At 35.3% G+C, this 66,605-nt stretch overlaps 4 protein-coding genes across 11 annotated transcripts; 2 read left to right on the forward strand and 2 right to left on the reverse strand.

The window, feature by feature from the left end:
• The first annotated feature begins 13,096 nt into the window (after positions 1 to 13,096).
• On the forward strand, positions 13,097 to 16,795 carry LOC122281012 (uncharacterized protein DDB_G0271670-like). The gene is made up of 3 exons (XM_043092199.1): positions 13,097 to 13,354; positions 14,099 to 15,778; positions 16,277 to 16,795. Exons 2-3 carry the CDS (start codon positions 14,235 to 14,237, stop codon positions 16,452 to 16,454), a joined length of 1,722 nt encoding a protein of 573 aa, XP_042948133.1. The 5' UTR covers positions 13,097 to 13,354; positions 14,099 to 14,234; the 3' UTR covers positions 16,455 to 16,795.
• A 1,931-nt stretch (positions 16,796 to 18,726) lies between these two features.
• LOC122281169 (replication protein A 70 kDa DNA-binding subunit B) lies at positions 18,727 to 22,782 on the forward strand. Its single transcript, XM_043092486.1, has 13 exons — positions 18,727 to 18,744; positions 18,789 to 18,943; positions 19,479 to 19,625; positions 19,749 to 19,997; positions 20,152 to 20,329; positions 20,440 to 20,710; positions 20,788 to 20,890; positions 20,966 to 21,090; positions 21,205 to 21,283; positions 21,369 to 21,513; positions 21,835 to 21,995; positions 22,102 to 22,222; positions 22,340 to 22,782. The coding sequence occupies exons 2-13, from the start codon at positions 18,807 to 18,809 to the stop codon at positions 22,538 to 22,540; spliced, it is 1,917 nt and encodes a 638-aa protein (XP_042948420.1). The 5' UTR covers positions 18,727 to 18,744; positions 18,789 to 18,806; the 3' UTR covers positions 22,541 to 22,782.
• A 728-nt stretch (positions 22,783 to 23,510) lies between these two features.
• LOC122281170 (glycerophosphodiester phosphodiesterase GDPD6) lies at positions 23,511 to 31,242 on the reverse strand. Its single transcript, XM_043092487.1, has 8 exons — positions 30,960 to 31,242; positions 29,998 to 30,176; positions 29,013 to 29,196; positions 28,689 to 28,763; positions 27,724 to 27,833; positions 26,860 to 27,078; positions 26,084 to 26,239; positions 23,511 to 24,013 (listed from the first exon to the last, which is right to left on the reverse strand). The coding sequence occupies exons 1-8, from the start codon at positions 31,003 to 31,005 to the stop codon at positions 23,768 to 23,770; spliced, it is 1,215 nt and encodes a 404-aa protein (XP_042948421.1). The 5' UTR covers positions 31,006 to 31,242; the 3' UTR covers positions 23,511 to 23,767.
• An 11,653-nt stretch (positions 31,243 to 42,895) lies between these two features.
• On the reverse strand, positions 42,896 to 47,576 carry LOC122283014 (ninja-family protein AFP3-like). 8 transcript variants are annotated; one of them, XM_043095143.1, is made up of 4 exons: positions 47,386 to 47,576; positions 47,104 to 47,124; positions 46,275 to 46,905; positions 42,896 to 43,526 (listed from the first exon to the last, which is right to left on the reverse strand). In XM_043095143.1, the coding sequence occupies exons 3-4, from the start codon at positions 46,846 to 46,848 to the stop codon at positions 43,069 to 43,071; spliced, it is 1,032 nt and encodes a 343-aa protein (XP_042951077.1). In that variant the 5' UTR covers positions 46,849 to 46,905; positions 47,104 to 47,124; positions 47,386 to 47,576; the 3' UTR covers positions 42,896 to 43,068. The 8 variants fall into 8 exon arrangements, with proteins under 8 accessions (XP_042951077.1, XP_042951076.1, XP_042951080.1 ...); XM_043095142.1 differs by having other exon boundaries at positions 47,223 to 47,576; XM_043095146.1 differs by having other exon boundaries at positions 42,896 to 43,178; positions 43,233 to 43,526; positions 47,102 to 47,576.
• Between the last annotated feature and the right edge of the window lie 19,029 nt (positions 47,577 to 66,605).

Here is a 66,605-nt window from a genome sequence, read left to right on the forward strand (position 1 = left end):
GTTGGCACTTCCAGAACCACATAAGCCATTCATAGTCTTCAGCGATGCGTCTCAATTTGGATTGGGTTGTGTCCTTATGCAGGAAGGACGGGTTATTGCTTATGCATCTCGTCAGCTAAAGGATCATGAGAAGAATTATCCGACGCATGATTTGGAATTGGCTGCGATTGTTTTTGCTCTTAAGATCTGGCGGCACTTTTTGTATGGGGAAGTTTGCGAAGTATACACCGATCATAAAAGCTTGAAGCACTTGTTTTCTTAGAAGAATCTGAACATGAGGCAAAGGCGATGGCTAGAGTTAATCAGTGACTACCAGTGCGAGATCAAGTATCATCCGGGGAAGGCAAATATAGTTGCTGATGCTTTGAGTCGAAAGTCGCACTTGGAAGATGAAGCCGAATCGTCAGAATTGGATTCTTTACTTTGCGAGATAAGAAGACTCCTTATTGAAAGTTCACAGCAAGAGGAGATATTATCTTCAATTCTTGATATTCGAGTAGCTGATTTTGAGAAATTGAAGACTCTTCAAATGAATGATCTGAAGCTGTTGGATATCAGAAAAAGAGTCAGAAAATCTCGAGGGACGTTGCACTATAGTATAGATAAAGATGGAATTCTTCAGTTCCGAGATCGTAGAGTGGTCCCCAAAGATTCAGAATTCAAGGAGCGGATTATGGTAGAAGCTCATGCAGCCCCTTATTCAGTCCATCCTGGTAGTATGAAGATGTACCGAGACTTGAAGAAAAATTATTGGTGGGATGGAATGAAGAAGGATATTGCCTTGTATATCGAGAGATGCCACACATGCCGTCAAGTCAAGGCCGAGCATCAAAGACTCGCTGGTATGCTCCAACCCCTCCCTATTCCTGAGTGGAAGTGGGACGACATCATGATGGATTTTGTAGTGGGCTTGCGGAGGACTCCTTGTGGGAAGAACTCGGTTTGGGTGATTGTTGACCGGTTAATGAAGAGTGCTCATTTCTTGCCTGTTAATAACACTGATTCCTTGGGTAAGTTGACACGCTTGTACGTGAAAGAGATAGTGCGGTTGCACGGAATACTGAAGAATATTGTGTCGGATCGGGACCTAAGGTTCACATCTCAGTTTTGGAAAAGTTTGCAGGCAGCACTGGGACTAAGTTGAAGTTCAGTACTACATATCACCCGCAGACGGAGGCCAATCAGAGCCCACTATTCAGACCCTTGAAGATATGTTGCGAGCATGCGTTATGGAATTTCAAGGAAGTTGGGAAAATCACTTGCCGCTCATAGAATTTGCATATAATAATAGCTTCCATGCGTCCATTCAGATGGCTCCTTATGAAGCTCTTTATGGGAGGAAGTGCAGATCGCCTTTGTGTTGGGATGAAGTCGGGAAGAATAAAATAGTTGGGCCTGAAATAATTCAGGAGATGCAAAGCCAAGTTCGGATTATCAGGGATAAAATGGCGGCAGCTTAGAGTCGTCAGAAAAGTTACGCAAATACCAAGAAAAAAGAGTTATCTTTTGAAGAAGGTGATTGGGTTTATCTCAAAGTCTCTCCCATGAAAGGAGTTAAACGTTTTGGTAAAAGAAGGAAACTAAATCTGAGATATGTCGGCCCTTTTTAGATTTTGGAGAAGGTAGGGTCCGTCGATTATAGAGTTGCTTTGCCAGAATATTTTGGGGATATTCACGATGTCTTCCATGTATCATCCTTGAAGAAGAGTTTTGGACAACAAGACCCGCGCTTTGTCGACCCAGAGCGTATTCAGTTGCAACCGGACCTTACTTATGAGGGTGTTCCTTCACAGATCATGGACTGGAAAGAGCAACAGTTGAGATCCAAGACGATACCTCTGGTAAAGATGGCACGGGGAGATTCGTTAGCTCAAGATTTTTCTTAGGAGTGAGTAGCAAACATGAGGGAGCGGTACCCCTACTTGTTTGAGTAAATGATGGTACGTTTCTTAAACTTGGTCTCAGTGGAATTATGTGGCTTGTTTCAAGTTGGTATTAAATCTTGCAAATTTCGAGGACGAAATTTGTTTTTAAGGAAGGAGGATGTGATGACCTGTTTTCACGTGTATTTTCACTGAAGGAGTTGTTTTTAATTTAATTAATATATTAGTTATTTTATTTTAAATTATTGTATTTTAATTGGTTTTATTTTATTTGATGTGGTGTTTAATTTATTTTAGTCGTTTTATGGTTTTTTAAAATCGTTTTCATCGGGTCAGTTTTTAGTTTCCGGAGATGAGGATTGGACCTCATTTCTTTTCTCTCATCTTTTCTTTTTCCCTTTTTTCTTTTTTCTTTTCTTTTTCTTTTCTTTTTCCTTTTTCTTTCTTTTCTTTCTTTCTTCTTCTTTTTCCTCCTCTCCCGCGCGCTCGAGCTCTCCCTTCCCCTTCCCGTCGCCGTCCGTTGAACCACCCAGAACCACCGCCGCCGGCCGACACCTCCCACCCAGAAAAACTCTCATCCGGCCGGTGAACACCCCCACCAAAAATCACCTCCATCCGAGCCGCCGATCACCACCTAGAGCATATCTAAGCCGCACGGCTTTTTGCCGTTTCCGGCTCCGTCACTCCACCTCCGGCCACCATCTCTTCACAACTTCATCCCCTACCTCTTGCTGTCCTAACCCACCCATTTTCGGCCCCGATCCATTGCTGGAGCAGCACCCACGAGCTCAACTCTGATCAGCCCCTTTTTGCACTTCCACTGCCGTTTCCACCGCCACACACGGCCAAAGCTCACTTCCATTAGCTTCATAAATATCTCTAGACCATTCTTTATCAATTTCGTGTCTTGGTTTGTCCCCGTTCAAAAGTGGGTAATTTACTACCCACGACCACAATGTAAAATACACTGTTATGTTGCTTTTTCTCCGCCATTTGCAACGTCGTAAGCTTTCAAAAAATACCTTATAGCGCTGTAAGTTTTCCAAACTCTATTTTAGATTTAAATATATTTTTGCTCTTACAATTAATTGTTGGATTGGTTGGTTGATTCTGGACTGAGTCCGAGGAGTTCAGGAGTCGGATGGATTGAGGACGGAATTACTTAGTTTGGTTGTTTTTGTGATTGGTTGGTTAATTGTGCCTTGAGGTTTCATTTACATGGTGCATTCATGTGCATTTTATTTAAATTGAGAAAATCTGATTTTATATGTGTAAAGGGATTTTTGGGTGCGTGTGTATCACGACCTCAAGCCGAGATGGGGTATTATCTCGGTGAATCTCCTCTAGTCACTCGGGAGCGTAATATACTGAGTGACGTCCCCTGAGTTGTCGCTGAGTGACAACGGGAGCGGGCGGGATGGTAACGCTCTCGTACCGACGCTGTGGCCCTTCGCTGGCGAGGGCTAGAGGATGCTTGGCTATGAACGCGCGGGACGAGGAACTGGGCATCGGTCATTTAGGTGTCACGCGCGTGGTCCTTACCTGTGGTGTGACACAGGAGCCAGGGTGTGCGGATGACCCCTAGGGGAGGTCGTGGTGCATTCGGTTTAATTGGTTATTGATATGAGTTGGATTTGGGCCAAATGAGACTTTTGGCGTGAGTTGGAAAGTAATACGTTTTTGGGGCCAAATGGGATTTTTGGCGTGCGTGGAAAAATATCGTTTTATGGGATATGTGCATTGGCATCTTTCATGCATATTGTTTGAGTTTTAATATATTTTTATCTAGTGGCGTTTAGATCTTTACTTACCTGTGGCACCATTTTTTGTACCGTAGATTTTAATGCAGAGATCGAGAAGGAGGAGGAGGAGGAGGCTGAGTTCGAGGAGGTGGCTCCGCCGGAGTATTGATTGGGAGTTTATGCTTTGTAGTTTGGGTTGAACAATATTTGTGGCTTGTAATATTTTATTATGTATGTTTTGAACGGTTTTATATTAAACAAAGAAAAAATTATGGTACTTAGTTATATAACTTTGTTTATCCGCTGCGTGTTTTCTTTTTACACTTGTTGCATGTACACACATTTGGCACTCGTCGATAGGGTAGTGACTCGTATTATCATCATCCGGACGTCTCGATTTTCCCGTATCCGTACGTAGGATTTGGGGGCGTCACACATACTTTAAATCATGAGGAAGTGGTTTCAGTTCCAACTGGAGAACTTCTTCCTCTGAAGATTTAAGTATGTCTAGTGGTGGTAGAGTTTCAAACTGGGACTTCCATCTTGCACCTGCAAATTGTACTTCAAGTAGTAAAGAACTACAAAACAGTCAAAAAATTCAAATACATCTTCATCAACATGGTCAGTTTTTTCATCAAGTAAAAATTTAGGTGTTTGAAAAATAGAATCATTATCAAAGAAAGGAAAAGTTGAGCAAATAAATTATGTCGGTGTCAAACTCTCCAAAGCAATCAAATTACTTGTGTCATCAAAATGTGCTGGCATCTTGCAAGCATTAAAAACGTTCAACTCAAGTGCCATATTCCCAAAAGTAAGCTTCTGAACTCCACTTCTGTAATTAATCAAAGCATTTGATTTAGCTAGAAATGGTTTTCTAAGGATGACAGGAGCTTGGTAAATAGTGGAGGCTGGCTGCTGCATATCAAGAACTACAAAATCCACTGGGTAGTAAAATTTGTCCACGTGGACCAGCACATCCTCTACAATACCCCTCGGTTCCTTAACTGATATGTTAGCCAACTATAGCATGATGGAAGTCTTTTTTAGCTCACCCAATCCCAACTGCTCATACATTGAGAATGATAGCAAGTTCACACTACTTTCCAAATCAAGTAAAGCTCTCCTAATGCATGAGTCACCGATCATAATGGAAATGTTGGGAAAGCCGGGATCTCCAAACTTCTGAGGAGTCTCACTCAATATCAATGCACTGACTTGCTCCGTTAGGAAAGCTTTCTTCTTTACATTCAGCTTCATCTTCATTGTGCACAAGTTCTTCAAAAATTTTGCATATGAAGGCACTTGTTGTATGGCATCCAAGAGTGGAATATTAATCTTTACTTGCTTGAAAATCTCCTGAATCTCAGTGTGGTATTTGTTCTTTTGGCCAGCTGCCAGTCTCTAAGGATAGGGAACCACAGGTTGGTACCCCTACTAGTTTCAGTATCTACACTCACAAGCTTCTTCAGCTCTGGTCTCACTACCTTTGGTTCTTTTTTAGCTTCACCAGTCTCTACTGCATCTTTAGATGTAGGAGCAACTACCTGTGTGTCCATAGTCATCTTTGGTTGGGGAACTTCCTTTCCACTTCTCAAAGTAAGAACGGCCTTCGCTGTCTCAAAAAGGTCCCCTGAGACATTATGCACTTGCTATTGTTGTCTGTATACTTGAGGATTAGGCTGAAGCTGTGCTGGAAATTTTCTTTTCTCTAGGGTACTCAAGGTCGTGCTCATCTTATTAATAGTGTATCGCAACTCATTTATGGCCTGAGTGTTCTGATTGTTTATCGTGACCTGAATCTGTATGAATTGCTGAAGTGTATTGGCCACCTGTGTCATACTGTCGTCTAGAGACTTCTTTGTAGATGACGGAGGCTGAGAACTCTGTGCAGCTACATGAGACTGAAATCTAGGATGAACTACAAAAGGATAGCTCTGAGAACTTTGATATGGCTGATACTGGTGCTGAGAGGCACCTTGATGAAATGGTTGCTGCGAAGATGGTGGAGACCAGCTAGGCTGATCATTTCTCCATGAGAAATTTGGGTGATTCCTCCACCCTAAATTATATGTGTTGGAAAAAGGCTGATTTTGTGCTCTGTTAACCCAGTTAGCTGATTGCATCTGGTCAGACCTACTTTCTTGAAATACTGGCATAATCGGGCAGTCTTGGATCTTATGGTTCGAATCAACACATATAAAACATGCCCTTACTACTTTCACAGCCTTCACTTTTTCCATTTCCATAATCTCCAGTCTTCTAGTTAAAGCCGTTATTCAGGCTTGAACATCAGTGTCTTCCTTAAACTCATATCTGCCACTTCCAGAAATAGCCCTTAGTGGTTGTGCTGTTAGTGGCACTCGATCAGTACGAGTATTCCACTGTTGTGCACTCTAGGCAAGATAGTTAAAAAATGATAGTGCTTCATCGGGTTCTTTGCTAAAGAATTCTCCATTACATATCGTCTAAACAAACTGCTTGCATTCTGGAGTGAGACCAATGTAAAAATAACTCACCAACCTCCAAGATTTGAAACCATGATGTGGATAGATATTTATCAAATCTTTAAATTTTTTCCAACTAGCTTGAAAAATCTCATCAAGTTTCTGATTGAATTGGCTTATTTGCTCTTGCAAAAACTGAGTTCTCTGAAAAGGAAATTTTTTTTGTAAGGATTCACGCTGCATATCAGACTAACTAGAAATAGAATTAGGCCTCAAATAATTAAACCAAATCTTTGTTTTATCCTTTAAAGAGAAAGGAAATAAACGAAGTCTAATAAATTCATCAGTAATGGCCCTAGTAATAAAATTAGTGTAAGCCAACTCAAAATCTGTCAAATGCTAGTAAGGACTCTCAGAATCCATCCTGTGGAACTGAGGTATCACTGACATCATACCATGCTTAATAAAAAAATTAGGTGTATCTTCGGGTAAAACAATGCATGAAGGTGTAGTGGTGCGAGTGTGTTGTAAATAATCCTTAAGAGTGCGTGGTACAGGTGCAATCATATTTTGTTCAATTTCAATATCCTCGCTCATAGAAGAGATAGAAGAGCTATCTATTCTGAATTGTGTATAGTACTCTCAACACTCGATGTGACTCTAAGCAGCCTATTTGAACTGTCTCTTACCCATGACATGAAACATCAGTCTAAATAGCATAAATAAGATTCAAGTGATTTAGTGGTACATGGCAAATGAAATATGTAATCAGAGATAATATAGTGAAAAAAATGAAAAAAAAAAAATAACGAGTTTAAATTTAAATTAGATAACTATTCCCTGGCAACGGCATTAAAAACTTGACCCACTCAAAAATGAGTAGCACAAAGGCTATTCCAAGTGCAAGAGGATGTCGCGTAATAATTAGGAATATATTTCTAAATCGTCTCCTCAAGAAAAGTTACTTAAAATCAAACTCGTCTAAAATGGTGAAAATATTCACAAAGAAAAAATAAAAATGATAGTATGTGCAATGGATGGAAAAGTGCAACAAGAATGAAAAAGGGCACTAGTCATGGACTATATTCATATTTTTAGATTTTTGAGTGTCGAAATGAAATGTAAAAGATTAACAAATTGAAATTAACAATCAAAGAATTAACTAAACTGAACAATCTTAATTAATCTAAAAATTAAACAATAAAACTGAAATTATTTAAATCCTAATTAAACTTTAATCAATCTAATATGCAATGAAACTAAGAGATTAATAAAACTAAGTTAAGAATTAAAATAGATTAGAAAGTAATTGACAAAATACGAATTGAAAATTGAAAAGTCCCAAAATCAAGATTCTAGAGTTCATCCTTGTGTTCAAATTACAAATTCTTAAAATTAATCCATAGTAATTGTAATCACTATTAAATGAAAGTTTAAAGAAGCGAGAAAAATAAATAACACGAAGTAAATAAAGAGCAAATAAATTGCCCAAACTTCTAAGCCAAAAATCTAAAAAATATTCCATAAACTTTAAACTGAAATTAAATAAAAAGTAGGGAATGAAAAGAGCAAGCTAATTGAACGGAGATGGAGATTGAAAAGTAGTGGAGGAGGCTGGCTAACGGCAGTGGACGCTTCAAGGTTCTTCAACAGCGCTGTGTGCGTCTCAAATTTCTATGTGTGGCCCTTTCATATATATCCTCCCAAAGAAAAATATCCCTTTTACTCGTGTAGCCTTCAAGAAAAGAGTTATTATGCTTCCGTGCGGCGCCCAATGAATTAAAATGGAGAGAAGGTCTCACTAGGTCAAAGTCTCCAATCAAATTACGGCATGAATTTTGCCCAAGAGAATTATAAGTTGTCGTAAGTCTTGAACTCCCCAAATGATAAGGTCAAAAATCCTTTTTAATCCCAAGTCAAAAGTTGTTGCATGAGTCAAAAAGTCCCCTAGTCAAAAGTAAATAGTGAATTCTCCATTAAGTCCGTTGCATTTCTTAGCCTATATAAAAAAATAAAAATAAAAATTAGAAATAAAATAAAATAAAATAAAAATAAAAATAAAAAATGGAATATCAAAAATATGTTACGCATGTAAAGGAACATTGTCCAATTAAATCACAAGTTATAATATTAAGCCAAAACCATACTATTTATCAATTTAAATCACAACTTAGATTTATACGTCTTAATCATTTTTTTCATCTAATACCAATAATAATGTAATGAAATAAAATATATTGGTTCTAACTGTATAAAATATGCAATATTTCAGCTCAATCAATTAGCAAGTGCCTACGTAGTGTAGTCATAAAACTTGATCGAGAATCTTTAAACAACGTTTTACACCACTTACATTGAAGTTGTTTAACTCCATCTCTATCAATTTCGACAAAATCATTCCATATATGAGAAGTCATCTTTCTTTTTTTCTTTCATAGGCTACTGTTTGAACTTCTGTGGAATGGTCCTCAGTAGACACAGTATTAGGGGCATGAGTATTTGTAGTATCTCCATCATTATGGGCTCTACTAAACTAATCCAAATAGAGTTTTCATTTTCATACTCCACCACTGGATCACCCATTTGCTAGAGTCTAATATTTTGTAAACACAAAACCAGAAACATACAATAAGCATATAGACACTGACCAAAACTCAAAACAACCTTGTTTTAGTGGCTCAAGGTGCCTCCAAAAGCAAAGATACTAAAAGATGTTAAAGTCAAAATAATTTGACTCCAACAATTTTATTATACAACCTTGCCTTGATGGCTCAATGTGCCTCCAGAAGGCAAGGTTGATATGTTGATTAATATCCACTAAAATATATGTTAAAGTCAAACTAATTTGACTCGAACAATTTTAGTATACAATCTTGCCTTAGTGGCTCGATGTGCCTCCAAAAGTAAGGCACCTCAACAACATAAACATAGAACAAATTGGATAAAATTTATCAACCAAAACATATTAAACAAAACACCATTTCATACTTGAAGTAAGAACATAAACATAAGACATATTGGATAAGCTTAATCAAGTAAGACATGTTAAAAATGACATAATTAAATAGTTGAAGCAATCACCATATATGATCATTTATAATCAACTAAAACAGATTCAAGAAAGCATATTTAAATACTTAAAGTTGGAACATAAACACAAAATAGATTGGATAAGATTAATCAAACAAGACATGTTAAAGATGACATAATTAAATACTTGAAGCAAGAACCGTACATAATCATTTATAATAAATCAAAATAGATTCAAGAAGCAATACTTTGAGTCTTGAAATTGAACATAAACACAAGATAGATTGTAAAAGATAAATCAACCAATACATGTTAAAGATGGCATAATTAAATGCTTGAAGTAAGAACTACGTATAATCATTTATAATCAACCAAAACAAATTCAAGAAGCAATACTTTAAGTCTTGAAATTGAATATAAACACAAGACAGATTGTAAAAGACAAATCAACCAATATATGTTAAAGATGGCATAGTTAAATACTTGAAGCAAGAACCACATATAATCATTTATAATCAACCAAAACAGATTCAATAAGTAATACTTTAAGTCTTGAAATTGAATATAAACACAAGACGGGTTGTAAAAGATAAATCAAACAATACATATTAAAGATGACATAATTAAATACTTAAAGCAAGAACCATGTATAATCATTTATAATCAACCAAAACAGATTCAAAAACCAATACCTTAAGTCTTGAAATTGAACATAAGCAGAAGACAGATTGTAAGAGATTGATCAACCAATACATGTTAAATAAAACATGCACCACTACTTAAGGCCAAAATCACCATAGGATCAGATTAATCAACCCAAACATGAACAATAAAGTATCATCAAATAACAAATAGCCTGAGAGGCTGAGAGAACTCACAGTAGACTGGAAATTTTTCTTCAAGTACAAATCAGTAGGCAAGCTCAGATATAAAAAGCTCAGGCTCGAATAGGTATTTGTAAAATTGTAAACAATAGCAAAATAACCAAAACATGAAGTTAACAGCCTAAAGTCTAAGTTCTAACATGGCATATTCTACAATTACAAAAAAAAAAAAAAAACATAAACTTAACAATCAAAGTGATGGACATTGGACAGTCACAGTCTCACAAAAGCCTGCATATATAACTGCTGAGTGGTGATGATTCATGAATGACAGTGTACTTAAATGATTTGATCTAGATCTACAACGTAAAAATACCACAAATCACAATGTAAAAAAGAGTTAGGATAGAACCAGAAAGGGGCATCGAAAATACTTAGATAAAACTATAACTGGATAAGATCAATCAAATCTGCCAACATTCCCAACCAAATGCATAGAAAAAGGAAAATAACTTGGGTAATCGACTCATAAATGCAGAGAACCACAAAATGCATGCACAAACCAAAAAATCAGGAAAACAGTTGGTTGGAAATGCATGCATTTAATGACCCATTTGTCAAGAACCGTATGCTTTCTTAGAGGCTGAGATTACAACCATGGCTCCCAGAAAAAGGGTCAGGGGCTGCATCTGGTAGGGTTTCTCGTAGTTGTAGCCGTTTTGACTTGAGACCCCTCGAGAACAAGTGAAGGCGGTGCATTCGATTCCTTTCAAATCGAATGATTGATCATAGGAGGTAACTAATAATTGGCGTAAGCATAAGAGGCTTGAGGAGAGGCTAGGGTTTCTCGATGAGTCTGAGAGACTGAGATTGAGAGAAAGTGAAGGACAATTGAGTAAAATTGTGAAATAGCACAGGAGTAAAAGACGGAAAGTTACAAGTTTGTAACTTGTAAGTTGTAACCCTAGGGTAAAATAGGAATCAACGGCTCCCGAGTCCCACGAAAAAAAATAGTTGATCCAAAGGCCAAAATTAATCTTTGCTTTAATACTAATATACTATACTAATTTAAATATTATTCTATTTAAGAGAAATACTATAGTCTATGCATTATAATACATGTTAATTTTTATATACTATAATTTTTGCAACTAGCAAGTAGTGTTGTAAAAAGAAACTATATTTATTTATAATATTTAATTATACTATAAAATCGTCTAACATTATATTTTATCAAACATTGTCCAAATTGGTACTCATAATATAAATTTATAGTTATATTAATTAATATAATATAATAATACTATATACTAATACCGTATATTAACCAAAACGAGTATTCTATTTTAAAAAATACTATAGTCTATAAATTACAATACATGTTAATTGTTATTTAAAATAATATTTAAAACTAGCAAGTAGTGTTGTAAAAAAAGACATATTAACAGTAAACAAGTATATTACTATAGTTTAGATAATCTTATGAATACATTATTATTAGAGTTTAGTGATTATTGATTAATCATATATAAAGTAATAAGATTAATAACTAGTGATAAGTTATTAACAATACTTTATAGAATGATAGAATCATGAGTACAATATAAATTCATAGAATATATAATGATAGAATCTAATAATCATAGGTGATAAGTATTTAATAATTATATTATGATAGATTAATAAAAATATTGTAAAGTCTTCAATATTACTTCATAGAATGATATAATCATGAGTGATAAGTTATAAATTAATAAGTTATGACTATAGCTTATAGCCTATAGCCTTATTAGCCTATAAGCATAATTTTTTATATGACAATTCAATATTTGATAAGAATAAGATAAATATATCAATATGATATATTAATATTATAAATTAAATTTATAGACTTATAGTATATGTAGAAGAAAGTCCATAACTATAAGTCACTATAATTCTATATACATAATTAATAATACATATATAATTATTGGTTATTATATATATATATATATTATATTGTATTATATATGTATAAATATATACGAGTCGAGCTCATGAGTCTAGTCGAGTTTCATACAAATTTGTTCATGAATATTAATCGAGCTGGTTGAGTTTTATACGAGTTTGTATTGTTTAATAATCAAATCTATTTCTATGTTTAGGAATGCTCAATTAATATTCGATTCGAGTCGATTTCGAGTTTAATCGAATTGAATTCAAACTGTCTGTTGAGTAGTCTGTTCATTTTACAACCCTAGCTACTAAGTCGGTCAGCTCTGATTGCTGGGCTGACCGCTAAACTTTTTTTAAACATTTAAGAAATTGAAAAAATACAAATGCACTAGTGCGACTTCTTTAAACACTTAAAAATAAAATAATATAGATATACAATATAAAATACACTAGCAGTTAAACTTAGGGGGGTAAATCCAAGGAGCTAACTAGAATTTTCCATTAATGTAAAACCAGGATGTGATTATCTTCCTGAAAAATGATGTTATTCAACGTAAATTATGTCATTGTTATTTCACACTTTTTATGTAATATATTTTAAATTATTATTATTTTAATATTAAACATACGAAATCACTAAAAATGTATTAGAAAAGGAGTCCTAGACCGAATACGTACCGTGCAAAATAAATTTTTTATTTTATTTTTTTCATTCATTTTTTTTATATTCTTAAATTTTTTTTTAAATAAAAAATTCATAACATCATTAAAAAAAACACTTCCTTAATTATTAAGTAAAAACATATATTCAAGACACAAATTGAGGTTGCAAAACATTTTTCTTAGATAAGCATCATTTTTTTATAAAATTATTATTTATGTCAAAAATTTTAAGCCGATAGGAAGAAGTCGAGTTAATTATTTATATTTACGTTAACATTTTTCTTTATGTGTGGGTCAGACTCTCATTCAATAATTTTTTTTAATAAATAAACCCAACAAGTAAAATATTTAAAAACTTGCCAAATGCCTATTGCTTGATTGATATTATCCCCGCCTTCAAAATATAAATACGGAGTTCGAAACCCGACTCCCCAAATGTATGTGTATATATATGTATATATATTTAAAAACTTAAACTTACGAGAATCATAAGAGGTGAGTTAACATTTTTCTAATAATGATGGACGTAACTGAAACTAACAAAGCATTTCTTTTGGGGGGAATAGCTAATAACTGCTCCTGGCCTGAGATTGAAAAAATATAGAAAGAAATGCCTACAAATATGCAAGGCCTTCCATTTACCCTCTCTCTACCATTGCCAGTTTCACGTTCTTCATTTCATCTCTAACCTTCCAACATTTCTTGACGTAGAAGGTACAGAAAGGGAGATTTGCCGATTGCCTGACCATTTGGGCTGGAACCAGCATCATTCTCTTTTGCATTTTCGGATGCTTGCTGCTTCCACCTAAATTTTGCTCTCATTCGAATGTGTATGTCTTTCACTCTACCCTTTCATTACTTTCTTTCCATGATACGTTTGGCTTGTATATATATATATATATATGCCTATCTGCATGTTAGCTTGTAGCTTTAAATTCATTAATATATCAAAATTTTTTAATGGAAATAATTGTTTTTAATGGATTGGTAGAACTTGTAGTAACCTTCTTGCGGTTCCACAACCTAAAACCAAATTCTAATGACAAGGGATTGCGCCTGAACAGGTCCTGGTAATATGCAAAACATGAAACAGTTTGTCGGGAGGGTGAGCAGAATTCCACCATTTGATTTGCATGTTGTGACTACATGAACCCAGAAAAATCATACATTTGTGCATTATGTATATATTTGAGTATGTATGGATGGAGGTATATTTACTCTGTGTGTCCATGAGGGCATGAGGGTGAGTGAATACTCGTGTTCTACCATCAGTGGCGGAACCCGAACCTTTGTCTTAGGGGAACAGACTACAGCGCCAGAGTATACTAACAAAAGTTGTTGGTTTTTTTTTTTTTTTTTTAAGTAGAATATACTAACAAAAGTTCTTGGTCCATCCTGCATTTAACTGGCAAAAATTTCACCCCCAACACACACAAATTGGCTGGCAATGTTATGCTTGTAAAAGATTTTATTCCCATTATATCATTCAGTTAGCAAGTCAATAACCTGAAGGTTAGTGACAAGATCGTAAATCCAATCTTTTACTCTTGTTTCATCCCCTCTTCTTCTGACAGGATAAGCCAGATAATATTTGATAAATCAGACATTGAAGAGACATTGGTCCTTGATTTTCCATGAAGGCAGTTCTTGTGCCCCTGGACATTGTTAGTTCACACATCAATATTATCATCTTCTGCTTCTGAATCTTCAATGGAGGACACCTTCCAAGTGGATGCACTTGCATCAACTGCAGGTGATACTGTGACCCCAAAACTCAACGACAACAATGGCACTGGACCTTTGGAGGAAGAATCAGCACAAACATTATTAACTATGGAACCTGGACACGGGAGCCAAATTGATAGAGATTTTGAGGCCCTTTCTGAGACCACACGAGCTGAAGCCAATCTGTACACTCCACACAAAAGCTTAAGCCGCTCATCGTCATCATCGTCGTTGTCGTCCTCCTCCTCATCATCTTCATCATCTAAATCTCAATCCAAAGCCGAAGAGCTCTTTCATTTGGGCCTCAGAACTGAACTTCCTGATGACACTGGCCCTGTACTTTTGGTAGCTGAATCAAACCAGAAGCTTTCAGTTTTGGAATATGAAACCGGGAAAATAACATATGGTGATTTGGGGGCACGTGCAAGTACAACAACTGATGAAGCTGATCACTCTAGGAACGAAAATTTAGAAGTGTTATCATCATCATCCTTATCATCTGAGTCAAACCGGAAGATTTCAGTTCTGGAATCCGAAACCGGGAAACTAACATATGGTGATTTGGGGGCACGTGCAAGTACAACAACTGGTGAAGCTGATCACTTTAGGAACGAAAATTTAGAAGTGTTATCATCATCATCCTTATCATCTGAGTCAAACCAGAAGATTTCCGTTGTGGAATCTGAAACTGGGAACGTAACAAATGGTGATTTGGGGGCACATGCTAGTACAAGAACCAGCGAAGTTGATCACTCTAGGAATGAAAAGTTAGAACTCTTATTACCATCATCCTTACCATCTGAAACGCTGTCTGAAGACTCCTTGGAAATTAGTGCAAATGCAACCACTAACTCCCCTGCAGATGGAAAATGCTCTCCCAGCCTTGACAAGGACAATAGATTAGCTTCAGCTTCTAACAACGGGAATATTCCAGACAACCCTGAGGGCAAGCACGAACAATCTAGTCATGAGTTGGCAACGCTGACACCACCATTGGTAGTTTCTAGCCATAGTAATGGACCAAGCACAACTGACGAGTCAGCAACACAATTTCCTCCTGTGCAGGTGATGGAGAGACCCGGTGCTTCTGCTTCCGTTACATACAGGATTCCATCTCATGTTTTTGCTAGAACTAAATCTACAGCTCCGGATTGGAGTGTCCATTCCAATGAATCGTTGTTCAGTATTCACATGGGTAACATGAGTTTCACCAATGAACAACTCTTGTGGTTAAGTAAATCTGGTGAGCTAGAAAAGCCTGGTGAAGCACCCATATCCGGTACGTTCATTGACTTGTCAAGTAACCAGCCTCCAATAAATCAATTAACCGACATTGAACCCAAAAAATCAAGTTTAAACGAGGGGTCTGGAAGAAATGAAGCAACAGCCACAGAGACAATGAAGGGCGATACAAAGGAAAATAAAGAAGATGAGACTAAAGAAAGTCCATCTCTTGCTAAGAAAGTGTCTCATTTGTCTAGCCTTTCGACTCATTCAGATGGGAGTACACAATCTTTCGCTTTTCCAGTGTAAGCTACATCAATCTCAATTCTCATTCTAAATTAGCCAAAAAAATAAAAAAAAATTGAAGAAGAAGAAGAAGTTAAAGAGTACATCTTACAGCTTTGTGTCTGAATAATTAGATTGATGCTTAATTTGGTTACCTTAAAACTAGTTAACATGTAGCTATCTTATTGGTTATTTCTAAGCTTTGAGTGTTTAAATTGTTAATCATCTGGCTTCTCCAAAAAAGACATGGTAGCCGAAACCTTTAAATTAAAGGAAAATGTCATAGAAAATAACCAACTCTGGGGAAAAATAGAAGCATCTACTTATAAATACTTCAAATCATCCATTCAAATAAAGAAAGAAACTAAAAGAAATACTCCTAATTAGGTTATTGAATCTGCTTTAACTTCATATGTATATGTCATTGTAATGCTTACAATATGTTGAGCAAATAGATTAACTCTTTTTGGTTTTTGTTTTTATTTTTTTATTTTCTCTCTCTCTCTGTCTCTCTGAAGATTGATAGGGGAAAGAGAAAAAAGTGATTCTATAAAGGTACCTGCCGAGAAGCAAAAGCAACCGTCAGAATCACAGCCGCAAAGCTCCCCAGTAATCTCGATTATGCCTTCACATAAGAGATGGCTATCTTGTTTCTCCTGTTGTGCATTCTGTTCTTTAGGACATCGGGTCGTTTGAACTTTTTCCCTTGCACAAAATCTTGTCAGTAATGACTCTACCAAAGGTATGTATATTTGGTCCAGATAAACGCTAGATTCAATCACCATAACAAGTCATGGTAAAATTGCAGTCCTATGTAATTTTTTGTAGCTTTACAATTTATTTCTCCTTGTTGGTTAGTTTACATGTCTAATTCTCCATCATAAAAGGGGAGTCATATACAATCACTCATTAGGGTCGTATGTGAGGACATTTTGTTTAGAGAAATACTCTAGACAATGGGATTACATAAAAGTAATTCCAAAAATTGACGTGGCTTAATATGATTCATTAGATTATAAAGCTACTTTTATTGTAAAGTAGATGTGACAGATTACATGAAGCTGTCAATTTGTAGGATAATTTTTATTTAATCTCTTTGTGGCTATAGCAATCCTCGTTTGTTTAACTACTAGCAGAAACAAGAGGAATTAGTGGAAGATTAGTCAAGGAATCTCCAGCAAGGGTTTCAAACTTTTCAGATTATAGTGAAAGCAATGTGTTCAGTGTTTACTCTTCTTATTTTCTCCCTTCTCTTCATACGTTGTACTGATGGTGATGGTGTGAATTGGGGCAAAAATGAGTAATGGAAGGAGTTTCATTACCCATGGTGTGAAGATTCAGGCGTATCAGAATTTGTTGAAGAATAAAATCTGCAATTCATCTGTGTGTAATTGGGTCTGAACAATGAACAAAAATAGTTTTTACATAGTCAGTAATTCATTTACCCCCTAGTTAGTATATCATTTAATCAAGGTTAAATGGTACATGCTATTAAACTTACAAGTTATTAAATGAATATTAATATATCTACTAAGCTAATGAATTTCACTTTAGTGAGTTTTTTAGTTTGGAAAATGCTACTCTTCTCGTTAGTGCTTCCTGCTAGAGCTACCGCTAGGAATTTTTATTTATTTTTTCATTATTTTTTACTTAATGATTAAGTAAGTATTTGTTTTAAGAATGTTGTGAATTTTTTTAAATATTTAAAAATGTTTAAAAAATACATGTAAAAAAAAAAAGCAAAAAAAAAAAAAAAAAAAAAAAAAGAAAAGAAAAGAAAAAACCACAAAAGTTACTAGCGAGAGCTTCTAGCGATGGCTGTAGAGCCACCCTTTTAGCTTTTCCAACACATGCCTTTTTATTTTTTTTCTTCTCCAACTCATGCATTTCTAGTTTTGTAACAAATATATTCATCATAGGTTATTTAATTTCAGATTAAATTAAAGAAATTAATGTTATTAATCTTGATCATTAAGATTAGTTTGACATATCATATAAAATAGCTCTTAGTTCTTCTCTCCACTCAAGCAAACTCTCTGAGATGTCTCTTCACCAACATGAAAACAAAGAAAAAAAAAAAAAGTAAGGGAAGAGGACCTCAAACTGCTCAATCAAGATTTGGAGATTAATGTGCTAATAGTTGGAGTTAGGCTAAAACAATTACGTATAATATTTTTTAGGAGAAATGTTACTCATCATCACATGATGCGACATTAGATAATTAGAAACTATTTATTCTATTTTATTTATGAACCTATCATCTGATACCACATTATGAGATGATGAGAAGATAATAAGAATTAAAATGATGAGTAGATTTTTTTCTATTTTCCAGATAATAAATTTGGCCATGCTTAGGTCCAAAATTGATAATTATAAGTTTGAAGATGCCCCAATTGTTTATGGGAAAGATTGAGCTTAAAATAAATAAAAAATTTCCACAATTTATGATTGAGTTTACAGCTTCTTTCGCTATATCTTTTTATAAATTATCAAATTTTTGACATATTTTTGAGATATTAAAAAAAAAACATATAAAGAATAACGAATAGTAATTAGGATTGAATCAATTGATAATAATCAATCATTAATTTTAATTATTGAATAATTGAGATACTTTGAAATAAGATTATGTGAAAATTTTAGATTTTTTTGGGTATATTTTTTTATGAAACTCATTTCAATGCAATGATATATTATTTAAAAAAAAAACAAAAAAAAACAAAAAAAAGGCTACATTCATTATTATCCCCAAGGCCCAATGGGCCCAGAGCTGAGTTGAAAAACAAACCCAGCCCAATCCACACATTCGTCAAATCCAAAATTGATAAAAGTGGACATTCGAAGCCGGAAATTACAATTGGCGCCAGGCGCGAAATTGAAAAACACCAAAACCACCAAAACTTGGCGCCGAAAGGCACAACTACAAGAATGCCTGAGCCTCTCTCCACCCCCCATCGTCAAATCCAAAGCAAAAACACTGTTTGAGAGAGAGAGAGAGAGAGAGAGAGAGAGAGAGAGAGAGAGAGAGAGAGAGAGAGAGAGAGAATGGCAATTTCCGTGACCCCAGAGGCGGTCTCGACTATACTATCAAACCCGTCGCCGGAATCTTCCTCTGATGTTCCGGATCTCGTTGTCCAAGTTGTTGATCTCAAGGCCACCGGTACTTCGGGTAATCGTTTCATGTGAGTTGTTCTCTTCTTGCCAATCCGCCTGCGCGTGTATATAACACACACACACACACACACACACGTATATCTGTTTTCTGGTCTGTGTTGCTTTTGGAGCCTCTTCCTTCTTGTGTTTCTACCTTACGAATGTAGAAACACTATCTCTGATCCGGCGATTAGGATTGATCGGATCCCCGATTTGATAGGTGGAAAATTACATCGATGTTGTTTATACTCGGAAATTTCTACATACGTCTGAGTTCTATTAGATTTGAATTTTTGAGTATCAATAATAATCTTGCGCTGAACTAATTGATAGTTCTTTGGCATAACCTCGCGCGTGCGTGTATTTTTTTGTTCTTCTTTACTGGAAATTTAGGGTTAAGCGCGGGTTGCTTACTAGCCCCAATGTCTGAGTTGATGATTTTGTGTAATTTTGTTACTATACTCAGCATGTCTAAATAAAGATTGTGGGGGTTTCACATAATTTTTTTTCTCTCGTTTTTTCAAACTTAAAAAGAAGCTTTTGACGCCCGCGTTCTGTATCCAGGTTTTCAGCTAGCGATGGAGAGAGGAAGCTAAGAGCGATTCTGCCATCGAATATGAGTACTGAAGTGATGTCGGGAAATATTCAAAACCTGGGTCTCATCCGCATCCTTGATTATACTCTCAATGACATTCCGAATAAGCCTGATAAGTAAGCATCCCTTCTGAAAAACTCCCAAAGAAGCCAATACTTACTGTCTTTTTAAGTTTCTGCAAGCCTCAGTTAGATACTAATTGTATTGGGTCTTGAATATTGCGTAATGCTGTTTTTCAGATACCTAATTGTCACCAAATGCGAGGTAGTTTCCCCTCCGCTCGAAATGGAGATCAAAACTGAGGTCAAGCTAGAAACGGAGATTAAGTCCGAGTGCCGGAGTGAGGGAACTGGCATTTTGTTGAAACCAAAGCAAGAAAATGAGATAAAGACTGAGATGAAAAGTGAAGGACCTGGCATTCTTTTGAAGACAAAGCAGGAGATCGTTGCAAAATCAGCTGCTCAGATAGTACACGAGCAACGGGAGAAGTGAGTATTGAATGTCATATGTCAGAATGTTAATATACGTTCGGAATGTAGAATTTGAATTAGCACCTACCTAGTGCTATTCTGCCTTCAAGTAATGCGTGCCCAAGGCTTAATGGTTTATGTGCATTGATATTCTTTCTCGTCTTAAATTCAGTATGGCCCCAGCTGCGCGGATGTCCATGACTCGAAGAGTTTTTCCTTTGGTATCCTTGAACCCATACCAAGGCAGTTGGACCATAAAGGTTCGTGTTACAAGCAAAGGGAATATGCGTACATATAAGAATGCTAGAGGAGAAGGCTGTGTCTTCAACGTGGAGTTAACAGATGAAGAAGTAAGACACCAAAATAGAAGACACTTTTACATTTCATTTTCCACTAAATCACAGAAGGTTTTTAGAATCTCATTTTTGGTAAATATGATATTTTGGTTTCTTTGTTTCAGGGCACACAGATACAAGCAACAATGTTCAATGAAGCTGCAAAGAAATTCTTTGACAGGTTTCAATTAGGGAAGGTTTATTATATTTCAAGGGGAACTCTAAAACTTGCCAACAAGCAGTTTAAGACAGTGAAAAATGATTATGAGATGACCTTGAATGAGAATTCAGAGGTAGAAGAGGCTGGCAATGAAGAAGCTTTTGTTCCTGAAACAAAATTCAATTTTGTCCAGATCGATCAGTTAGGTCCTTATGTCAATGCTAACGAGCTTGTGGGTGAGAATCGGTTCTTGGGATGTATTACTCATGTGTTAATGAATTTTTTCCTTGTATTTATTACTATATTTTTTCAGATATTATTGGAGTTGTTCAAAATGTGTCTCCTACAATGAGCATTCGGAGGAAGAGTAACAATGAGACAATCCCAAAGCGTGATATTACTGTTGCTGATGAGACGTAAGTAAATAGCCTGCACTTAATGCTACATTCATCTTCTGTGTCATGCTCAAGCCAAGAAAATCTGTTTTGCAGGAAAAAGACAGTTGTGGTCTCCTTGTGGAATGAGCATGCAACTAACTTAGGGCAGGAATTGTTGGATATTGCTGAGAAATCTCCTATCGTTGCAATTAAGTCCCTAAAAGTTGGGGACTTTCAAGGTACCAACTATTTCTTAAGCTTGAAATAACTCAAATATTGATGTATAATGTTCCGTATAAAGAAACGGCAACAGATTTTCCGTCTATAATGTTTTCCTTTATGTGATGTTCTAGGCGTATCTTTGTCAGCGATTAGCAAAAGTATAGTACTTGTAGATCCAGATATACCAGAAGCAAAGAAGTTGAGATCCTGGTATGTAATGGCCATATGGCTATTGGCTCATCTTCTTGCCTTTATGACCATGATTTTTAACTATATTTTTGTTTTTCCGGGACAGGTATGATTCCGAGGGTAAAGAAAGTTCAATGGCTTCTGTCAGCTCTGGTATGAGCCCATCATCAAGGAACGGATCGAGGTCAATGTACTCGGACCGAGTCTCCATTTCTTATATCACCAAAAACCCATCCTTGGGCGAGGACAAGGTATTATGATGAGCTCTTCATTGTAATTAATAGGAATTTCCTTTTTATTTTTTCAAGCACTTATAATATTAAAGAGTAAATATTTATTAAAGAGTTTACACATTGAAGCAAAATTTTACTTTAGATAGTTTTAACTTTTTGTGTTGGAGCAAATTGAATTCTCTTCTATGGGATTTTGCGGTGTTCTTAAAGGTTCCAATATGGTAGTAATATTAAACAAATTTTCCATGTTGTAGGACTAGAATCGGAAAGGTTGATTTCCGCAGCTTTACGTTGGGTTTTTTGTTTTAATAATCTGGGCTTTGTTTTTGTTCTGGGCAGCCTGTGTTTTTCAGCATTAGAGGATATATCAGCTTCATCAGGCCTGATCAAACGATGTGGTACCGTGCTTGCAAAACTTGCAGCAAAAAAGTGACAGAGGCTTTGGGGTCTGGGTATTGGTGTGAAGGGTGCCAGAAAAATGAGGAAGAGTGCAGATTAAGGTGACAAATCGGGAAATTTGATACGACTAGAATCAACATGCATGTAGAATTTTCAAAATTGACTTTCGAATTTACTTTTTGTACTTTATTTTTTTTTCTCTTTTAGGTACATAATGGTGGTCAAAATTTCTGATGGGAGTGGTGAAGCATATTTCTCTACTTTTAATGAAGAAGCGGAGAAAATTGTTGGGTGCTCTGCCGATGAACTGGATAAGCTGAAATCCCAGGTAAACTACCAATACAATCAATATGACTCATAAACCTAACATGAAAAGAAAGTAAAATGTTTGGTAACTTGTATCTACATCTTTGTGGTGAAACCTTTTAATCATACTTTTTTTCAGATGGAAGAAGAGAATTCATACCAACTGAAACTGAAACAAGCTACATGGAATCCTTATCTTTTCCGGGTTAGTGTTGCTCAGCACGAGTACAATAACGACAAGAAGCAGAGGATCACAGTCCGGGCTGTTGCTCCAGTTGATTTTGCTGCTGAATCAAGATTTTTACTGGAAGAGATATCCAAGATGAGAGTTCCTAAATAGGGTGACTTAGATTATTAGTATTATTATGCTGTTTTGGTAATAGTCCTTCACATCAATCTAAATCTTAGGAACAGTTTCTTAATCGAATGCTGATAAGACTAATCTTTATTTGCTTAAAAGTGTTGGCTGTCACACCATTGCTTGTAAAATATTTCCTTTCAGGTGTATGATATGGGTGCCTTTTTGTCTTCGGATTATCCTGCTATAGATTTCTATCACAAATGTCCTGATATAATGTTTAATGCTGTGGCATTGTAACTCTAATATCCTTTTTTTTTTTTTATTTTGGGAAAATGATAATTAATTTGACAACTGAATTTTACCATCGAGCAGTATTGCTTCGAATGGATAGAAATGACTGACTTTGCCCTCAAGCTCTAAGAATTAAACTCCAAAATGTATAGTTATGTTTTTATATAATCAAACAATCATATTGTCCCATTTTAGGCCATCTGAAACCAACTCTCAAGTGTTCATTCATCATAAGATATAAAACCTAAAATGAAGCAAGTCTTTGTGGTAGGAGGTAATTGAGAAATACCACTTCAATGGTTATTCTTTTTATGGTTTTATTGATTGGTGATGAGAAATTAGTCACCAACTGCAACTTAGTAATGAGTCAGTCAGTCATGGGGCGCAACATGTTGGCTCTCAAGAGTTGTCCCACTTAATTCTTAAAGATGGTTTCCCTGTAAATATGCCATCATGGCTTTCATAAGCATTTTAGATGCTTTGGTTTGGTTCTATGCAGGATTTTAATTGAATTCCAAACTCGACAATGTCATTTTTATTATCACTCCGAAAAGATTAGGATTCCCAAGAGAGGAAAAATGAAAACCCACAAGAAGGGGGTGATGCAAATTATGGAATTTTCACAGCATGAAATATGTGCAAATTCAGCTATGTTTTAAGTCAAAAACCAAAATACAAAAGAAAAAAATGTAACAAGCTATGCCTGAAAACCCAACCGTATACAAGATAACAAATTTTATTTAATCATATTGATAAGAAAACTGCTTTATCTGGACCCACATACAAGCTTGACTGCAAGCCAATTCCAAAACTTTGTACTACTGATTAGCTCAACAGATAAAGGGTTTATTAGGAGTCTGGGAGGAAAACAGCTGATAAATGACCTTGACTTGCTGAGTTTAAGCGACGCTGTTGTACGCTGAAAGTTCGTATAAAAATGATGATGCCATATAATCATAGGTACAACTTGCCTTTTCATACCTTTTCATAGGAAGTGACCATCAATGCAATTTTATGTAGTAGCTTAGAAGCTCTATCATCACTATTGTTTAAAGAAAAAGAAGAGGTCCATTCCTGATAATTATTGAGGCTGCCTGTGAAGTCCGTAAATAGTCCATCAACTCCTATCTTATTAATCCAATAATCATATTCCTGATATGGGTCTTGATGAAAGTTCAAGTGTAAGAACTGGTTCTCATTTTGGTAAGTGTATGGGTGCACCTGCATTGAAATCACCATGCCAAATATGCAATTCAGCTCAAGAACTTGGTGAAAAACTTTGAAATGTCAGAGAAAGTCACAATTTCTCAGCCAACAAATCTGAAAGAAGAAAATGAGATAAAACTGATTTACAAACAACGGGATCCGTAGAGCCATGCAGTATCAGTATCTAAAACATTATATTTCTGACTAAAATATTTACTTTTTTTTTTCTTTTCTCTCTTTTTACAAGTGAAGATAACAAATGTTAATAAAAGAGGCCAGGGGTGCAAACCAAGCACATAGGAAGTAGACAAAGCAAAACACCTTGTTAAGGCGAGGAAGGAGAACAAGAGTTCAGAAAATCTACAGCAGATGAGAAGTGTTGCTAGTGTTTGTCCAATTCTACAGCGATTTGAGCATGGAGGCATTTAACTCTAGTGACGTTCACTCGTGATCTTCAAAATCATGGATGTTTCTTTCCTTCCTCATACCTTACATTGACACAAAGGAGCAATCCGCCATACCTGTGCCTTTAATCCTGAAGAGGTGGAAGAATGTGGCTTAGAAAGCCCTAGCAACTTAACTATGAAGCAACAAATGGTCGATAGTTTCCCAACACTAGTACATTTAGTAGCAATCCATCATCTTACCTCTTTCTCAAATTTGAAAACATGGGGTTAAAGGCAGAGGGTTTTGTGGACAAGGTAAAGAAGTGGTGATTGATCTATGCTACAATGGATCCCTAGTTTTGTATTTTCTTGCAAGTTGAAAGCTTTCAGAAAATATCTGATGAAATGGAACGAGGAGCATGAACATTTTTTCTTTCTATCGGTATTGCAGACTTGTTGAGAACCAGAAATCTACTATTGAGAAATGTTAGCAATCTTGATGGCATCATGGAAGGGAGAGCCTTATAGAAGAGGTGTTATGAGAAGTTATTGCTAGAAAATTAGAGCAGATAATCCTGAAGGGGGAAGTGAGCTGGAGACAGAAATCTAGAGTGTATGGTCCAATTTTACAACCGTCTGTACTCTTAATGGTTCAGCTGGTGGCCGAAATTGGATGTACTTTCATTTGATGCTTTTGGGGTGGAGGAAGCCACGTGGATGGAAAGCGAGTTTGAGGAAAGTGAGGTTCTTGAATGAAGATTTCAAGGAGAATATTGAAAGAGAGCTGGTGCCCAAGACCAGAGTGCTTTGATTTTCTATTGAATGCATCCTTGTAATTTGTGAAATATTCTTAGAGAAGTATATTGAAACTAAATTAGACCTGAATCCGAAATTTCACTGGCCATACAAAAAAACCCATAAATTAATATCAAACAACGTTCACTACCCAAACCATGCAATTATCACTTGCAACAACCTCGGTTACCTTTTGATATGTGTCACTTGATAAGGCATATTAAACCAGAAAAATTGACCAATCCTAAAGTTGTAAAAGAACTTGTCCAAAAATGATCACAATGAAGAATAACCATTGAAAAAACTTTTCATAGAATATCAAGTTCCATACATCTTATAATTTTTTCTTTAACGAAAGAGACGCATATGTACAGCTCCATATAGGCATTCCTTAGATCAATTCATGATATTCTCTCTCTCATGTATCTGAGTGTTGTTAATTTGTGGCTGGACCAATGATAAGTATTGATCATTGTGAATGCTGTTGTAACACAGCAGTGCCAGGCATTTTTATTCAATGGGAAGAAAACTTTCAGGGATCCAATACTTACCATTTGCTTACAGCATTGGCCACAAGCTCAGTAATTAGGGGGAAAACTATTCCATTATATTAACAATTTTGTTCTGGTTATTCACCGAGTGCCACAGACTGTTTGAAAGAAATGGCATCATCTTTTAACCCAGTTTGTTATTCAACATTTGAACTGTAAATTAAGATGGCACGCATTATTTCTTGTGTTCCACTGTTCAGTCTGATGGGAAATTATCAAAGCAAAAAGGAAGCTGGAGAGACTGGTAAACAGATTAATGCAGCATTAAACAAAAATGACTATTGATTGCAAAAATTTTGAATTATTTATATAACTAACCATAAAAATAATAGCTTTTGACAGAAGAAATGTACCTGTAGGTTATGGGAGTGTGCTTGAGCAACAAGATCAGTAGGTGTTTGCAAATAATTATCTTCAACAGGAACCACAGTATCCTTCCAAGGTCCAATGCCCACCACATATTTCCTAATGTAGTCAAAGTACTTATCTGAAGTAATTTCCCAGTATGACTGCACATCATTAATGTCATTTTATTCCCACAGGAATCCAAATATTGGAAATTTTATAATGGAAGAATAAAACATACTGCATAACCAGGAATTGGTGAAGAAGTTTTGGATGAACATTTAAGGTTAAAAAAATGAAAGAAATAGAACATAGATTCTGAACCGGAAAGCCATGAATCATGGCCATAGAATGAGTTTTATGTGATGCCAAGTTTCTATCGACTATGGACTCATTACATAACTTTCCTTTTAAGGAAGGTAGAAAATATAAACCGTATGTAAAGTGTAAGTAAATAGATTCTGCTATAGGATATATGGTTTTTGTAGACATTCATTTGCTGACAAAAGGTAAATATTTATTAAACAAAGACTGATAGAACTGCTAGGACATTGCTTTTCGTTGACAGTTAATTAAGATTTGCATGATCTACACATGTAAATACTCCAGAATATTTTAGCATATGTTCACTCTCGGAAAGGACCTAAAGATATATGAAATGTTTCAAAGATCATCACCTCACCAAGTCCAAATTAATCCAAAAACTTATAAAACATATGCAGAGAAGTTAACAAATAATTGTGTTTGTTGTCAATAGGGAGGTTATGCAAGTGAGAATACAAACCTGATCAGTGTCTTGAGTTGGAACAGTAATATCATGAATTAATAAAATCTTGGGCAAGTCTGTCAGATTTGAGGCATATATAAGTGAAGTAGGGGCAAATGACTGAATGAATACAGGTTGTGCCAACCACTCTTTTGACAGGTATGAACCCTTGTATCCATACTTCTTGAGTGTCTCCACAAACTTGTCTTCAAATCTCTTACCACCGGGCCATTTCACCTGTTGATGGTATCGATTGATATGTTAGGGGAAGATGAATTAGTGTATAAAAGCATGTATAGCAATAAAAAAACCACATCATTCACTCCCCTGTTATATGCGATTACAAATTAATATTAAATGATATATGTAACCAAAATTAGAGTTATTAAATAAAAAGGATATACTAATTAAGCTAATTCCTAACGCATCTTTGTGGTTATCTCAACTCATGCCTTTTTAGTTTTCTAACCAATTGATTTCTTGAAGTAATTGAATTTTAGAGGAAGTTATTGGGCCTATAAGTTATTGTCTTGAGGGATGGGCTACTTTGGCATACTATACAAAGAGCTCTTGGCCCCTCTCTCCACTCAGGCAAATTTTGTAAAGTTTCTTACAACAAACATAGAAAAGAGCGACGAGTGAGGAGATCAAGGTGCTTGATAAAATTTTTGGAGACCAATGTGATAACAATCTTCTCAAAGGTTTCATTATTGTCTAACAGCTCAAAGTATGTTAACTTAGTTACAGATGGTATTTGTATTTACTAAATTTAGTTATTCCTATGTATCACGAACATCTCCAAGTACTCGTGGTGAGTTTTAAAGCAAAGATATTTGTTCTGCACAACCATTTTTTGGCAGAACTTAGGAAGATATAACTCACTTGCTGGTTAATAAATACAGGATTCTTAATCTCTGGATATATTCCAACAACTCTGGTAGCATCCAGTGCAATTGAAATGTACTCTTCAAAAGTAATAATGGTAAATTGTCCTGAGGAATAAAGCACAAAGGTAACCAGTTAAATATTTTAATATCTGGCCCAGCTGAAAGGGAAAATATTTTCCTTGAAAATGAAAGATAAAGTGAAGAAACAACAATGCCATAAAATTGAATAAAAAATCGTATAGCCTATCATACACAAAGGTTTGATATGAGGATCTAGGCAACCATGACCAAGGTGCAAGATATTCTTCTTGTTTTAACTAAGGATTATGATTTGATGTGAGGTATAAGCATACAGATTAGATTTTCACAAAGATACACAGACAACATGCAAAATTTTGAAAATAAAAGATGGGACAACCTTGGGCTACATATGTTTGACCTCTTTGTTCTTGTAATACCACAAACTTAAATTAAATGACAGTATAATATTTTATTTTAGTGGTTCAACAATATTTTGATATTAAGACAAATCGTACAAAAAAATTTCTAAATATCACTTTGAATATAATTAACAAGAACAAATTATTTGAAATTTAAATCTAACTCACATATCATCTAATTTGCCCAAGGGGCCAAGAGAAAAGCTTAGCTATAAGCTTTAGACTTACATCAAGGCAGTGGCTACCAGAGGCAACCCAAAGCCAATCAAGTGTGACTTGTAGTATGATGCACTCTGGGTGCATAATACTATTTAGCCACTGATGCACTACATACTAATAACTGGTTATAGCCACTGTTACATGATCTAGTGAAATCAAGAAGGGGAATTTCTTTTCTCACGAAATGTAGCAAACCATGAAAAAACATCATTCAGAGCAGAGAATAAATTTTACATGATCTAGTGAAATTAAGAAAGGAATTTCTATGCTAAAAATTATTTATCCAAAAAGAGAAACTAACCATTATATTGTTGATCTCGAAAAGGATACCTCTGTCTCACCCGCAGTGACTTCAGTTCTTTTATTGTGAAATCAACTGCACATAATTAAATTAATGTTCAAATTTTTTGAACTCAAATAAATCTTTGTAACGGGACAAACTAACAGTAGGAGAAAAGGGCATTGAAGACAACAAGATACTCGTATAGACACACACACATGTACACAGAGTGCAAGTTTGTTGGTAGCTTATAAATTAAGCTTAACCTTTTAGCCAGCTAGACTATGTGATGAATCTTTGGAATGCAATGATAAAAGGAAGTTGCAAGCTTAATGGCTTCCATACCAGTAAAAAAGCCAGTGGTGTTGTTCCCTTGGACTTCATAGGTCCTTTTACGATTGGCGAACTCCTTGTGTTGATAAACATCAGTAGTATCATCGAGTGTAACATCGTGGAAGCATATAAGAACGCCATCTTTGGAAGATAGTATATCTGTTTCAATGAAGTCTGCACCCTCTTCAATAGCTCTCTGCAAGAATAAGTAATTTTCATGGCAATATTTATGAGGTTAGAGAAGAGGCTCATCAAGTTAGGAAAAACACTATGCCCAAAACTTTGTTTCCAATATGGTTTCTCATAATTAAATTGGCATAGCTGACAAAAAATGAAAAGGATAATGTTTTTTATACCACTACAAATGTAAGCAAGTCTACATCTTATGCACATGAACAGGCACGCGCATGCAGAGCTAAAAGCTCAATTTCACCCACACCCCACACAAATCCCACATTTTATGCATATGTTTTGAACTTTGATTGTTGTGGATTGTAAACTTGTTTTAAGTAACTAACCAACATAAATAAGTTCATTTATAGAAGGTTAAGCAACCATTTACAGAAGGAAAATACTTTAGCCACAAAAGTAAACCTACAAACTTATGTGGCTTGATATGGTGCGTCAGATTGTAAAGTTACTTTTATTATAAAGCAGATCAAACGGATTTCAGGAAGCCACATTAGTTTGTAGGTTTATTTTGTGTAATCTCTTTATGTTTGTTTCTTTTTACAAAAATGTGATTGTGGGTTTATTTTGTGTAATCTCTTTATGTCTGTAGCAATTCTTTTATAGAAATGTAAAATTGGAAACTTTTAGCTTAGTGATTTTATCTTTATGTCCATAGCAATTCTTTTTACAGAAATGTGAAATTGGAAACTTTTAGCTCAGTGATTTTATTTCACCTATCAGCATGAACTGATCAACCTCAAAATCACATACATATAGAATGTTTGAAAAATATAAAAATCTACCAGATGGGCATGCCCACAATTACCATGTATGCTGGAGCAGTTTCTTCAGGAATCTCTCCATTTGAACCTCGATGTGCTATGTTGTATGGACGAGAAGTTTGTAACGGCTTTCTAGTGCCCTCAGCTACTTTACTAGGGAGTGGATAGAGGGGCCTTGCAGTGCACCCGACAATGAACAATAGAAATAGCAATGGGGAAAAGCCTGCAAAGTATATAATACCAAAATATGACTATACAATAAGCTTAACTAAGAATCAGAAAGGGACCTAGATATAATTGGCATAAAAAAAAAAATGCATATTTCCACACCCAAAAGAAAAGGACTAGTTCTTTGTTGCAATTATCAGAGTTTAAACACAAGGTAACCATAAAATGCTATAAAGGAACCCAATATAGGTTGTAAAATGAAAACTGGACCATGATTTGTTGGTCAAAAGTGCAAATATCCCTTTGCATATCCAACCTACAGCAAACACATTATGCCATGTTATACTAAAATTGGCGTCCGACTGTTCAGAGTGGCAACCTCTCATTGGCCACATTAAAAAGGGAAAAACTAAATTCCAGTTCATACGCAACAACCTTTGTCCAAAAATAGTTCAAATCGAATGTCCAATGTCTGATAAAAGCAACAAGGGAAGATCATGCAACTGCTAAACAAGAAAAACGTATCAGAAGCATGTCAAACAAACCAAAAACTCAAAAATCAAAAACAAATAGATCAAAAATAAAAATTGCAACTCACCGTTAAAACTTTTTTAAATTTCCGTATAAAATATAATAAATAATTTCACTTTTTTAAATTTCAATGTAAAATTAATATTAAAAAATTAATATTATAATAATATTTATTATTATTCAAAATATCTCGTCTAACCAAACCGTCCTCAGTAATCATTCATAAATTCATCAACAGCAAGGAAACGAAAGATTCGAGGAAAGAAGAAGAAGAAGCATATAACGTAAGGATAGTAATGAAGCTTACAGGGTGAGAAAACCATGGCCATGGAGTTGACCCTTCTTTTCTCCATCACTTTGAGCTGTGTTCTTCGAGTCTTCTTCGTCAACTTCTTTCCTTCTCAGTCACGTCCCGGACTTCCGAGGTTTTGAAAGATGGCCGCGGGTTCGTGTCGATGCAAAATGAGTTAAAAAGAGAAGAATATACTTTAAATAGATGCTATTTTCCTAAGACCAGAACACATTTTTCAAAGTCACAAGGATGGTGGGTTTGAATAGAAGATGAGACGCAGTTCAGGCCGTTGATCTCTTAGAGATCGGAAGCACGTAGGGTGGAGAATGGTTTGGTTGCATGAGGTATGAACGTGACTGTTATTTTAGTGTGCTGATTTCGGACAGTAAAAGAGAATGATTGGTGATAGGGTGGTGATAGGGTGAGCAAATTGACAAATTCTCATTGGCTGCGTCTGATTTTGCATTATCTCAAGTCAGATGATGCTGACGTGGATACATCATCGTGGCTAGGGAGCGGGCTCCTCTACCGCTTGAGACCGCTGCATCTGATCGCTAGAATATTTTGCTATTTTTTTTCCTTTTTTTAATAATATTTTTAAAAATAAAAAATATATCAATACAATTAAAATCATTTCCTTAATTATTAAATAAAAAAAACTTTTTAACTAATGGTCAACTAGAGTGGTCAACAAAGAATTACATAGAGAGATACTTAGGATCTCAATAATGGGTCTCGAGCATTTCTCCCGAGTATGTATTTTCATTTTTTTATTTAATAATTAAGAAAATATTTTTAATAATATTTTATTTTTTTAAAAAAAAATATTTAAGAATACAAAAAAATAAATAAATGAAAACAAATAAGAAAAAATAAGGTCAAGTTTTATTGGATTTAGGGAAGAGATACTTAGAATATTCACATGCATGTTGTCCATTGACTATTATTATTTTTGTTTATAGACCATTGAACATTCTTTCTAATCTCATCTAAAATCAGGGTGAATTTGGGTGTTAAGAAGTGTTTATGAGAGTTGTGAATAGTAATAAAAAGTAGGTAAAAAGTAATAATAAAGTAATGAATAGTAATAAAAAAATAGGTAAAAAGTAATTAATAGTAATAAAAGTAAGTAAAAATTAATAATAAAATAATAAATAGTAATGAGAAGTGTTGAGGAGAATTGAGGTACTCTTATACCCAAATACACCCTTAATTTACCTTTCGTGAATGACTCTGGTAAAAGGACCTTATACATGTGTAGGATGATGCTACATCTACTGAAAGTGGCCACCGAATACTATTTTTTGTCCAAACATTTTTTAAACTCCCTTAAACCTTTAATAGCCACTCTCGGTGACCACCATCGGTAGTATCATTCATATATGTGTGTATAATATAAAGTTATTCTAGAAGTTGAAAGAAGCACACCTCTTAATATGGATTTTGTGTCAAAAAGTCCTAAACAAATATTTTTAAAGTTTTCCTATGGTTTATAGTTAGATGTCCTTTATCAGATACCATAGGAAGCATCCATTAGCATTAAAGTGTAAGAAGGATTCTATCCTTTTGCATGCTTCTTAGAAATGAATTAATTCTAATAATTTTCTTTTTCTATAGTATGTATCTCAATTCACCAAAATCTTTTGCCTAATATAAAATTTTAAATAATATTTATCCATCTCTTATGAGGATGCTTAGAGATGGTGTCTCCATATCCCCAATTCCCATATGAAAAATATAAAAAGAAAAAGAAAAGCAAATGTTTTGGTATCAATATAGTATTGAAGTTGTTTGACAACAACCATATATTTTAAAGGTTGGTCCATTGACAGTGAAATTTTGAGGGTGAGAGAAACACTTCAATGGAGAGAGTAATCAAATGTCAATGCCACGTTGCACTTTTTGAGTTGTGCCTTATTAAACAAACAAACAAATGTGCTTTCAGTGAAGTTGAATTCTTTACCAGCATGGGCTATTACTTTATTTCATCAGAATCTTTCCTGTCACTACCCCAAACCATTTTAATTATTCTATTACAATTCAACTAATTAAATGCCAAGGTTCATGTCATATAATATATACATACATACATACATACATACATATATATATATATTTATCCCGGGAGCAATTATACTCTTTATTCTAAATCTTATCATTTTCGATCATTCTTGTTGACACAAGACATTTTAAAGAGCTCCTAAAATCAAGGGGAGCTGGAGACTCATTCCTACGAACGGTCTCCGTGAGAAACCGTCAATATTCTCCCACTTGGTCCACACTTCTAATCTAATATCTCATCTTAAATCCAACGATAATATGTAATGAGTAATAAGTGCACGAATCATGGTGATAAGTCCTCTATTGACAAGTATTACCTTTCCATGTATTACTATGTATTTATTTCTTAAATATCATAATTTATGTGGTAACAATTTCTTAATGAATAAACCCTATGTTTATTCTTGGTCCAACACTGATGATTTTTCTCAAAATTAAATTAAGGCGCACATCAATATGAGAAAAACATCAGAATACTTTAGATTTTCATTAAAATAACATTGTTCATAAAATGAAAAATTACATAATGGAACCAAGTCCCATATTCACTACATGATCCTTGAATTTCAATGATGGCATGCCTTTAGTCAAAGGATCAGCTATCATTAACTCAGTGCTTACGTGCTCAATGACTACTTTCTTTTATTTTACACGTTCCCTTATAACTAAATACTTAATGTTGATGTGTTTAATTTGACTCTCATTATTGTTGTTCTTGGCCATAAAAACAGCAGCTGAATTGTCGCAATATATTCTCAATGGCTTACTGATAGAGTCCATAACTCTAAGTTCAGAAATGAAACTCTTAAACCATACACTATGTGAAGTAGCCTCAAAACAGGAGACGGACTCAGTTTCCATAATGGAAGTGGCAATCAAAGTCTGCTTGGCACTTCTCCATGATACAGCTCCACCGGTCATAAAAAGAAAAAATGTATTCTGATGTTGATTTGCATGAATCAATACAGCCAGCAAATTCAGAATCTGAGTAGCCAATTACTTTTAGATTGTCGGTCCATCTGTACATAAGCATTGAGTCTTTGGTTCCTTGAAGGTATCTCATTACTTTCTTTGTAGCTCTCCAGTGGTCGAAACCTAGATCACTCTGATATTATCCCAACATTCCTACAGCAAATGCAATGTCAGGTCTTGTGCAGACCTGAACATACATTAGGCTTCCAACAGTAGAAGAATATGGAATGTTCTTCATTTGTTCTCTTTCAATATCGTTTCTTGGACATTGATTCAAATTGAACCTATCATCCTTCACAATGGGGGCTACACTTGGTGAACAATCCTTCATTCGAAATCTCTCTAAAAATTTATTAATGAAGATTTCTTGAGACAGACCTAAGATATCTCGAAATCTGTCTCTATAGATCTTAGTGTCAATGACATAAGATGCCTCACCTATATCCTTTATATCGAAATTTTCAGGGAGAAATTGTTTCACCTCATGTAGCATGTATTTGTTATTGGTTGCTAGTAAAATGTCATTCACATATAAAACAAGAAAACAGATTTTACTCCCACTGACCTTCTGGTATATACATTGATCCATAATGTTTTCTACAAAACTGAATGAAGAAATTACAGTATGAAATTTCAAATACCATTCGCGGGATGCCTGTTTTAAACCATATATGGACTTCTTAAACTTGCAAACCAATTGCTCACCATCACTAAAGGGGAATCCTTCAGGTTGTTTCATGTAAACCTCCTCCTCTAGATCTCCATTAAGAAATGTTGTTTTCACATCTATTTGTTACAACTCTAAGTCAAAATAGGCTACTGATGCCAAAATAACGTGTAAGGAATCTTTCTTAGATACCGGAGAGAAAGTCTCCGAGTAATTACTTCCTTCTTTTTGAGTGAATCTCTTAGCAACTAGTCTTGCCTTGTATCTCTCAATGTTTCCCAATGAGTTTTTCTTTGTCTTAAAAACTCATTTATATCCAATGATTTTTACTCCATTAGGCAACTCAACAAATCTCAGATTCTGTTACTTTTCACAGAATTCATCTCTTCCTTCATGCCATTATATCATAATTCTGATTTTTTGCAACTCATGGCTTGCGAAAATGACTCGGGATCATTTTCGACTCCAGTGTTGTAGCCAGATTCTTGTAGATATACAACATAATCATCAGAAATTGTTGATCTCCTAGGCCTAATAGATCTTCTTAATGTTGTACCATCATATATTCTTGAGAAGTATGTGGTGCAACTTGTTGTTCAAGAGTTCTTGGCAACTCTGAACCACTTGATCTACTGGAATGTTGTCAACAGCTTGTGGAACTTTAACGATTAGTTGTTCAACCCCAGTTTGTACTTGAGAGGTGCTGTGAATAATAACCAATCTATCACTTGAGGTAGAAGGTTGAGATTCTAAATGATCATTCTCAGAAACTATGTTCCTGGTTTGATCGCTCCCACTGATCAAGTCATTTTCAAAAAACTTTGCATTTCTTGATTCCACAATTCTGGTGTTGTGAGATGGACAATAAAATTTGTAACATTTAGACCCTTCAGCATATCCACTGAAATACCCACTAATGGTCCTTGGATCCAGCTTCTTCTCTTGTAGATTATAAATTCTTACTTCAGACGGACATCCCCAAATGCGCATATGTCGCAAACTCATTTTCCAACCTTTCCATAATTCAAATAGCATTTTAGGAACATCTTTGGTTGGAACTTGGTTTAATATATATACTTTTGTCTTAAGTGTTTCAGTCTACAAGGATTTAGGAAGATTGGAACTGCTAAGCATACTTTGCACCATGTCCAATAATGTTCGGTTTCTTCTTTTTGTTATACCATTTTGGTCCGATGAATCAGGCATGGTGTATTAGGCAACAATTCCATGCTCTTAAAAAACTTTGCGAATGGTCCAGGTGCTTGTCCATCCTCTGTGTATCTACCATAATATTCTCCACTTCTATCTGATCTCATGATCTTAATTTGCTTACCGCATTATTTCTCTACTTTAGCCTTAAAGATCTTAAATGCGTCTAATGCTTCATTCTTATTATAAAGCATGTAGAGATACATATATTGTGAGTAATCATCTATAAAAGAGATAAAATATTTCTGACCATGTGAGTTCATATCTGGACTACATATATCAGTATGTATGATTTCTAATATGTCTGAACTCCTATTGGCACATTTCTTTGACTTGTTGGTCTGCTTTCCCTTTCTACAGTCCACATAAGTCTCAAAATCAGTAAAATCCAAAATATTTAGTACTCCTTCATTTACTAATCGTTTAACTCTTTCTATGGAGATATAACTTAATCTCTAGTACCACAGTTTTAAGGAATTCTCATTAATAACACATCTTTTAGTGCTAGTGTGAACATGCATTGAGTCATAAGTGGTATTGTTTTGTAAATTATGTAGTAAAGACCATCAGACAATGTTCCATTTCCAACACAATCATATTTATAAAATAAACTAAAGGTTGAATTTGAAAAATTAAAGGAATATTCAAAAATTAAAAGCCGTGAAACTGAAATAATATTTCTAGAAAAACTTGAAACATAAAAGGTATTTTCTAATTTCAAAACAAATCCACTACTCAAAATTAAATAGCAAGTTTCTATAGCTTCCACATGCGAGCCCATCTTGTTTCCTAATAAGATGTTTTGCTCACTTCCCACTTGCTTCCTTAGGTTTTGCAAACCTTGCAAGGAATTCGAAATGTGGATTGTTGATCAAGAGTCAATCCACCATGTATTAATATTGACATTAACCATATTAGATTCATAACAAACAAACAATGTTGGATTACCTTTGTTCGTAAGCTATTTCTAAAATTTGGCACGTTCCTTCTTCATGTGTCCCTTTTTTTTTTACAGAAGAAACACTTAGAATCTTTTTTTATTCCAGCACCAATTTGGAGAAGTATTTTACATTTCCTTTTCTTGTTGGCTTGAGATTTTCCCTTTCCATACGTTGCCAGCATTACACTTTCTCCTTGTTCTATCACCAGTCTCCCTTCCTCTTGAACACACATGGTCATTAGTTCATTGATTGACCAATTATCTTTATGTGTATTGTATGAGATTTTGAAGGGTACATATTGGTGCATAAGGGTGTTCCAGATATAGTGCACCAGGAAAGATTCCGATATTTCAACCTCAAGTTTCTTCAATTGAGCCACAATGTCTCTAATTTGCATGATGTGCTCGTGCACACCTTTCACATTAGTGAGCCTTGGGGATGAGAACTTCATGAATAAAGTGCTTGCTAGTGCTTTGTCTGAAGTGACAAATTGATCATCAATATCTTTCAGTAAGTCTCAGACCTTTCATGATGATAAATAGAACCACGAATACTAGCAGAAATTCTAGTCTTAATGAGCATCATGTTGAGGCGATTAGATTGCTTCCATTGTTTATAAAGCATGATGTCCGCTGCAGTACTGGTATCAGTGAGTACTGGTGGTTTGTCTTTCTTAATAGCATAGTCTATATCCATCTACCCTAAATGAAGAAGAATTCTCTCTTTCCAGACTTTATAGTTATCTCCCTTAAGTTCAAGGATATTATAACGAATATCAGATAGATTTGCAGGTTGTACAACTGCACAAATTATAGATTACATGCTTATATTAAAACTGAGGTCTAAATAAAATTTCATGGTTTACCAATGTAAATTATGCTTAAAAATTGAATCTAATGACATAAAAATTGCCTATGAGCTAAATTTTTAATTCAAACAGATTTAATTATTCTTTATGATAGATTTTATCAAATTATTTACTCAATAATCATGTATAAGGTCTATTTTACTGCAAAAAAAAAAAAAAAAATAGTACTACTAAGTTACCAGGAAAGATTTGTCTTTTCTAAACAGAACTTCAAGATTTCCAGAAAAGATTTGAGGAATCACAATGGTCTCGTTTAAAATTTAGTCTCCTAAACAGAACCTTCTTAGATGTACACATTCATACTCCTATATCAAATATTCCATTAATGATTATAATTTGATATATATTCTTTCTAATATTAAACTTAATGATAAAACTATCAAATTATTAATTCATAATTCTTGTGGGTAAGTTATGAACAATTTGATATTTTATCTTAATTAATCATATAATAAAAATTCTTGTAGGATAAAATTTATTATACTAAGTATGATTAATTACAATTAATGATTAAATATTATTTATGTGATCCTAATCAATCAAAATATATGATTTTTATTTAACTAAAGATGCTGTGGCTATTCTTTAATTAACCAAAAATCATATTGATCACTAGACATTATACCTTTAATGCATAAGGATTAACTAAATATGAGAATAATTATAAATTGCATAATTTTAACTAAAATTAACATGTTATTATTATGCACAGAATATTCTCGCAATTTAAGTATAAACATTGCATAATTAAAACTATATATTATGCATAACATTTAATTTCATGCTTTTAAATGTATATATATACTCATAAAAAATGCACATATTAATTTAGAACAGGAATAATCAATTCATGCAAACTAAATATGAGCATAATTATTAATTTTGCACAATAATCATCTAATTTTCACACAATTAAAACAAATAATAACTATATGCAAAAATGAGCAAAATTTATAGCATGACCAAAACAAATAAACATGCTAAATAAACTACAAGTCCTCCATTTTCTTTTAATTTTTTTTATAAAAGAAACTGATATAAATGGCATGTCGTTTTTCCAAAATGACAAACGACTTGTCGTTTTTCTCCTACACGGATTCAATACTGCCTTCCTAAACGACATGTCGTTTAGACACATAGTTAATCAAAAGGCACCTCAACTAAATGACATGTTGTTTAGATTTAGGCTACCCACTAAACTACATGTTGTTTAGTTCTATACAAATTCAGCAGCCACTAAACCACATGTCGTTTTTTTTTTTTAACAAAATGACATGTCGTTTTTGGTCGTCTTCAACCTCCATAAATGAACAGTAACTCCAAAAAATCATTCCGAAAATCATATTTTTGACGTCAACAATTAATATTTTTTTCTCAGAAAGCTCATAAAATGTTGTTTTGAATAAAAAACAACCCAAAAACAAAAATCAATTTCTTTAAAAATTACGGCTAAAAATAGAGACAAACAGAATATCTATACAAGCATCAAGGCAGAGATAGAACCTTGCTTTGATACCAAATGTAAACTTAATAATGATTTTATAATGCTGAATTAAACACTTAATAAGAATCAAAACTGAAAATATACAAGAAATTGTACCCCCAGCCATTGATGCTTATTCTGTAAAGCCCCGTTTCTGGAGGTCCAGAACTGTAACACTCCATTCCGAAAGGTCTGAAAAGTTAACTCTTATTCATTAATATCAACTTCAATATCACAACTATAAAATCCAAAGAACTCCATAAAATCTTAATTTATTCACTCAACCCAAATATTCAAGTTTTTTCAAAGGGACAACAAAGAAATTCTCAATAACATAAATTAAAAACTCTCAAAAGACTCGAAAATATCCTTAACTCATCAAATCAAAATATCCGAAAATAATTCAATTTACTAACTACGACTCTCAAATAAGTACTCGTACCCTTGAGCACTTATTCCACTACGATCATCACACCTTGCTAAAACTTCTACTCTTGTTCACCAGCTGAACCATCAAAATTATTATTTGGAGATAAGGGGTGAGTTATCAACAACTTAGTAAGCAAAGAACATATACTAGTGTGTAAATATGAGCATTTACAAAGTTCAGAATGAAAAATGAAAAAACTATTTATTTTCAGAATGCAGAGTCAGAACATGTTATTAGAAAATGTTAGAGCGAAAGTTTAAAAATATACTCATTCAAAAAAATCCTTTTTGGCATAGCATAACTGACCACCATCATACCGGAACATCACATCGCATCATAGGCCATGTTTAACCCTCGTGGTAGGGTTGTGCAAACCCTAGTAGCTAACTGAGTAGAAACAAAATGTGAATATTTTCCTTATTATTCTCGAAGTCCTGATTGTACACACAGGAAAGACTACTAGAAAACCACATTTTTTTCCAAAGTGGGTGCACCAGAAACAGAATGGTTGGTACTAACCCAAAAAGAAACCACTATTAGTAACTGTGGTAGGTCAAACAGATCATCATACACAAACCACATCCCAATTCAGAATGTCATGCCAAAAATTTTCAGAAATCATATCATATCATAACAGAGTTCAAAAACATCTTCATAACAAAACAGAATCAGATCACAAAAAATATAATTTATGCACAAAATTTCATATTCGCTCTCTTTTGCACAGTTTAGAAACAAAATGCCAGAAAATAAGCTCATATCTAGATTATTCATGACAAGAATACTCTCTTTTATATAGAGTTCATGAGTAATGCTAAAATAAATAATTGAGGTTGTTTTTCATATTTCTTTTCAAAAACCAAAAGATACTTATTTTAAAAATCAACCTCATTTCATTTTCTTTTTATGCAAAGTTTAGTATAGGAACCCCGCCTAACTGAACTTCTTAACTTTTCAAAAAATTTCCTCAATAGTGCCGAACAAATATTAATCATCACCTATAAAATAGTCACGTAATTCTTATAAATTTACAATCGGACATGTATTGCAATATTTAAGCCTAAGATGCTAAAATAACCTATTTTAATTCCTCAAGCACCTAACTTCCCAAAACTCTAAATTACCATAATTTTCTAATTAAATTCCTTAATATACACATAAAAATATTCTATTAACAAAACATAATTATCCTAAAATACCAACTTAACAATATCTGCCTAAAACACCTTAATAAGCTTTTGAAATATAATCCAACCTTAACATCAAAATAAACCTATCCCGAGTTAAGCCGAACATAATATAAAAACCCTTTTAATAAAAAGGCCCATCCCAAGCATCAGATTTACCACGAGAAAAGGGCATGACTACGATTTATTAACACATGCTTGAGAGACCCAAAGACAACATAAAGTAGCAGAAAACAAAACTTAAGCAGGAGACCATGCGACGACTTACCCCAACTAAAACAGGTGATAGTTCGGAAACAAGTAGAGTGCGATGGAGTTGGGTCGATGTGGATGTTGGCAGTGCAAAAGAGTGGTGCAGCTGAGATACAGAGAGAGAAAGTGATGACCGAGAAAACTAAACACAGAGAGAGAGAGTGATGACCGAGAAAACTAAACACAGAGAGAGAGAGAGAGAGAGAGAGAGAGAGAGAGAGAGAGAGAGAGAGAGAGAGAGAGAGAGAGAGGACCTACACACCGAGTATGACGGGGAGCTACGGACTGGGGTCACCCAAGGCAGCGTTCGAAGGTGGGAGCTTGTCCTCCGACATCTACTGTTGTCAGAGGCGTCGTTTGCAGCAGCAGCAACCGGCGGGCCAGTGGTTCAGGGTAGTGCGTTTTGAGTAAAAAAAAAAAAAAGCTCTGTTTTTGGGCAGCAAAACAGAGGTGCATGCGTTGGTTGTTCCTACTCGCAGGTGGTTGTCGTGCGTTCACAATTGGAGGGTGGATGCTAGAAGGAACAATATGTTCTAATTTGGTGCATGAAAACAGGGGCTCTAAGTAGCGGTCTTCCCATGATGCACTAGTGGCTGGGCACTAACGGTGACATGAGATTGGAGGCTAGTTTTGGACAGTGTGGAGTCAAGGAGAAGGTGTGATTGCGACAGTGAGAAACCGAGAGGAGAAGGAGAAAATTGAAACGACAACTAGGGGTCTTTCGGGCATGAGAGGCTAATGACATGCAAGAGAATATAAATAGAGGATTGAAAACAAAACCCTAGAAAGTGAGGGAAGACGAGCAAAGGCAAGCCGTGTAAAACGAACGTGATTGAAGCGTGCATGCATGACAAACGGACGAGCATTGCTAAAACATTAAACAGGATCTCACGGGCTTGGGTATTAAACGTAGAAGGTTTCGACTCTTTTTCCTTGAGTTTTGGATTTCAATATAACTTCTAAAAATAATCCAAACTGTCCTGCTAATTTCTTTGACCCATGAAAAAACATTTCACTCAAACCAAAAAATATTTAAAGATTCTACCTTACTTAGCAAGCCGAAAAAATAAAGTTGGTCTTTGCCAAACAAAAATTTGGGCCCAAAGTCTATTCAAAAGATATTCATTATTTTCAAGTGGGCCTTTCACCCATATAAACCCAAAATCTTTAGAAAGCGGTTGAGTGCTAGACCCGAGTGTTACATATTCACTTTCTCATTGTTTCTCTCTCTTGTTTTGGCACTTCCAAGTTCTACTCACTCTATTTAGATGGTGTAAGATTGAAGGGATTGAGTTGAGTAAGTTAGGGGACCAAACCGTACTATTTATAGCCCAAGCTTCCATCAAGCTTTGGTGGCTACGTGTCCCACGTGTTCAATTTATTATGGGCAGTTCCAACATTTTACAAACGTGATGAAAACTCAGATGTGGACCATATTTCAAGAGCTCCTAAAATCAAGAGGAGCTGGAGACTCATTCCCAGGAACGGTCTCCGTGAGAAACGATCAACAATAGGAACTAAGCAGTGTACAGCATTGAGTAAGATGTATGAGGGTTAAATTTCACTACCTTTCATGATTGAGTTTTAATTTAGGCTTGAGATATTTTAGTAGACCGAGGACAGCAAAGGTTGATTAGAACAATCTATTTTGACAATGAGATCCAGAATCTGGAAATCTGCTCATCACCACTTCCTGGAAATCTTCATTTTCCTTTCTGGTCATGATGCTCTCCCTCAGCATGATCAGAATTGTTCACCCATGAATACATGGACAAAAGACCTATATGGGTCAGCCTGACTGCAACAGTTAAACATGATGATAAGCAATGATATGATGCCTTGCTAACCTATAAGAAAAACAGCAGTATTATAAGAAGAAAGGAAAATAAAAAGATTGGGTTCCATTTTATAAGGACTTAAAAGTTTCATTTAACCAAACTAAAGAGGAGAAACGAAAGGTAAAACATAAAAGATTATTACTCAGTTCATGTTGTTCATTTGGAAACATTTCAAAATGGGTGACAAAAGCCACCGCCAGTAACTATATAAAAGGACTAGAAGCCGGGGAAGACAGTGATCTGCTTTAGTGGGTTTTTGACATCCTTTCCACCGGCATGCTTGACGAATTCGGCTGGAGAGAGAGAGCTGCCATGGCAAACACAGACTATGCTTACTTGACTTTTCGTATACCTGTATAAAAACCCTTCAATTCTCTTACCGTTTGGGCCATCTCCAGTGGTAGTCACACTAGGCATCTGTTTCATCACATCCATCCCATTGTCTTGAAAGCAGCCTTTAGAAACTTTAACCTTCTTGGACGGTTTCTCAAGCTTACGCTTAGAAAGTTTCACTGATTTTCCCTTTTCTGTTGCTTCAGGAATAAACACAGGCTTAGTTTCCATTGGATTGGGCAATGACAAAGAACTGGTATCAACCTTTGCTGCAGCCACAGCTTCCAGTCCGTCTTGGAATTTATGCAAAAACATATAAGCAATAAAGCAGAAAAGAGAATCTGAAAGAAAAACATACAGTTCAGCACAAAACAGAGTTTTGAGGCTAAAACTGCAGGGATCTCAAGATTATAGGGAGCTGAAGCTTCTTTCTTTGAGGGTTATCACCGCACAGGAACTACTTTCAGCATTAGTATTTTCCACAATATACAGAAGTCTATCAGAAGAGCACTTGTGCATAAATATGAAAATACTTGTTTTTATGCAATTATTACTGCTTTAGATGAGGATGCTAGGCTATCATAGACAATTTTAAAGCTAGGAAAGTTTGCAAGATGTAGGATTGTATAAAGCAAAGCAATGCTTTGTTGCATTCTAAAGTAGCATCCTCTTCCTTATTGCCCATTTTCTTTTTGGAATGTGGAACTACTTTTATTTTCTTCTATGTTAATTTAGGAGGAGTATATGTTTACCATTATTAGAGTTGGTATGCAACTCTCAAAGGTTTTTTTCCCTTGGTTAGAAAAATCTATAAAACAAAAGCTGTCTTGTACTATTAGTCTATAGGTGGATGCTGTCCAGAGCTGGTGATTTTTTTTTTTACATAGGTTTTCCAAGTATTTTACCTTTACTTTAATCCTTCTAATTAGTCTAAATGATTGGTTAAGAGTACCTGCAATTGATCCTGGAGTATATTTATTTACCAAAAAACAAATATGTTAAGTACATACCGCCACAACTTTAGTCTCCCTACCACCATAGTCATCCATTCATCAACAAATGTTAGTAAGACTTGACTCTCTAGAGTCTTCAAATATATATCATTTCCTAATAATTTCTGTCTACCTGGAATGGAATAGATAGCAACCTCTAAGCAGAAAAAAATTGAATGAGACATCCTATAAATACTCACCGTATGAAGAGATCATATTTTTAAATGGTAACTTTCATTTAAACATAAAGATATTTGAAAGGAGAACTAAACAATATCCACACATAAATAATTAATATGCAAATCAGTAATAATAAAAAAAGAATGTAAAAAGGATATTTGACAATAATGACTAAAACTGGTGTAAGTATATCCATCTTGAATTATCCTAACCTTACTGCCAGCAACAATAATTCCATAAAGCAATTATACACACAGAACAAACATTTGTACGTATCAGTGCATGGAATGCTGAATGTTCTTCATGTTTTTGTTCATCTCACTGCCTTCTATTGGCAACCATACTCGTCTGATGGGGGTACGACCACCAAAGAAAAGGGAAACTGCAACTTAACCAAAGAGGAAGGCTAACTTTCACCATGGACGATCATTTGACTTCAATTGACATATTGGTTTGTTGCTAAATACAATAATAGCCTTGTGATTTCATGCTCCTATAAATCTAAGACAGGAAATGACAAGTTAAAGTGAATAATCTTGGTAGAAGTGGAAGATTATAAGAAAAAATAAGCTTCCTGAGAATAGTGTACTTCTAGAAGAAATCCACAAGGATTTTCATTAGCAAACAATTGGTTGAGAAGTAGGTGGTGAAGATGGCAGTGGCAATGAAGAGTCCATGCTTGATATAATAAAGGAAGCTTGTGAAGCAACCAATCTTCTTAATTACTAGATCCTTTTCTGGTTAAGCTCAAACCAATCATAATAGTAAATAACTTAACGTGTCTTTGTTTGAAAGGAAACTACTAAAACATGCAGAACATCATTGCACATTGGAAATCATGCATACTAAAGATATGAGGAATCGTTTTACTTTTCATCGCACTTGGGAGGGCATGCACATACACTCGCACCAAATTAATAACTCTTGTACACTATAAAGATAAACTACTTACTTATGTTTGGCCGTTTCCTTTGTTTGTCGAGACATTGCTGAATATGGCATCGTGGATGTCCGTGAGGATGAAATAATTACTTTTGTCGATATGTGGTCGGGCTAAAATCTACTCTTGCAGTGTCGTTATCTTTGTTTGTCGATTTCTTGTCAGATACGGATTCTCTATGTTCTAGTTATATGTGCATTGGTTCCGACTTCAGCATGACTAACCAATTACCTCAGTTTCCCTTTCTTCCAAGTAAAACAATCTATTCTCCTAATTTTAGCAATATTGTTTTCTTTGTTTGTCGATCTTGTCGAATAAAGATTCTCTATGCTCTAGTTATATGTCCATTGATTCCAAATTCAGCATGACTAACCAATTACCTCAGCTTCCCTTTCTTTCAAGTTAAACAACCTATTCTCCGGATTTTAGCAATATCATTTTCTTTGTTAGTCGATTTCTTGTCAGATTCAGATTCTCTATGTTCTAGTTATATGTGCATTGATTCCAAATTCAGCATGACTAACCAATTACCTCAGTTTCCCTTTCCTCCAAGCAAAACTACCAATTCTCAAGTCTCAAAATTGCCCTTCCAACAAAATTGCAGATTCCTACCTCATGTATTTAGTAAGATAACAGTTATATATTCTCATTCTGTTAATATGTTTTAGCCATGACAGTATATATTCAACTCCAAATCCAAAGAAGGGATAAATTTTAAATGAAAATTTTACGTTAAATACCCAAACAGAGTGTAGAACTCCATAGCAATTTCTTCAACAGAGGCATATGCTACTATTATCCTAACATGATATCTGAAATCAAGGAATTTTAAAGTAATTCTGCTAACAGAGAAACATATAATTAAAGCAATACCATGATTCATTTCTAATTAATAATTAAATCTTTTATTTTTTAAGGCAATCTCTCTACTTGAAAAAGCTACCATAAGAAGAAAGCAGAATAAAAGGAATATATACCCTTGAGTTGTAGCTTCCCATATATTTGTCCCTCGGCTTTGATCTTTCCAATGGCACGACAAAGTGCAGGGCTCCTCGCCGCAGAAGCCACTGCCCAAGCAGCCACGTCAGACGGTGGAACCGCCGTCTCACCTGAAGGGTTTTCTTCCTCGATGGCTGCCATGCCGCCTTTCCTCTGCTTTTCCACCAGACTCCTCTGGGCCTCCATTCTCTTCTTTGCCGGCAAGTCCTTGATCATAATCTCCCTTTGCTTATTCTCCACAGGCAGCGAGCAAGATCTCTGAGACGAAAAAAAGACTCCCTGCATGGCCGAGTTGGGTTCACCGGTGTTTACCTTCTCGGTTATCATTCCAGCGTTCGAGGATGACCGGATTACAGGATTTTCTTTGAAGTATTCACGGTGAACTCCACCCAAAGAGAGTCCGAGACTGAGGTCTAGTTTTGGTTTAGTATTGGCAAATTGGGTGTGCTTGGGATTCTTAGACGAGAATGTCAGCATGAGACTTCCTGGTTTTCCATCGGTTTGCTTGGGAAGGTTGGCTTGCGAAGTCTTTCCCTGGTTTGGTTCCCCCATTTGGACACACAAAAAGATAGAGTGAAGAAGGAACTGAAATTCTTCTCCTTTTTCCCCCTGTTACCAAAATAGAAAATAGGAGTTAAATGCATAAATTTGACATGGAAAGCTCGAAACCAGTACTGCAAAACCATGGCCAGAAAGTGTGAGAAGATGAGAGAAATCAAGAAGGACATGCGAACCCAGGAAAGCTCAAACACAGTTTAGAAAATAATCTCGATGCCCAACCCGAGTAAAGCAAAACTGAGCTTACACGGTCTTTGCAGTCGATTGCAGCTGCAAGAACGGACAAGAACAGGGACTGGTTAACACACAGAAGTGATTGTTGTTCGACAGAGGGAGAAATAGAAGCTACTGCGCACTTAAATACTTACACGGGAGAAAAAAACAAAGACAATACTTAAACAGGAGAAAAAAAAAAAAACGACAGTTTCTTTTGCTAGCTCCTAGTTTTGCAGACGAAAATTGACAACGCAGTTAACATTGTCCACGTGTTGAACAGTGGAAAGGAAGAGACTCTGAAGAGGAGGGTCTCACATGGTGTACGGTTACTGAATGAATAGCTCAGAATCAGAGTGTGCGCACAGGTTTGAAGTTGCAGTTGCGTCTCACTCGCTGATTCAGAGAGCCATTTTCAGAAGATGTCGACATCCTCTAAGAGCTAGCAGCCTTGTTGCTGTCGCTTTTCTGGAGGCATTGGGTGAGTGTTCAGAAGCTCTGCCAGGTGTTGAGATGATATGAAAAATTTTCGAGTAATAGTGAAATTTTGTAAGTGGAGATATTTTATAAGATAATTATAAATAAGAGAAAAAAATTTAAATAAAATTATTAATATAATTTAATTTTTTAAGATAATTTTTATTATGAAATTTAAAATATTGAATTATTTTTTATATTTTATTTATAAATTTGTAAAAATTATAATGATTAGTTAATAATTAGATGAAAAAGTTAAAAGTTTAAAATTAAAAAGTATTTGTATTTATGGTATTTGAATATTGAACGTAGGGGTGTAAATAGGTCTCTCTAGTTATTTTGTTTCTTTTTTTTTTTGCAAATAAATTAATAAAAAAATTATTTAAATTACTAAAATTAAAATTAAGTTAATGATTAATGTAAATTATGTAACTAACTCATTAAAAAAAATTAACTATAATTATATTCATGATGTTGATAGTTACTACTTACTAACTTAAGGTGAGGTTTGGATAAAGAGATGAGATGAAATGATTTTAAATGAAGTTGAAAGTTAAATAAAATATTGTTATAGTATTATTTTTTAATATTATTATTGTTTTGATATTTGAAAAAGTTGAATTGTTTATTATATTTTGTGTGAAAATTTAAAAAAAACTGTAATGATAAGATGTGATGGATTGAGAGTGTTTCTATTTAGTATGCATAATTATTAATAATGTCCTACATATTAGATATGGTTAATGAATATCAAATAATTTCATTGTATATAAATTATTCATATTTACTTGCAACTTAAGAATTTAAAAAATTGCCTAATTACTTTAATTAAGTGTAAATAATAAAGTATGTATGAATGTATTATGTATATACATATATTATTATATAATTTATGATACATTAGTAATTAATATTATATATTATCTAACATTTTATATGGTCAATAATAATAGATTAGATAAAAAATTACATATATACTTAACTTATATAATTACTATATAAAAATAATATATTATATTATTAAAAAATATTTTTAAAAAATAGATATTTCAATTGGTTGGTTTCTATCCGATTCAGTTCAAAACTTATGGACCCTGACATCAGATCGAAACCCTTCGGTCCCACAATTGTCTTGCAAATTGTGGGCAGAAATCGATCGTATCAATTTTCAGTTTGGTTCAGTCTGGACCAAAAATGTTTCACCCATAGTTGAAATGAGATAAGATGATATGAAATCATCTTGCATTCCAAATGCCAAACGAGGTCGAAATCTATGTCCAAACAATTTAAGCATTACATTCGTGTAACATCCACGTCCACGTGACAGACAAAAACAGTTACACTAATTTTCTTTTAAAGTTATGTGATATGCATATAATTTCAATCACTTTATTTTAATGAAATCATAATATTTCTGTATTCCTTAATCTTAAATGTTGTTTGTAGGAATTGTGAATAATGATATTTTCAATTTTTTAACTAAATGTATAATATCTATTTGTTGTAAAATATAGATTATTTTAGTCATTTCACATTATCTCATCTATGAACATAATGCCACATAATTCTCCTAGTATACATATATAGGAGCTTTTGTCACCAATTTATTTTCTATGTTTTTAACCCATTGAAAATCAAGAGAAGTTGGTGGCTTTGGTTTAGGAGTTTTCTTTGGTAGATTATAGAGAAATCTTAGGAATTTACCAATTTTACAATTTAATATGTGAAACATCAAATGAAGCTTGAATGAAAATAAGTTTATATGACTTTATTTCTCTCATTAGTCACTAAATGAAAAAGAATTAGAAAATGAGTAAACTCATCATTCCAATTATCATCATTATTTCATTATCCCATGATATGGTATTAGATGATTAGAAATTATTTATTATATTTCACTTGTAAACCTATCATCTAATGTCGCATCATAGAATGATGAGATGATGATAAAAAAATTGATGATGAATAGATTTTTTCTGCCTATTATACACTTGCTTCATTAATAAATGAGTTGCACGTAAATAATAATATTTGTTTATATATTAAATGAGCAAAATTTATATAAGTTTGGCACAACTTGGTTTAGACTCATAATAAGGCCGGTATAGACTCAACTTAGTTAGTTTGAACTCGCTTTAAAACTCGTAAACTACATGTTAAATGTGTGTTATATGTAGTACATGTTGGCTGTAATTTATGTATTTAATTATATAGTATCAATATATTTATTCTTTACCTTATATAACTAATTACATGTAATTAGTTATATTATATATATATTGATATTATTATATTTTATATCGTTGTTAGGGAATATTATTTTCCTCGTAGCATTGGTTATCGTGATCTTTATGATTTAAACTATATAGATTATAATATAAGGCTTGAATTAAAAATAATGATGGATAGAGTAAATGATCTTAACAAAAAGCAACAATTAATGAAACAAGATAAGGAAGCAATGATTAACAAATATTTAGTCTTTCAAAGCAGATAGGCAGCAACAGATGAATGGAATGATCATTGCAATTTCTCAAGAAACGAGAGTAAAAGAATACAAAATCGTTTGAGTATCATTGCTTTATAAAAAACAAAAACTCACTGATACCGTTTTTTAACAATGATAGTCTATAGAAAAGAAAATGGAGCATATTGAGAGTTTTGTATTGGTAAGCCATGGAAAATCCATTGGTTAGCCTGTTAATGCTAAAGAGCTTTAAGGTTAATCTCAGTAGTACTGTTCTCTCAAGATCTTAATCTATTTGTTCTCTTTCAATATGGGAAATCATTTTCTTAATCTACTTATTCTTTTTTAATATAGGAAATCTTTACTTAAAAAATCTGTCTCAATGAACTCTTTATTCATATCTGATTCATCCAGATCCTCTACTAGTATACCTGTAGAACAAATAATGTAAACAATATTAACAGGCGGTATAACCGACCATATGCATGAATTAATAATTATATAAACATAAAAGATAGAAATCATAGCTGATAGATTTGACTTCATTAAAAACACAATACTTATAAGAAGATTAATTCTCAGAATGATTAAAAGCAAAAGACATGAAAGAAATTTGTGTTGTGAAAAACGATGACAATGAATTGAAAAATAATATCGAACGAGAAAAACACACACGCAATCACACACGACACAAGATGTACGTGGTTCGGCAAAATTGCCTACGTCCATGGGAGCTGCAGAGGATTTTATTATTGAGAAATATCAAACTACAAGATGGATCTCAACACTGTACATCCACATTATTCACTCGTACGGCCATATGATGCAAAAATATCATATATATAGTTACACGGCAGAAAACCCTAAAAAATGCATGTTCGCTCGAGCGGCGTGTCGAGTGCACGTCGAGCGAACTTCCCTTCTGCATCCTGCTCGAGCTCACTGTCGAGCTGACATCGAGCGCTCGACTCTGCCTGACTTCACTCGAGCGGCCAATGCCTCCGCTCGAGCGAAAGTTTCCTGCTCGAGCTCACTGTCGAGCTAATATCGAGCGTTCGACTCTGCCTGAATTCGCTCGAGCGGCCAATGCCTCCACTCGAGCGGTGTGGACCAGACTCCACAGTACTCAACAATTCTCCCACTTAGAGACTGGTACACTCGCTGCATCACTGTCTTCCTCAAACATGATATCCTCCACCTCTGCAACTCACTGCTCCTATCTTCATGCTAGAAGACCAACTGAAGTTGCGCACAACTTCAGTTTCTCAAGCGTAACACCCTTTGTCAACATATCAGCAGGGTTCTTGCTTCCACAAATCTTCTCAAGTAATAACTGTCCGTCATCTAACAATGACCGTATGAAGTGATACCTGATTTGAATGTGCTTGGTCCTAGAATGGAATGCTGGATTCTTGGCAAGGAATATGGCACTCTGACTATCACTATAGAGAGTGCCTTTCTGATTCTTCTTACCCAATTCCTCCAAGAAGCCCTGTAGCCATATCGTCTCCTTTGCAGCCTCTGACACTGCAATATACTCAGCTTCTGTTGTAGACAAAGAAACTGTTTTCTGTAGATTAGAACCCCATGACACTGCAGTACCACCAAGTGTATAAACAAAGCATGTGGTACTCTTTCTGCTATCAATATCTCCAACTAAATCAGCATCAACAAAGCCCTGCACCTCCAAGCTCTCTCCAGAGAAACACAAACAGGATTCTGAGGAACCCTTTAGGTACCTCAAAATCCATTTCACTGCTTCCCAATGTTACTTTCCTGGGTTACTCATGTATCTACTCACAACTCCCACTGCATAGGCAATGTCCGGTCTTGTGCAAACCATAGCATACATAAGTAAACCAATAGCTAAGGCATAAGGAACCTTACTCATGTAATCTTGTTCCTCATCTGACTCTGGTGACTGATTCTTGCTGAGTCTGAAGTGACTTCCCAAGGGTGTGCCAACTGGTTTGGCCTTATCCATATTGAACCTGCTGAGTACCTTTTTCACATACTCAGCCTGTGAGAGTCTCAACGTACCTCTGACTCTATCTCTGACAATTCTCATGCCAAGGATTTGCTTTACAGTTCCCAAATCCTTCATTGCAAAGTACTCTGACATCTGCTTCTTCAGATCATTGATCTCATCAATACTAGCCCCTGCAATAAGCATGTCATCCACATACAACAACAAAATGATGTAAGAATTGTCAAAATGCCTGACATAGCAACAATAATCTGCCTGACATCTAATATATCCTGCACTGTGCATGAAGTTGTCAAATTTCTTGTACCACTGTCTAGGAGCTTGCTTCAGGCCATACAAGCTCTTCTTCAGTCTGCAAACTTAACCTTCATTTCCCTGTACCACAAACCCCTCAGGCTAGTACATGTAGATGTCTTCTTCAAGGTCTCCATGAAGAAAAGCTGTCTTCATATCTAACTGCTTAAGAAATAAATCTTCAGTAGCAACCATAGCCAGTACCATCCTGATAGTTGTGATCTTCACCACAGGAGAAAAGATCTCAGAGTAATCAATACCTTGCTTCTGCTGAAAACCTTTTACAACAAGTCTAGCCTTGTACCTCTTACTGCTGCCATACTCAGTTTTCACCCGATACACCCACTTGTTGTGTAATGCATTCTTCCCTGATGGAAGTTCTGTCAACTCCCATGTCTGATTCCCTAACAAGGAATCCATCTCATCTTTCATGGCCAGCTCCCACTTGTTAGAATTTTCATCTTGCAAGGTTTCTTCGTACCACTGCGGTTCTCCACCATCTGTCAACAGAATATAATTCAAAGTAGGTGAGAAACGCTGTGGAGGACGAATAGTCCTACCTGACCTACGAACTGCAACTGTAGGAGTGGACGGTTCTAAAACTGCCTGCGGAATAATAGGAATGGGTGCACTGGACCCACTCTCCCCGTCACTCACATCTCTATACTGCACTGTGACCTCTGGTAGGTCATCCAATCTCACAAACTCGGACTCCTGAGGAGCTACTGCAGAAGCTGTACTAGACTTATCCTTGTACATAATTTTCTCATTGAAAATCACATTCCTGCTTCTTATGATTTTTCGACCCTAATCATCCCAGAAACGATAGCCAAATGCCTCGTCTCCATAGCCAATAAAATAACATTTCTTTGACTTAGCCTCCAGCTTACTACGAGCATCAGAATCAACAAGCACATAAGAAAGACAACAAAAAATTTTAAGGTGAGAAAATTTAACCTCTTTCCCACTCCAAACCTCCTCAGGCAATCCACAATCCAGTGGAACTGATGGTCCTCTATTAATCAAATAAACGGCAGTGCTAACTGCATCTGCCCAGAAAGTGGGTGGTAGTCCAGCGTGCAATCTCATGCTTCTAGCACGCTCATTTATGGTTCTGTTCATACTTTCAGCAACTCCATTTTGCTGTGGTGTCCCGGGAATGGTCTTCTCCATTCTGATATCCAGAGCTGCACAATACTCCTTGAACCCACCATCGACATACTCACCACCATTGTCAGACCTCAAACACTTCAGTTTCAAGCCTGTCTCTGTCTCAACCATGGCTTTCCAAATTTTGAACACATTAAATACGTCAGATTTATGTTTCAAAAAATAAACCCATACCTTCCTACTATGGTCATCAATGAACGTAACATAGTAGCGAGAACCTCCAAGAGATGCCACTGGGGAAGGACCCCACACATCTGTGTGCACAAGATCAAGTCTTCCTGTCTTAGGCGTCCTGCCACTTTTCAAGAAGCTGACCTTCTTTTGTTTCCCCATAACGCAGCTCTCACACATACTGAGATCAACTGACTTCAGTTCTGGTAGCTTGCCTCTAGACAGAAGTTCTTTCATACCCTTCGGACTCATATGGCCAAGCCTGCAATGCCACAAATCTGTTGTGCTCTCTGCAACGGTTGTAGCAATGGTGTTAATCAAACCAGTAGTCATATACAGTGTACCAGTTTTCTTACCCCGAGCTAGTACCAATACCCCTTTTGTGACCTTCCAAGTGCTATCTGAGAACACCACTGAATGACCACACTCATCGAGCTGCCCAACAGAAATGAGGTTCTTCTTCAACTCAGGAATGTGCCTGACCTTTTGCAAGGTCCATTTGTTCTTGCCAGGGAGTGCAATGTCAATGTCTCCCATCCCCACTACGTTCAAAGCCTCACCATCAGCCAAGTACACCTTCCCAAAATCACATGCAACATAGTTCCGCATTAGCTCCCAGTGGGAAGATGTATGGAAGGAAGCCCCTAAATCCAGTATCCAGTCATCAACTGGACTGTGAACTACAAGCAATAGTGCATCCTGTACTTCTTCAGTTACCACATTAGCACTATCATTCTCCGTCTTCTTAGGGTTTTTGCAGTTCTTCTTTATGTGGCCAGCTTTGCCACAATTCCAGCAAGTTGCCTGCTGACCAGGCCTCGACTTGCTCTTGCCCCTGTACTTTGATTTTGATCTTCCTCTGTTTGAGTTCCTGTCATGTGATCTCCCTCGAGAATCAACATTTAGGGCTGAACTCAAACCCGAGGTCTCGCCTCAATCTTTCCTGCGCATCTCCTCAACCAAAATCAAATCACGAATATCATCATATTTCAGTTTTGATTTACCAGTAGAATTACTAACAGCCATTCTCATGGCTTTCCAACTATTTGACAGTGAAGCCAATAGTATCAGTGCACGTATCTCATCATCAAATTCAATTTCAACAGATGACAATTGATTTGTGATAGTATTAAAATCATTTAGATGTTGTGTAACAGAAGTACCATCTGCCATTTTCAAATTGAATAACTTTTTCATCAAATGTACCTTGTTATTCGCTGACGGCTTTTCATACATACCTGACAAATCCGCCATGAGATCCGCAGTCATCTTCTCCTTGATGACGTTGTGTGCAATGGATCTCGACAGGGTTAATCGAATAACCCCCAGAACCTGTCGATCCAGCAGGTTCCAATTAGCATCATCCATATTTTCCGGTTGCTTCCCCAATAGTGGAAGATGAAGTTTCTTCCCATAGAGGTAGTCCTCTATCTGCATCCTCCAGTATCCAAAATCCGTGCCATCAAACTTCTCGATCCCCGATACCTTCAAATCATCTCCAGCCATCGTTTTTCCTCAGACCCGAACCTTGGCTCTTGATACCAATTGTTGTGAAAAACGATGACAATGAATTGAAAAATAATATCGAACGAGAAAAACACACACGCAATCACACACGACACAAGATGTACGTGGTTCGACAAAATTGCCTACTTCCATGGGAACTGCAGAGGATTTTATTATTGAAGAATATCAAACTACAAGATGGATCTCAACACTGTACGTCCACAGTATTCACTCGTACGACCATATGATGCAAAAACATCATATATATAGTTACACGGCAGAAAACCCTAAAAAATGCATGTTCGCTCGAGCGGCGTGTCGAGCGCGCGTCGAGCGAACTTTCCTTCCGCATCCTGCTCGAGCTCACTGTCGAGCTGACATCGAGCACTCGACTCTGCCTAACTTCGCTCGAGCAGCCAATGCCTCCGCTCAAGCGAAAGCTTCCTGCTCGAGCTCACTGTCGAACTAACGTCGAGTGTTCGACTCTGCCTAAATTCGCTCGAGCGGCCAATGCCTCCGCTCGAGCGGTGTGGACCAGACTCCACAGTACTCAACAATTTGATACAGAGATTATTTTGGAAGCGAGGATTGAGAGAATGGAAGGGTTTCAAATGAGAGTTTTTGAATGTCTTATTTTGTTTACAAACTTCCTTTTATAGACACAATAACCGACCATATGCATGAATAATCTAATAATAAACGCTTAAAGTTTTGTTTTCATGCATTGGCAGATAATGGATAAGTGGCACCAATAATGCTTTTGAGTGGAGTTGAACAATAGTCTAATAATGGGCACCTAAGGTTGCTTGTTTTTATGCATTGATGGATCTGAAGAGATAATGCTTCTGACAGTAATCAATAATGCTTCTGTTTTTGTCTTAAAGTGACTGTCATGTAGAATAATTGATAAAGTAATAAATTTCTGGAATCACATCATAATCTAATGGTCATAATCTGTAAGTTTCAGATCAAATGGATCTTGGGAGTCCATTAGATGGGCTACATGAAAAGATGAGTTGGCATGAGAAGGAGAGACTTGTTGAGTTTGAGAAGGAGAGACCTATTGCACTGGTGATGATGTGGCTTGTTGTGATGGAGATAATCTAACTTGATACGGCGATGAGTCTTCTTCATCATCTCTCTTTAAGACTTGCGACATTGCTTCAACTAATATCTTTAAGTCTTTCTTGCTAGTAATGGATGCTAACTAAGTTTGAAATCTATTTCGTTGGACTATAACTTCAGGGACTTTAGTAATTTTTAAAAATATTTTTACGACATGATCATAATTATATTTTTCCTACCATTTAATGGAGACTTGGCAAGCTAAGAACATAATGGTATTGAAAGAGGGATGAGGTTTGGTAACATATTCATACTCCACTTCAAAATCCAATTTAATTTTGTTTTGAGGAATAAAACAAGAAGTAATGGACAATGTATTAATGTGGGTGGATTATCATTTTGTGAAGAGAAAATCTTAAAAATTTCTTGGATAGGGATAGGAAGAAGAAGAGATTCAAGTCCATAATAATCCTACCATAGTAAAAACCATCACGAGAGTGTCCCGGTCTCTTATAATTTTCAAAGTGGAGGAACTAGGAATTGCACAAATTTTTGTCTTGTTTTAAAAATAATTTTGTCCATACTTGCTTGTAATCGTAATAATCATAATATGCCGGGTCATAAGGATGAGAAAATTTCCTTGTCAAATAAGGATTTTTTTCCATTGTTTCAAGGTGATGACTTGTTTAATGATAACTTTATGAAATGTAATAATTGAAGATACAGGTGGAAAAGGTTGAGTTTGAAGTGAGCAATGGATTTTAGAAAGAATAATTGAATCTATGTCTACTAATATAAATTCATAAAAATGCTGGGTTTTCTTAATATCTTATGGAACGTAGTGCCAATCTGTCAAGAGAAATACATCAAGTAATTTTTGGAGATTAGACAAATGCTAGATGTTAGACTCAATATGGAAGACTGGATGTCAGTGAGTTTTAGTAATAATAGAGGATACATAAGGTTGAGATAAGAGTAGAGAGCTAATAATCTGAAAATTAGTAGAAGAAGGAGGAGAAACATCCTTTTGAATATGTTGGAAATTTTGAAGAAACTAATTGTGAGAATGAGTTGTAGGATGGCCTAATTGATTGTGATAATGTTTCCAATACCGAATATGGTTTTAGAGTTGTAGAAAGACAATATGAAGAATAGGGAGGAGGTGGTGGCCTAGTATAAGAAGATTTAGACTTTACTCTTGACTCTGTGGATGACATGATTTTTCATGTAAGAATTATCGGGATAGAAATTTAGGAAGAGAATTAGATTCTCCCTTAATATTTTCAATATCAAAATAAAAAATACTTAATATAGTTTGACATCTAGCAAATATTTATTTAGCAGCCAGTTACATCTTTCTTTAAAATTTCCTTGGATGATTTGCAATTTATTCCTAATAAAGAAATTTGATTTAATAAATCATTTTGAAATTTAAAAATGAATAATACAATAGCTGAAATTTCTATTTTAACAATACTGTAATTCTTTTGGCAGGATTCCTAACTATTCCATTTGTGAAAGATCATTTCATGCAGTTGAAATAAGTGAATTTTGGGTTGTTCTACTTGTTTTTTGGTTTTAAAATATAAGTTAACTTATATTATAAAAGGTTATATCTTACGAATATTTTTAATCAAACTATTTAATAGTTAAATGCTTCGATTTTATTGTAAAATCTAAGTTTTTTTTTTTATATTAATTAAAAGGAACTAACCTAATTTCTCAAATAATAATAATAAAAAGAAAATCGAGTTCAAGCTGAAGCTCAATTAAATCATTTTTTCTTAGTCGAGTTCGAACATAATCAATATTTAGCAAACCGAGTTCAAACAAATTAAAATATTTGAACTTGATTTGAGTTCTATTCATGAAGTTTAAATAGCTAAATATATATACCATCGAGCCTTAGAATAAAGAAAATCAATAGTAACTATAAGATAAGATAAATCTACTTTGTCTTCCCATCAACCAATGTTGATTAATTTAGTTACGTATCAATGTCCCACTACAAGAAATCGTAGTTTTACCGGCGATTTTATAATCGCCGCAATATCAAACGCTGTAATATATATATGTTTGCCTGCGATTAGAAACGCGCCGGGGTATTCTACAAATAGTCTGGCGCGGGCTAATTAAATCTTTGTAGAGGCGACTAAAAACTATATTACAACGACCTCATTCGCCGCAACATCCCATAAATTAATTTAGGGATAGGATAGGACCCAGGGCACCAAAACCCTTTCCCCCCAAATTATTTCCCCCGCCCTCACCATCGCACGACCATCTTCGGAAGATCGAAGTGGATGATAACGTGACCCAAAATCTCCCCCGGCAACCTCCCCCGACTGAAACCCCGCCTCATTGGTGCCCATTTTCCCTTCCCCGTTGACCCACACCGGTGTTCTCCTTCCCGTTCTAAAGCTTCCCCTGTTTTAGCTTCGCTCCAAAATTCCACCGGTGTTTCAGTCCGTCGTTTGCACACGCCGGCTGCCGAGGAAGAAGGCTAGTCGTTTCTCGTCGCTTGAAGCTGAAAGGTTAGCCATTTTTGAGTTGTGGCTTCTTCTTTGTACTTGTGATCACTGCCACTTCTTTTAGGGTTTCTATATCTGTCTAGAATGACATATGTCAATGCTAGCCATGATTTTAATAGGGAAAATTAACCTGTTGTTCGAAAGAGTCTGTCCTATTTATTTTCTTAATGAGTCGTATTTTATTTGGCCAATGTTACGTGTTGCCATGATGTTTTGCTTTAGGAAGCTGTAAAAACCAATCTATATATATTATGTACACCTTGTGTCAAAACCAAAATACTGAAATAGCTAGGAAGTATTTTCAAGCTGGAAATTATTAGAATTGTAGGGAAATCATCTAGTTATTATTGTTAAAACCAATCTATTTTGTTTAAACCAATCTAGTTTTATTTTTTAATTTGTTTAAACTCAGGTTCTAGGGTCTGGCCCCTGTGTCAGGTAACTATATAATTTCGCAATTTGTGTCCCTAGACTTCAATTTAATTGTTTGGATGGCTTTTACTAATGTGTTAGTGATGTTTGCAGATAAATATCTTTTCCAAATTTTTTTTTTTAATTTGCATTCTCTTTTTGTAAATAGGAGTATACAGTGCACCCTACAAGCATCTTCCGTGGGTTATTTTCCTTCCCTTCTAAAGCTTCATTTTCCTTCGTGGTTGTTTGGTGATTTCCTTTGTGGTTTGTCTAATGATTTCTTTTTGAGAGCTGAGGCTTGATTTTTATGTTTAGAAGTATTTGTCTTCTGAGGCAAATAAATGTCATTTTAGCATTTGTTGTTTTATTCTATGTTTTATGCTGAGTCTTTGTGGGTTGTTTTATATTGTATTTATCCTATGTTATATTAAATTACTGATTCTTTCTCTAGTTTATGTTTTTTTTTTTCATTGTGTACTAAATTACTGATCACAAAATAGTAAACTATGTTAACTCTTCTTTGTGGGTTGTTTTATGTTGTATTTATTGTATGTTGTTTATTTTGTATTAAATTATTGATTCTTTCTCTAATTTATAGTTTTTCTCTCTGTGTACTAAATTACTGATCACAGAATAGTAAACTAAGCTAGCTCTTCTTTGTGAGTTGTTTTATGTTGTATTTATTGTATATTATATTAGATTATTGATTCTTTATCTGGTTTAAAGAACTTTCCATACCCTGTACTAAATTATGCTTCATAAAACAGTAAACTAGGCTAACTCCCACGAGATCATGAAGAAATTAAACCATCCTAATGTAGTTTTATTCTGTGAATTAAATTACTGATCACAAAACTTGGTTTTCACATGCATAGAGTACAAACTAGACGATTTTCCTAAAAAGTTTTATATACATTTAATAAGTTGTTTTCGATATTAAAGACCATAGATTTAAAAAAAAAAAAAACCAACAAACCAACAAGTTTCAAAACAAAAAAGACCAACAAACAAAGAATATCCCAGATTTGAAAAGTACACAAGAAAAAAAAGATCTGAAGAAAAAATAGCATATCGGACCAATTCCCAAATTTCCTTGTCAATATTAAAGACCACATATTGCAAATAATAAAAAACCAACAAACCAACAAGTTTTAAAACAAAGAAAATCAACAAACAAAGAATATCATAGACCTGAAAAATTCTGTGATTTGAAAAAAAAGATTTGGTTAAAAAATAGTATATCAGAACAATTCCCAAATTTCCTTCCACATGAATATATATATCAAAACATGTATATCTATATAGGTAGAGCATTTTATTCATTGATTTTCACATGCAGTACAAACTAGATGATTTTTTCATGTGTTTTGGCATGCACTACAAACTAGATGATTTCCCTACAATTCTGATAGTCCAAATAATCTGTCAAAACCAATCTATTTTGAACATATATATTTTTTTTCTTGTCCCGTCGCTTATTGCCAAATATTCTTTCCTAAATTTTATATGAACTTTACGTGTCAAGTCCTTTCTCCTTTGCTAGCTTACACTCGAATTCAAACTTCATTCATCAACTTTAACTCATAAGCATGCAACATGTTTAAAATTTGAGCCATTTTGGCACTGATGGCTTCTTCTTTGTACTTGTGATCAATGCCACAAGTTGTGGGTTTGATATGACAGTCTACAATGACCAAAAATCACGCTAGCCATGATTTTACTTTTGTAAAATCTAAAGTGGCAATTGACCGAGTCTGTCCTTATTACTTTTCTTAATGAGTCGTGTTTGACTTAGAACTTTACGTGTTGCCATTAAGTTACAAAATGTAAATGTTGCATGTCAAAATTTGTTGACATGCATTTGTAACCTATGCTGTAAAGGCATAGGATAAGCTTGCACTATAGAGGGATGCTCAAGAAAATCAAGTGCAGTTCTACTACTGTCAATCTGGTTTTATTTATTCATTCAATCAGCTAATTACTGCTAAGTTTTCAAGCATATATATATACTTGAAATTTGGTCAAGGCTTGGTAGATTTATTCATAAACATGGAGAGGACTAGCTAGCCTTGGTCTTGGATACTCAACTTGTGGTCACCTGAGTTTGAAAGTCTTGCGATATTGGTGCTCATGAATCAAAAGAGAGAAAATGGATGTCCTTTGGTGTGCAGTCTTCCACTAAAATGAATCTGTCTTTCTAATGCCATTTGAGCCAAAACCCTATTGATGCAAATGCCCTCTCTCTCTCTCTCTCTCTCTCTCTCTCTCTCTCTCTCTCTCTCTCTCCAACTGGGGTTGGGTCAGGTTTAGTCATGAGTGGAACGAATGGTCAATTGAGTTAGACAGATTTAGTGTATTCGAGCTTTTCTTGTCATTCTATTGTTCTTTTTCTGTTCCGTTTTCCTTTTTCTCCAATTCCCTAAATTTCTTTTGCTTCTGGTTGGAGGCTTACATCTTAACTTATTCTTGTCGACTTGTACCTGTATATTATACCACACAAAAAAATCATAATAATATGTCATTAATGTTGCTCTTAACTGGACTTTCCAACCTGAGATTTTGTTCCCTGCCACTTGATTCAACCGTACCCAAAAGCAAATGAATATCTTCTTTTCATTTTCAATAAACTACTTGGCTAATCCAAATCTGGTTTCTTATTGGCAAATCTGATTTGATTTGCCATATCAGACTAAGGTAAGATGGATTCCTACCTCACCCTTCCTACCACTATGTATACTTTAGATAGACATTTACCATCACTAACTACATCATTAACTACTGTAACTTTATCCATCTTTTCATATGTTTCACAAACCTATGAACTATGACTTTTGTTTAAGCTGCATCATTGCAATCATGTGTTTCTTTCAGTTTGTCAAAGATTGCAAATAAGGCCACTATCGTGCCAGGGAATACAAATTAGTTTCAACGATTTCTACTATACTCGCTGCTATTTGCTATTAAACAGCTTTGTCTCATTTATATTATTTCGTAAGGCCTGTGACGGTTTTTTTTTTTTTTAAATTTCCCCTCATTTTCCTTTCCTCTGCCTTCAGCCTAAACTCGTGCTTAATTACCCCAAATTGTCAAACCCATAAGGATCATGTCAGGATCATATTTTACATTACGAGAAGCTGAAAACATTGTGTTAGAACTATTTTGAACAGATTAAGTAAAGCATCTTTCATATGAGAAATGGATAACATTTAAAATCATATGAATTTCCCACTAAATTCACGAGTCAGAATTCAGGAGATATGCTCATCTCCACCCCCTCCTTTTCTTCCCACTCTAATCCAAAGAAAGTAAGATTGAAGCACACATGAGGTTTTATTCTGTCTGCACTTATGATGAAAGAGGTTGGTGAGTTTCACTATGCATACGCCATGCAAGGTTACCATACTTGTTTTACCAAACAAACTCATGTCTGGTGTAATACAAAATTTGCATCCTAATGGGTCACAGAACTATATTTTGTTCCTACCAAATGCAGAGTGCTGTGTATGAGCTTGAAAAATTCTGACTCCCCGAGTCTAACTGTGTTCTGTTTCTACTTCATTTTCTTCTTTGTGAACTTGCATTTACAAACATCCTTTTCCTTGGTACTCAGGTGCCAACGTTCATACCTCCAACATAAACTCTATTATGGAATCCATCAAAGTAGAAACAGAGATTGCCCCTATGTACATTATTCAGCAGACCACCATCATCTTTTTCTTTTTTTATTTTGTTAATATAATCCAATTCCATTTCGACCTGTTTACTTTACTCATGTTTTTATTTTTAATTTAATATGAAATTTATTTACAAGCTTTTTCCTGGAGTTTGAACACCATATGATGCAACTCTCCAACCAGTACACAAGGCTTATACAAATTAAATTTTGTATACCCGATTGATTTACAGTCAAATTCAAGAAAACAGAGATCAAATTTCCTTTGACTAGAAAACCAGTGATTTTTACCCCAGAAAATGGAAAAATTTCTCTGACTAGCATCAAAAAGGGGAAGAAATAGAGCTTTATGTACAGATTTACAGAAATCTGTATTTCTTTACCGAAAGCAATCTGTGCTGGTCGTTCGAGTTGCCATTGGGGATTTTTGATGCTTTTTCAGTTGATCCATCTTCATTTGGGTTGGAATGGAGTAGAAAATAGGGGTAGCAATGTCAATTGACCTTGGAAAACACCAGGTGGCCGAAATCAGTAGGTTGCTTCTGATTTGAAGTGAGATTGTGTGGTGGAACCTATTTTTCTTATATGGTATTTTCTTACCTGGCAAGCAGTGATTGGAGGGCTGCTCTTCTATGTTTATTAGCCCGACCGTCCAGTAGCGGCTTTGTAATCTATTACCGATTGCAAATGATTTATATAGTTGTAATTGCATTGTATATGAACTTATTATGTTAATCGATTCAAAATAAATGTTCTAGGCCAGCATAAACCAATTAATCTTGGGTCATGTTAATTTTCCTACAAGACTTGATTATTTATGGTGGTTCATGCAAGCATTACCATGCATGAACCACGTTCCTTTTATTCCTTTTTGTAATATATAGAAGTCCATTCTATAGATATTCTGAAAAAATGTATTTTTTCAGCTACCCAGATCATCTGCAGCATGTAACTTTTACCAGTAGAGGCCAGCAAATTGCTCGTACTTGGTTATAGCAGTTGAGCATTAGAGAAGGCGTGTGCAAATTGACTTGGGTCTGTGCAGGTACTGTATTCTGAACCCAATTAGTACCTGATTGGGGCTATAATTTATCTAAATTGGGGATTGTGATCGAAACTTGATCTATGGATGAGATTATTTTTCCACTTGCTGACATGTTTTTCTCATTTGCTGGAAAAAGAACATCATATTTAATGGCTCGTTTTACTTTCTTTACCACGAACTCTCATAGAGTTATATGGATGTTTTATGGCTTTGTGAAATAAATAGAACCATGCTACAACGTGCTATCTGTGTATACTTCTCATAAACAACCTGTTTGCAATTCTACTCATTACTTATGACTTTTCCTTTAAAGTCATAAGGGTATGTATGACTATACCCTGGAAGAGTAGAATACTTAGTTATACTATGCCTATATCGGTATATTCCTAGTGAGGGTGGTGGACATGTAGTTGTTTCAGATAGTTATTACTATCTGAAACACACATATCTTTTCTTAGTATTGACATGAAAAATTTGTAATCTTTCTTTAGATGGCCTGATCTAAATTGTCATTTGTTAATGCGTTATCTTTATAGATATTAGCTACTCATTTTGTCTAGACACGGTAGTGTTGGCCATAGCTTAAGGGTTGACCAGCCATGAATATACTATATATGAGTTTTTCACCTTGCCACTTTAATAAAAACCCCTATATATACAACTACAGACTACGTAGCATCAACGTTATTCACACATTTGCACATGACCTTATCCAATACCATTCTTGACCTGTGATAGCAATCAAGATCATAAATTAAGGAGACATTTCAAATTTAGCTGTCCAATTCCCCGATTATACCAGAAGGTTCATTTATGTTTAGACAGTCAATTATCCTTGAACCATACATGACTATAAATGAAGACTGTGACCCTTAGTATCCCCTGGTAATAAATCTTTGGGAAGTTAAAAATTTCTCATCGTCTGAGCCATGACTATATTCGATGAAACCATCATGATTGCGCAACATCACTCAATCCATGCACCTCTTAGTGGATTCATGGATATAACTTTTGTAACATGCCCACCTTTCTCGTATTTTTCAAACTCAATTCACATACACTTGCTAGTCCTATACATGGGCAAATCTCATGTTTTTATGCCATGCCTTTATGAGAATGAACCAATATAGTTTTCAGCCTTCATCAACTATCTATGTTGACGGAGTTTTTTTATCTAAATCTTTTTCCCACCATATTTTTCTTTAGATGGACAGAAGTTGGATGAACGAGCCCGATAGACTCTTATCACCTGTATATGCCGAGGGTGTTAAAAATTTCCTCACACAAGCACGAAATCATGCAAGTGGACGGGATCGAATTCGGTGTCCATGCCGTACATGCCTTAACAATCTGTGGCTGCCTATATTTGAGGTGGAAACCCATTTGTTTATCAAAGGGATCAATCCAAATTACACGCAGTGGGTATTTCATGGGGAGGATGAGACAACCTTGTACGTCAGTGATGATGATACTAGTGATGATGTTATACCAGAAGATGATTACATAGATGACATGCAGCATATGTTGGATGACATCCGAGCAGGGACCTTTATTAATGTGTCCCAACACAACACTGCTACGCCAAATAGGCAACCAATACCTGGAGATGAGCCAGCAACTAGTTTTGACAAGCTACTGGATGATGCCCGACGACCTCTTTTCGAGGGGTGTACAAAATTTACAAAGTTGTCATTCATTGTCAAGTTATTACACATCAAATCAATCGGTGGATGGTCAATTAAGTCATTTAACATGCTACTTGATCTTTTGCGGTTTGCCTTTCCTGATGCACTCTTGCCACAATCATATGAGGAGTCAAAGTCTTTGGAGCGCGGGTTGGGTTTCAATTATCACAAAATCCATGCATGTCCCAACGATTGCATCTTATTCTGGAAGGAAAATGCCTCTCTTAATGAATGCCCTGTATGTAAGGCTTCGAGGTGGATGCCAAATACACACGGCTCACGAGTTATACCTCAAAAAGTGTTGCGCCATTTTCCGTTGAAACCGAGATTGCAGCGTCTCTTTATGTCTGCGAAGATAGCAGGTGATATGAGATGGCATAAAGATCAACGGCCGATAGATGATATCAGCCTGAGACATCCGGCTGACTCTGAGTGTTGGCAGAAATTTGATGAACATCATAGTTGGTTCGCTGCGGATCCACGCAATGTGAGGCTTGGTTTGGCCTGTGACGGCTTCACTCCCTTCAACAACTTGGCTAAACCTCATAGCATTTGGCCAGTGATCCTTATCCCATATAACTTGCCACCGTGGTCATGCATGAAAGATCAATTCTTTATGACATCTTTGATTATTCCTGGTCCAAAGTCGCCAGGGAATGAGATGGATGTGTACTTGCAGCCGTTGATCGATGAACTGCTTGAACTTTGGGAAAATGGGGTCCCTACATATGATGCAGCAACTAAGGAGACATTTATGTTGCATGCTGCATTGATGTGGACAATAAATGACTTCCCTGCCTACGGGAATCTCTCTGGCTGGTCAACAAAGGGAAAATTAGCTTGTCCATCTTGTAATGCTGACACAGACTCCAATTGGTTGAAATACGGCCGAAAACATTGTTATATGGGACACCGCCGTTTCTTACCGCCAGATCACATGTGGAGAAGGAGGAAAGGGTTGTTTAATGGCAAGGAAGATCATCGCATGCCACCAAGGGTTATAGGAGGATATGATATTCTAGGTCAATTGCAGATGATTGGCGATGTTCAATT

The sequence above is a fragment of the Carya illinoinensis genome, chromosome 11, assembly GCF_018687715.1.
Source record: "Carya illinoinensis cultivar Pawnee chromosome 11, C.illinoinensisPawnee_v1, whole genome shotgun sequence".
NCBI classification, from domain to species: Eukaryota; Viridiplantae; Streptophyta; class Magnoliopsida; order Fagales; family Juglandaceae; genus Carya; species Carya illinoinensis.

Bases quoted from the DNA above. Each gene is read 5' to 3' on its own strand.
- LOC122281169 (XM_043092486.1), top strand. From the start codon at position 18,807: ATGGCAATTTCCGTGACCCCAGAGGCGGTCTCGACTATACTATCAAAC. The intron at 20,711-20,787 runs GTGAGAATCGGT...ATATTTTTTCAG, and splicing joins CAATGCTAACGAGCTTGTGG to ATATTATTGGAGTTGTTCAA. The intron at 21,514-21,834 runs GTATTATGATGA...TGTTCTGGGCAG, and splicing joins CATCCTTGGGCGAGGACAAG to CCTGTGTTTTTCAGCATTAG.
- LOC122281170 (XM_043092487.1), bottom strand. From the start codon at position 31,005: ATGGAGAAAAGAAGGGTCAACTCCATGGCCATGGTTTTCTCACCCT. The intron at 28,764-29,012 runs GTATGGAAGCCA...AATTATGTGCAG, and splicing joins CACCACTGGCTTTTTTACTG to TTGATTTCACAATAAAAGAA. The intron at 26,240-26,859 runs GTTTGTATTCTC...AATGATGTGCAG, and splicing joins CAACTCAAGACACTGATCAG to TCATACTGGGAAATTACTTC.
- LOC122281012 (XM_043092199.1), top strand. From the start codon at position 14,235: ATGGAGGACACCTTCCAAGTGGATGCACTTGCATCAACTGCAGGTGAT. The intron at 15,779-16,276 runs GTAAGCTACATC...GTCTCTCTGAAG, and splicing joins CAATCTTTCGCTTTTCCAGT to ATTGATAGGGGAAAGAGAAA.
- LOC122283014 (XM_043095143.1), bottom strand. From the start codon at position 46,848: ATGGGGGAACCAAACCAGGGAAAGACTTCGCAAGCCAACCTTCCCAAG. The intron at 43,527-46,274 runs GTATATATTCCT...TTTTTCTTTCAG, and splicing joins TGGGAAGCTACAACTCAAGG to ATTCTCTTTTCTGCTTTATT.